The 72,089-nt window shown below is 33.7% G+C and overlaps 3 protein-coding genes across 4 annotated transcripts in view; 1 reads left to right on the top strand and 2 right to left on the bottom strand.

Moving 5' to 3' along the window:
* LOC122297773 (monoacylglycerol lipase-like) overlaps positions 1–3,783 on the bottom strand; it is a 9,550-nt gene extending 5,767 nt beyond the window's left edge. Inside the window, exons 1-3 of the mRNA XM_043107966.1 lie at positions 2,937–3,783; positions 1,937–1,975; positions 1,793–1,863 (exon numbers count right to left, since the gene is read on the bottom strand). Of these exons, the coding sequence (XP_042963900.1) occupies positions 1,793–1,863; positions 1,937–1,975; positions 2,937–3,568 (742 nt within the window). The 5' untranslated portion in view covers positions 3,569–3,783. The remainder of the gene's footprint in view (positions 1–1,792; positions 1,864–1,936; positions 1,976–2,936) is intronic.
* Positions 3,784–26,277: 22,494 nt separating this feature from the next.
* On the top strand, positions 26,278–31,965 carry LOC122296296 (annexin D5). The gene is made up of 6 exons (XM_043105870.1): positions 26,278–26,436; positions 27,333–27,478; positions 28,864–29,082; positions 29,891–30,106; positions 30,233–30,322; positions 31,533–31,965. The coding sequence occupies exons 1-6, from the start codon at positions 26,361–26,363 to the stop codon at positions 31,734–31,736; spliced, it is 951 nt and encodes a 316-aa protein (XP_042961804.1). The 5' UTR covers positions 26,278–26,360; the 3' UTR covers positions 31,737–31,965.
* Positions 31,966–57,743: 25,778 nt separating this feature from the next.
* On the bottom strand, positions 57,744–67,778 carry LOC122297435 (transcription repressor KAN1-like). Of its 2 annotated transcripts, none has more exons than XM_043107480.1 (6): positions 66,531–67,778; positions 66,324–66,400; positions 65,742–65,787; positions 65,105–65,303; positions 58,897–58,990; positions 57,744–58,208 (listed from the first exon to the last, which is right to left on the bottom strand). In XM_043107480.1, the coding sequence occupies exons 1-6, from the start codon at positions 67,273–67,275 to the stop codon at positions 58,086–58,088; spliced, it is 1,284 nt and encodes a 427-aa protein (XP_042963414.1). In that variant the 5' UTR covers positions 67,276–67,778; the 3' UTR covers positions 57,744–58,085. The 2 variants fall into 2 exon arrangements, with proteins under 2 accessions (XP_042963414.1, XP_042963415.1); XM_043107481.1 differs by having other exon boundaries at positions 65,105–65,255; positions 66,531–67,771.
* Between the last annotated feature and the right edge of the window lie 4,311 nt (positions 67,779–72,089).

The raw sequence follows: 72,089 nt of genomic DNA, 5'->3' as shown, positions 1-72,089 counted from the left end.
TGAAGAAAATCCCTTGCAAGCTCCGTGGGTGTAGACGATACTAATGCATTTGAAAATGCATTTGGAGAGGCATCAGGACATCCATTTGAAGACGTACCTGCAGATGCATTTGATAGCGGATCTTTCATGGCTGAGAAGCATTCCAATGAAGGAGTGCAATCATTTGAAGGATGCAACCGTTTGTAGCATTCTAGTATGGCACACTTGGGTGGAGGGGGTGATTGTTGAGTCAACCCAAGTGTGAATGCAAATGATGTATAGCTGTTGCACATGCACCATTTGCTGCTTTGTTGTATTAGGCACCAACTGTAGCCACCAAATCACCCACACGATTTCTGCAGCAAATTTATGCACCGAAAGAAGCCTCCCTCTTGGTCAAAATTTGTGGGAGTTTGTTCCCCATGGCTCCTCCTATAAAAGGAGGTTATTTGCTGAACATTAAGGCCATCCTCACTGCGGTGAGAGATCAATGCAGAGAGTGGGGCGGTGGGCAGAAGAAAAGGCAGTGGGAGAAGAGAGAAAGAGGGACGTGAGAAAGATGAGAATTTGTAGATTTTTATAAATCTTGTACAAATTCTATAAAAGAGGCTCCAGTGGACGTAGGTAATTTGCTGTACCACTTAAATATCGTCTTGTGTAATTTTCGGACTGGCCGGAGGCACAACATGGTGGACCACGCTTGAGTCTGTGGCTTGCACATCCACCCTGACTGCATTGGTATCATGCATCTGAATGGATATCTGATTAACTGTTCTGAACTTATCTTACACTTGATATTATGAAAGTTTACGTGTTTTATATAACGTGAGATGCATAATACATACATAACTATAATATGTGGAATGAAATATGATGAATGACATGCTTGCAAATATCATGACATGCGTTATACATAAACACTGACTTCTAAAGAATTAGATTTAATAATAATATATATAACTAGCTAATGTATGCTAATCCTAATTTATAATCAAGCTACTTACATTGCATCGTTAATCAAATATTTTTGGCATGAAATCGATCACGTGAACTAGGAGTAGAGAGAAAACGTGAGGGATGTTGTGAGTGGAAGGAGGCAATCGGCTATTGGCGTGATGAATAAGGGACATGCACGGTGCTGGATTGGGTATCTTGGGTTCTGCTGCAGCACTTATGGAGGTTTATGGTTTTTTCCAAATAACACACGGAAGGGAAATATTTATAGAGATATTTGGGAGAGGGTGCACACGAGCACGAGTTCAAGTTCGAGTTGAACTCGTTCGCGATCATTCAAGAGAGTTTGAATTTAAAAGCATGATCGAGTAGTTCATTCAATGAGGATTAACAATGACTAAGATTGTGTAGGAACTCCAATCAGTGATGATTTTAAATTGAAATAAATTTTTAATGGCCAATCTTTAAATTCTAAATGAGTCTAACTCGTTCAATAATAAATAGGATTTAACCTCGTTATTGAGACTAATTAAAACTCATAATCAACCTCAATAATTTATCGCTCGTGGGCTTATCCAATATGGCCAATTAAATATAATTTAGGTCAAATAAAAAATAATAATATTCCAACCTTATAATTATTGGGCCACGTCATTACATCTATCAAGGAGGTATTGAGAGTCTAATATCATCTCTGATTTTGAAATAAATCACCACAAAAACTTAAAAAACAAAACTTAGCGGTACAAATGAAATAAAATTTGAGCAATGATATATAGAAGAACACGTACACATAATGATGGCTTAATTAGAACGTGAAACTCAAGGGTGAGCATGTGAAGATGATTCTTGGACTCACCAATCCAATCCATTCCATAAGCCTTAAAGCCATTAGCATTCAGCTGCTTTGCAAAATCATTATATCTGCCACTGTTTCCAATAACAGAATTCTTGAGAAATACATCATACTTTATTGGCAACTGAAAATGACTTCAAAACGGACCTGTGTTCATTCAAGCCATGCATAATAAGAACCACCCCCCTGCACAAATTAGATGACAATTAGGCCTTTGATCCCCAAAAAAAGTTGAAGACCTGGGTGAAACTGCTATTTTTTTTTTTTTTGATGAGTAATAATCTTTATTGAATAGAATGAAACTAGGCAATGCCCAAGTACACAGGAAGTATACAAAGTGAGACACCTAATTACATTCTACTAAACTGGAAAGAAGATAAAAACTCATGAACATTCCCACCCTTCAATACAATATCGGAAAACCATTGGAAAAGAGAGAATACTATAGAACCTAAGAACAGTAAGAACCACTTCAAGGGGCCAACTTTGGGCAGGAATGACAGCTTCATTAATTCAAAGATGGACCTAAATAGTGAATACATGTTGAACCAACAATAATGAACTGACTTGGACCAAGATTCCTAGAGCTTTTGTCCGAGCTCTAGGGTCTAAAGTGTGGGTTCCACAACATTACTATTGTCCTTGTAGATAAATGCTTAGTAAAAACTATAGAATCCAATCTACACCTATCTCTAAATCCAACTGTCATAACAAACTCCACAACATTATTATTGTCCTCACTCGTTAGACGACGAGTTCACCTTCCACCACTCCCGGGATGCCATCTTTCCCATAAGACGTCTGCCTCTCAAGCCACATAACAAGATGAACAACTGAACAAGGCAATACACTCCTCATAACAATCTGAAAAGATACCCATTTCGGCAGTTCCTAAACTACAATTAAATAACCATCAAACGTTGTTTCAAGAAAGAAAAATGAACTGAAAACAATGGTAATTTCCAAAAAACAACAGATTTGGTCATTTCCAAAAAACAACAGATTCTATGTTCCAAGGAACAGAGAAGTAGATTATTGACCCCATTTTTGGAGACTGAAACTATGTATAAAACTAGAGGAAGTTCAAGCAATATTCCCAAAACCACCAAGCTAATGAAAATAGGAAAGAAATAGAGAAACCATTTACCTCTTCCTGATTGAAACTGGCGTCCACGACTGCGTGAAAATGGTATCGCCTCTAGTTGTAACAAACAGAGAGTATTCCCTCACCAAGCTCTTGCCATCACCATCATCCTGCAACACTCTACTCATCGCCACAGCTCTCCTCGCCTCGACTTCCTGCTCCACTACGCCCCTCTTCCACCACGGAAGAATCTTCTCCGGGACCCGAACCACGGGTCCACCCTCACCACCCTTCCTGTGATGATGCTGGATCCCGCCGCTTCCCTCACGCTTCTCTTCCCTTCTCGGCCACGAGGATGACGGGCTTCGCCTTCGCCTTCGCCCACGGACCGGGACCAGGAGGAGCAGCACAAACGCGTTGATCAGCATCACCAGGCTCCTCCACACCCGAAGCGAGAGAAGCGCGTTCATGCGCCCACTCGGCCCAGAAGTCAACATCAGCGACAACGGCGACGTATCGAGGGCGTTCGCCATTTTCTTTGTCTTCCACCTGAAAACCAATCCGGGTTCATATCGGCTCAACCCCACCGATATCAGGTTCCTCTTTCTGACATGTAATGGCGAAGGCTTCGCCAAAAGAACTGGGAGTTGAATTTCTAAAGGGATCGAAACCGATGTCTTGCTTAAACAGATCATAGACAGAGAGAAAACTAAAAAGCTTCTATCTTTCTATCTGTTCCTGTTCGAAACAAAGCTGTTCTCTTTTCTCTTCTTTTCTTGTGATTGTAAGTATAGTGTTCTGCCAAAGTTCGAGGATGACGATGATTTCACCCTTTTCTCTGTGGCTTTGCTGCTTCTGCTTTTGCGAATGTTTTTGCCGTTCTGATCTCTCAACCGGGATGGGTCAGAAATTGCCACGTGTTTTAGAAAAATTATGCACTAAAATGAATATATGAAAAGGAGACTGAAATGAGGTGTCGTGTTGAGAGGGACACACCTGTCAAAAAGCGGAGACATGGCCAGTACTACTAAATTCTTCTCTATTTTTTTAGTTTAAAATTTTAATTTTTTAAATAATTTTCCTATAAACAAATATAATAAATGGTCTATAATTATTAGTTATATTTGAATAGTAAGAAAATGATCTTAAGTTATGTACTTATATCAAGTTATAGGATAGTAGTTAAATGGTTATTAGATAGAATTTCTTTTTAAATAGAGAAAAAATAATGATACCACACAACACATTTCAAAATATATTTTACAATATATGTTTTGTACTTTACAAAAAGGAAAAGCATAGATTAGAGATCAAACGGTTACTTTTATATCCGATGATTAAGGAAGTGGTTATTTATCTTTTTTTCGGTTGCTTTATAGCAATTACCAACTTAGAGGGAGAGTGAGTCTCTTTATACCCTAGGGGAAAGGTTATTTGCCTTGGTGCAATTGTTTCTGTTAATTGTTTTGTGTAATTTTGTGTGGGCTAGTAGAATGGTTTTAACTTTCGTTGCACGGCCGAATGTTATGAGCCAAGCCCAAAATCTTGTGGCTTGTGACCTTATGGTCTTGTGGTCTAAGAGGCCCACGAGATTTAGTCTTTGAAGTTTAGAAAATAATTAGCTTGGTTATAACAAATAGAAGTTAGTTGACTGAGTCTTTAGTAGATCATGTCTATCAGTTGTGATTTGTTACTTCATTCCTTGTATTTAGGCAATTATTTTGTCAAGTCAGTCTGTTATTTCATTTTCTCGTAATCAGGTAATTATTTTACCAAGTCAGTTAGGCTTGTTATCTTTAAATATTCTAGAATACTAACAAAAATGCAAAGAATTATGCCCAACAATATCCTTAGAGATTGATCATCTTGAATTGATCCTCTTAAAATATTTCAGCTGCTACTTTCATTAGCCTTCACATAACAGTGGTATCCAGAGCCGCTACATCCATGACTGAGGGTATGTTGGTACTCGATACTCCCAATTGGCTGAATCCTTGGTAGCAGTTTGACAGGTTCAAGAAGCACAACAAAAAACACATGAATCCTTATAGTAGGTAGTCAAAGGGTTAGCTTAGCAATTGCAAGTAGTGGCTACTAATCTGAACAGCTTAATTCAGCAAGTTGGAAAAAAATTTGGAGGAACCTCCAAATGGCCAAGTTGCATGCAGCAACAACCCCCTTTTTGAAGACACAAGTGGCATTCAAACCAAGGTGATACATTTGGAATTTCTCAAGTTTGATGGGGAAGACCCAAATGGGTGGTTATATCGAGCTAATCAGTTTTTTAATTAACATCAGCCTCATCCACAACATCGTATTTTACTGGCTTCCGTCCACATGGAGGGCAAGGCCTTAACATGGTTCCAACAATTGGAATCCACGAGTGGTTTTCCTAGCTGAGATAGTTTTGTTCGTGCTTTGCTCATTTGTTTTGGGCCATCAACATATGAAGACCCTATGGAGGCCCTTACAAAGCTAAGACAAACCACTACGATCGAAGCTTTCAAATGTGAATTTGAGCACCTCTCTAATCAGTTACATGGATTAGCCGTGCCTTATAAGCTCAGCTGTTTCTTGGGTGGATTACGAGAAGATATTCGTTATATGGTTCGAATGATGCAGCCCCAGTCCTTATTGAGTACATTTGGCATAGCAAAAATGCAAGAAAAAAAACGTGGCAGCACTTAAAATGGTAGTTTGAATGAGTCCTGGACCGACCAAGACTGTTATGGCTCTTCTAAATCACAAGACTGTGGTTCCCATTTAACTATTATCCCCTGCTCAAATGAAGGAACGACGGGACAATGGCTTGTGCTATAATTATAATGACAAGTGGGCTCCAAGACACAAATGCAAGTCAACAAAATTATTCATTATGGAGTGTGAGGAGTTAGAAGAGGAAGAGTAATTTAATTCCACCCCTATGATTTTTGAAGAAGGAGGATCAAGTTCCAAGCAACTTAGCTTGGACACCTATGCAACAAGGCCAGAACCAACAATCTCAATCCATTCCCTGGATGGTTCGCCAAGTCCACTAACCATGTGGATTATTGGTTGTACTCGAGGGGTAAGAATAGTGATTTTGCTAAACATAGGGAGTACCCATAATTTTGTAGATCCCTCTATCACAGCAAATGCACGTTTGCCTATATCCCACACTCCAGGCTTAAATGTGAAGATGGCTAATGGCGAAGCTGTACGCAGCAATGGACTTACTAAACTAGAAACATTTCAAATGCAAGGTATAACCTTTACAGCTGAATTTTTTGTCCTCACATTGGGTGGTTGTGATGTGATCTTAGGTGTACAATGGTTAAAAACACTTAGGCCTATTTTGTGGGACTTTTCTCGGCTTTCTATGGTGTTCACATTCAATGACAGCAGTATAACTCTCCAAGGCCTCAATCCTACTGCACTATCTCTAATGGAAGGTGAAGACTTCGGGAAGGCAGCTAAAGCGGAAAAAATAGGTATGGTGTTACAATTGATTGATGATCCTGTTTCCCAACACCATGATTTCGAATTTCACCCCCAACTACAACCTTTCTTAGACCAATTCCATTCTGTTTTTCAAACTCCTACTAGATTACCACCAACTAGAACCCATGATCACCATATAGAACTTCAAGAATGGACAAAACCAATGTGTGCTAGGCCCTATCGCTACCCTTATTTCCAAAAAACTGAGAATGAAAAACTAATCCAAGAGATGTTCCAAATCAGAATTATTCGACCTAGCCAAAGTCCTTTTTCTTCTCTTGTTTTATTATTACGTAAACAAGATGGAAGTTGGAGATTATGTGTCGACTATAGGGCTATTAAGAAAGTGACTATGAAGGCTAAATTTCTTATTCCTATTGTGAACGAACTACTATATGAATTACATGGGGCCTCAATTTTTTCAAAGCTGGATCTTCGATCTGGATACCATCAAATACAAGTCTTCCCTAGTGACATATCAAAAATAGCATCCCACACCCATGATGGTTATTATGAATTCCAAGTTATACCTTTTAGTCTAACTAATGACCTTTCTACCTTCCAAAATCTAATGAATGAAATTTTCCGTCCATTCCTAAGGAAATTTCTTTAGTTTTGTTTGATGATATACTTGTCTATAGTACAACTATGGATGACCATATTCATCACTTAAAACTTGTCCTCGAAACACTACACAAACACAAACTCTATGCCAAACCTTAATTGGCTTTTCCCTACTACTCTCAAATCCCTTTGTGGTTTCTTTGGCCTCATAGGATATTATCGCAAGTTTATTAAAAATTATTGCCTCATTGTTGCCTCTTTGACAGCATTACTTAGAAAAAATTCTTTCCATTGGTCCAACAAAGTCAAACTTTCCTTTCAAGCCCTCAAACAAGTTGTAACATCACCTCCAGTTTTAGCACTTCTTAATTTTTCTAAATCTTTTACCTCCAGTTTTAGCACTTCTTAATTTTTCTAAATCTTTTACCATTCAGTGTGATGTGTCAAGTTATGGTATTGGAGCAATTTTATTATAGCTTGGGAAGCCTGTTGCATTTATAAGTCAATCTCTAAGGAGAAAGGCACTTAACTTCTCCACTTATGAAAAAGAGCTCTTGGCCTTGGTATTGGTAGTTAAAAAGTAGCGTGCGTATGTTCTCGAGTAGAAGTTTACAGTACAAATTGATCAACAAAGTCTAAAGTATTTGTTAGATCAGCGTGTGGATACACCAATTCAACAACGATGGCTTACCAAGCTATTGGGATATGACTTTGAAGTCCATTATAAGAAAGGGAAAGATAATATTGTTGCTGATGCATTATCTTGAAGAAATGAAGTAGAACTCTCAGTTATAACATTGCCTATGGCTTCTTGGTTGACTTAGTTAAAATCTAATTATGTAAATTATTCTGAATTGCTTGCAGGAACAGTTTCATCGGGGCAAATTAGATCCATTTAAGTTTGCCCTAAAGGATGGAATCCTCTTTTATAAAGGCAGAATTTATGTGGGTGCTCACTCTTCACTTAAAGAGCAACTTATGCACCTTATGCGTTCTAGCCCTCAAGGTGGCCACTCTAGGTTCCAGAAGACACTGCACAGAGCAAGGGCTGAGTTTTTCTAGAAAATGATACGTAGGGATATCTGCACATTCATTCGAGAATGTGACACTTGTCCAAGGAATAAGAGTGAAAATATTCCAACTTCTGAACTCTTTTTTTTTTTTTAAAAATAAAAATAAAGAGTATTTAAAAAAAAAGAGTAGGAAATCACCTGTCCAATAGTGACGCCCTCCCAAATTTATTAATAAAACCCTCTCTTGAACTCTTCCAACCTCTACCAATTCCTACTAAGATATGGATTGATATTTTTATGAAATTTATTGAAGGGCTTCCTATTTCACAAGGCTGCAGTATCATTATGGTGGTGGTAGATTGACTTACTAAATATACACATTTCATGGCCCTATCTCATCCTTATACAGCTTCTAAAATAGCTCATATTTTCCTGGATAATGTGTTTAAATTATACGGGCTACCTTCATCAATAGTCACGGACCGTGACCTATTTTTACCAGTCTATTTTGGAAGGAGCTATTTAAACTACAAGGGACCTCCTTGCAATTCGGTTTAGCTTACCATCCACAGTCTGATGGCTAGACTGAGATCGTCAACAAATGTGTGGAACAGTACCTAAGCTGCTCTTCAGGGAATAAACTAAGGGACTAGTAAAAATGGTTATCTTTGGTAGAGTTGTAGTACAACACTAATCTTCACTCTACCTAAATCACACCTTTTGATGTTGTCTATGGCTACCCACCCTTGAAACTTTTATCTTACTCTCCATGGGCAACGAAGATTCAAGTAGTGGATGACACTTTACGTCCAGGGATGAGATGGTAAAATTATTATAGCATAATCTACAATTTGCACAAGCCTGTATGAAAAAATATGCAGATATACAACTGAATGTGAATTTCAAATTGGGGATTTCATGTATCTATGGTTACAACCATACCAACAGCATTCCTTAGTGCATCGATGGAATCAGATATTAGCTTCGATATTTTATGGACCATACAAGATTTTATAAAACATTGGGTCAGTAGCTTACTGATTGGAGCTTCCCGAAACTTCTAAGGTTCATCCCACATTCCATGTTTCGAGTTTGAAGAGACATATGGGTCAGCACAACATCCACTCCTCTACATTGCCACCAAATGTGACAAATGGATCTTGTAAGTTGGAGCCAGAGGAGATCTTGTAACGTCGCATGGTTCAGAGAAGAGATAAGGCAGGAGTGGAGGTCCTTGTGAAATGAAAGGGGTTACTTGATGAAGAGGCTTCATGGGCCAATTTCCAGGAATTACAAAATGAATTCTCTAATATTATGGGAAAGGTCCTATAAGGGAGAGGGAATGTTACGGGCCAAGCCCAGTATCTTGTGGCTTGTGGCCTTATGATCTTGTGGCCTATGAAGCCCACGAGATTTAATCTTTGAAGTTTAGTAAATAATTAGCTCAGTTATAACAAATATAAGTTAGTTGATTGAGTGTTTAGTAGATTGTGTCTATTAGTTATGGTCTATTATTTCATTTCTTGTAATTAGATCATAATTTTGCCAAGTTAGTCTGTTATTTCCTTTCCTTGTAATCAGGCAATTATTTTGCCAAGTCAGTTGGGTTTGTTATTTTTAAATATTCTGGAATAATAACAAAAGGCAAAGAATTATGCCCAACAATATCCTTAGAGATTGACCATCTCGAATTGATTCTCTTAAAATATTTCAGTTACTACTTTCATTAGCCTTCACATAACACTAAAGTTATTACTTGTTTGTGGGACAAGTTGTGTCTTACAAACTCTGAAAAACATGATCTTGTGGTCGTTGGTGATGATATTTGGGATATTCTTAGATGTGAAAAATATTGTTTGATTGGTAAGATCATTGCTGATAAGTGTATCAATAGTGAGGCTTTTAAATCTACTATGCTTAAGATTTGGTAACCAGGATCTAAAGTCAGTTTCATTGCTGAAGGGTAAAGGACTTTCATCTTTGATTTTGTATCTCCAAGTGATTTACAATGTATTTGGGATGGTCAACCTTGGCCTTTTTTTTTTTTTTAATCAAAATCCCATTTGTATAAATTGTTTGATTGGTCTAACCCCACCAAAAGAGATTTCATTCTCTCACTTTTTTATTTGGATTTAAGTGCATAATTTACCATATGACTGTATGAAATTCAGAGGTTGGATCCAAAATTGGTATGTGTCTTGGTAGGGTCTTCCATGGTGCTGTGGATGAACAAAGAAAGGGGTGGGGCAAATTTATGAGATCCCTTGTTGAAATTTAATAAAATAAACATTTACTTAGGGGGAAAATGTTGTCATTGGAAGGCAAGCACATCTTTGTCTCTTTTAAGTATGAAAGGTTGCCAAAATTTTGTTTTACTTGTGGAATGGATTTCACATTTTGGCCTAAGTTGTCCACAAAAGAATATGGTTGTTTCATCTGAACCATCAACTGATCTACAACAATATAGATCTTGGCTTAGGGCTTCAGGTCATATTCATCGGGTTGGTATTGGAAGATTTGTTGATGTCAACTTGAAATTATCTTCACAGGATTTATGTTGTAAGACACTACAATCTTCAGACAAGAATAATGTTAGTTCAAAGGATAATAATATGGAGAGTGGATAGTGTCTAGAGGTTAATCAATCTATGGGCTAAGAAGAATCAGGGTTCTATAAGGGATTGTGCTAATCAATTATTTGATAATTCCCCAACAGTTTCTATTTTGAAATGGACAAATAATTTAAGGAGTAAGGCTGGAGTTTCTATTTGTGTTTCTACAAAATTAGTGGCTATTAAGAAGATGAAGAAGTCTGTTGGTGTTTCACTAGATCATGAGGAGGCCCCTAAAAGTATTGCGAAGGTCAAGTCTTCTTGATCAAACCTTTGATTTATCGGCGGAGGTTACTAATCAACCCTGTCGGGAAATATGAGGCTTCTAAGTTGGAATTACTGAATGCTTGGCAACCTTCGGATAGTTTATAATCTTAACCAATTGGTTAAGGAAAAGAAACCTAGTATAGTATTTTTAATGGAGACAAGGTTGACTAAGACTCGGATGGATAGACTAAAAGTGCACTTGGGATTTCATTCTTTATTTATAGTTGATCGTATTGATTATGGTGAGGGATTAGCATTGATGTGGAAAGATGATGTTAACATTCATATCCAGTGTTATTCATAGAGGCATATTAACTGTTAGGTAGTTGATGATGGTGATAACACTCAATTGCTCACTCATTTTTATGGTCATCCTGATTTAGCAAGAAGACATGAAGGTTATAATATTCTGAGTTATCTCTCCAATTTGAATCCTTTTGAGATGGCTTGTTTGGGTGATTATAATGAACTTATTTTCCAAAGTGAAAAAGTTGGTGGGGCTTGAAGAACGGAGATCCAAATTGCTTTATTTAGAACTGTGTTGAATCATTGTCAACTTAGTGATTTGGGATGTCCTAAAGGGAAGTTTACATGGTCCAATAACATAAGAGATCATACTTTCACAAAGGAAAGGTTGGATCGAGCTGTGGCATCAAAGTTCTGGTGTGAAAAGTTTGGTGATAGAGATGTTCAGGTTCTAGCCTCATCATCTTCTGACCATTTTCCTCTCTTATTAAATATTTCTTCTATTAACAACCAAAGAAGGTTTTCTTTTAGACCCTGCAGATGTGAAGCTTCTTGATCTACATATGAGGATTGTGGGGATCTAATTCAACAAGTTTGGTCACAATCAACGAACTCTTCTGGGTGTATACCACAACTTACAAGTAAGTTGAGAGTTGCATGTCAACGTTGAAATCCTGGAGCAAAAGTAAAGATCTAGTTAATGATGTGGCCAAGATAGAAAGACTTGAACTACTGCAACAGACTTTACAAGTTGAATCAGTTGAGGAAGTTTATGAACTCTAGTAAGAAATTAATAATTTGCAGCATAGGATGCACCTAAAATGAAAGCAAAGAGTAAAAGTTAATTGGTTTCAACATGGGATAAGTATTAAGAACACAAAGTATTATCACTGTGCAAGTCAAAGAAAGAGAATGAATCAAATAAGCTAGGTTATGAATGATCATGGTAATCTCTGTACAGACTCAAAGGACATTTGATAGGCCTTCACAGGTTATTATAAGAGGTTATTTATCACATCTTCTCCTTCTAATATTGATATATGTCTTGCTACCCTTACTGAAAAAATTACGCCAGTTAATACTGATCTTTTAAAACCCTTCACAAGGGAGGAAATTGAAACAACTCTATTTCAAATGGTCCCTTTCAAAGCACTTGCCCCTGATGGATATGGTGCTTATTTTTATTAGAAACATTGGGCTATTGTTGGAGATGTAGTCTGTCACACAGTGTTATCTTTTCTTAATGTTGATGCTGATCTTGCTGACTTTAATCATACTTACATTGTGCTTATCCAAAAAGGAAATAATCCACAGAAAGTGTCTGAGTATAGACCTATAAGTTTATGTAATGTGACTTACAAAATGATCACTAAGGTGTTGCCAAATAGATTGAAGTTGATTTTGTCTTCTGTTATGTCTCCAAACCAGTGTGCCTTTATGCCCGGTCGACTAATTATAGACAATAGCATAATTGCATATGAAATCCTCCATATTATGCATAATCATCTACATGGAATGTGATACCCGTATTTTAGTATATTTTTATTGAATAAGTATTTTAATTGATTTAAAAATTGATTGTCTTATTTTAAATTTATCGAATCTTTGTTGGATTTATTTTATGATTTTTAAGTTGTAAACAATTATTTTGATGTGCTTTCTTAATATTAATTATTATTTTACATTTAAAATGCTTCTTATTTTAAAGTAGTTTATTGTTGGATTTTATTATTTTATTTTATTAAGTCACTGTGTTTAAAATATTTTATTTAACTTGTCGTTTTAAAATTTATATTCTTTGTATTAGTTTAAGACCCTGTGTGACGCCCCCAAATTTCGTTTGGGATTGGACGAACATTTGAAGCGTCGAGACATGTAACACAAGGTTACCTGCCCCCGTTCATGACATATAAGATGCAATGTTCCTAACATGCATCTAATATTATGCAATATTCGCAGCGGATAATTTATTTCTTTAGCAATACTATGCACCAAATTGAAAATATCCCAAATGCTTAAAACATACTTGATATATAAAGATTCATTGAACAACTAAGATCATAACACTAGTCCAAAATGATTATGATTCAAAAAGTACTGGAGATGCAACTCCATTGTACAAGTAGTAATTTACGTTAATTACTATATTAACATTGACGTCGCATCATCGCTCAGTCAACTGTGTCTAGTTGGTCACTCCTGATTCTCCTTCAGATCCTGTAACAAGATTTACCATTTGGGGGGAATGGTAGTTGGGACTACTACAGTGAGATTTGATTACAAATCTCAGCAAGTTAACAAAAAATTCCATACAGGCTAATGATGCATGGATGACAGTAAAAGCATAAATGTATAATCAAATTCATAAGTAATTAAAGTATAACTTGGCATACAACATAGCATAATTGACATAACTTAAATTGAAACATGAACTGAACTTGACTTGACATGAACTTGATCTGAAACTTGACTTATCATGAACTTGTTCTGAAACTTGACTTAACATGAAAAATACATACTCCACAGTTGTTGTGGCCTCATGTATTTTACACAAACTTGACTTAACATGAAAAATACATACTCCACAGTTGTTGTGGCCTCATGTATTTTACACAAACTTGACTTAACATGAAAAATACATACTTCACAGTTGTTGTGGCCCCATGTATTCTACGTGTAAATACATACTCCACAGTTGTTGTGGCCTCATGTATTATATGGAAACTTATTCTTTAACTGCTTAAATACATACTCCACAGTTGTTGTGGCCCCATGTATTCTACGTGTCACAATTGCTGTGTCTCACGTAGTGTATGCGTCACAATTGCTGTGACCCCATACATAAGTAATCAAGATGAAACGTCACTGGAATACGAAAGAACTGAAGCCCTGACGTAACATAACGTAACTTGAACATAACTTGAAATACATAACCAACTTGAGATAGAAACATTTCGTAACATGGCATAACATATAATAGACAACATATTTAACATGACATACTTGCAACAGTGAATATTACATGACATGACATACATATAATAGATGACATACTTAGCATGACGTACTTGTAATGTACAGTAATACATAACAGAATATATTATGTAACAGATAAAAATTGATGACAGAATAAATTCTGTATAATAGACAATTACGTGATAACTTGGCATGGCATGACATATATGATAACACACATACATACACTGTAGTTCTTTTACTTAGCACACATACACAATAGACTGCTAGTAAGTTAAAAGCTAACTTACCTCGATCTCCGCGTTTCTTATAAAACTTCAAGTGCGATCATGAGGAACTGTAATTAGTGATTCTAAAAGTTAGAACTAAATCACTAATAATTTGAAATATGGAAAATACTAACTTAAAGAATAAAATTTTCATTTTACTCTCTACATGTGGGAAAATAACCGTTTTACCCATAACTTAAGGATTTTGCATACTAATTCCAAAAGTTTTCAAAATTTACATTCCCCATGTAAATTTTGTCCTAAACTTAAATATCAACTCAGAAAAATTTAAAACAAAATACAACTATGAAAAACACACTATGGCCGAAACATCCATAGGTCATTTCCCTTGATTTTTGTTGCAATTCCTTCAAACTTCAAAACTCATGCTTAAACCAAAATTTTGCAACAAACATCTTCCAATCCTAAGTTCAAAACCATACTTAAAACATCCATTTAGAAAAAGCTAATAATTAACACTAAACTTTTTTGTAAAAAGATCCAAGCACTTGAATCACAAGTTTTGAACTTAAATCAAAACATCTCCAAGAATTTCAAAAATCAAATCTTACTTCTAACATATTCATAATATCATCCTAACATCAACCATACTTTAAATCATCAAACTAAAGTCACCAAAATCACAAAATAACATTTGGAGATTTTGGTTTTACACTTAGTCCAAAAACAAAAACTTTTTCCTCAACTAGTTTTGATAAATCTCTTGATCTATGACTTATAAATAGATGATCTTCAAACTAAACCATCACATGATTTAAAAAGATGTCCTAAAACATATATAAGCTTCTAATTCAAGATCACATGGTTAGAAATTAACCAAAACATAAATTTAGCCAAGAATATCCACAGTTTGGCTTATCTGAATATCTCTTTGCATAAAATTTCATATCTTTGAAACTAACATCAAATATCTTCAAAATAATAATATAACATGTATATAAGATACTTAGAATCCTCCAATAAAATTATTAAAGTCATTAGAATAGGTTTAGACCACCAAAGAGTTAAACTTTCTCAAAACAAAAATTGTTTTTCTTCTTCCAGTTTCTAAGTTTCTAAATCTAAGAAAATATTTCATCAAAACCTTTAATCATGCAAAAATCCTCAACCAATAGTCACATATACATGTTAACAATACTCCATAAAAATTTCGTACCAATATCTATCCATTAGCTTGGTCAAAAACTCCAAACTATAACATATTCTCCAGTTTATCTCCTAGAATGATCTTTCTATAGTTTATATAATATTTGACTGACCAAATGATCTTCAAATGGGACAAATAAGATATCCATGTAAATTAGACTAAAAAACGAACAACTTATATGAAGGAGACTTTATGATAAAATACTTACAAAAGTTTCGAAATGGGTGTGCAAAAGAACTCCTAAAAGCTATCCGAGAGAAAGTATTTGATATTCTTTTAAAGGAACATGTAAATGAAGATAAGTTTGTAGGTGATGGCTGGAGATGCTTATGGACAAGATAAGGAAGATGATAATGCTGGAGTTGAGAGTTGAGTGTAGTTTTCTCCTACCCAAAATATCTATAAAAGATTATTTCAAAATATTCTATCCAATAATATCTACAAAAATCAGTTTAAGATATTTTCCAAATGTGGAGTAGACTTGGAAGAGTAAGGTGGCTAAAATCTTTCCATGTGTATTTTAAATCTCTATTCTTAAGATATTTTCTAAATGTGTATTTTGCTTAGGTGTCATGATCTCACACCTTGATTTCCTTCACAATTCCATCTAATGGTTTCTCTTTGTGCCAAGTATCTAATACTATTCATTATGTGTGGTTAAGATCTTGCCAAGTGTTCAAATAAAATTTCGCTAACCTAATTTGAACATTTCACACTGTGATTTTGAAAACACTGCGCTTAGTTGTTTATCGAGGTTATTATTCACTCCAAAAATAAACGTAATAAACTTAGTATTGAAAAATCCTAAATATTCAATTAAGCCTAGTTGTGTAGACTATAATATATTCTGACACTTCTAACTATCTCAAATAATTAAAATCACATTTCTGGCACCATAGTGAGTGATAACACTAACTATGTTGACAGGCTAAAACCTATGCGATTAGTGGATTCGTGAAAGTTTATAGAGTTTTCACGAGGTTCCTGAAGTCAATAAAAATTCCACAATTGAATTTCTAACGGGCTGTTACACCCTGAGTTGGAAAAGACCGGACCTCGTTTCTTTTCCTTCTTTTTTCTTTTCTCCTCTTTTTGTTTTCTTATTTTTCTTTTTCTTCTTTTCCTTCCCTGCTTTTCCCTCAACCCCATGCGACCCTCCCTCTCTCCCTCTCCCTTCATTCGTTTTCTTCCTCTTGCCCAGCACCGCCGCCTACGCCTCCATGACCTACACCACCCCCACTGTTCGATCCCCCACCGGTCGGCGCACCTACCAACCAATTTCCAGCCCCTCCTGCACAGCCATTAGCCACCACGAGCCCCCTCAAGCCTTAGCGTCCATTTGCTCTAATGCCGCCGTCACTTCACCTCCAGCCGTCATTTCTTCACCACTTCATCACATGCCTCTTGCTGAACTAACCCACCAATTTTCAGTTTCGATCCGTCGCCGAAGCAACCACCACGAGCAAAAATCCGATTGGGCCATTTTTTACTCATACCGCTGTTTTCACCGCCACCCATGGCCAACCATCACTTTCATTAGTTTCACCAACATCTCTAAGCCATTCCCTAATAATTCCAAGTCTTAGTTTATCCCTATTCAAAAGTGGGTATTTTGAGACCCACGGCCTTAGTGCGATTTGCACTATTACATTGCATTGTCGTCGCTTTTTGCACCTTTATGATCCTTTGAAAAATATTTTATAGCGCTATAAGTATTTTCCAAACTTCTTTTAAAATTTAAATATATTTTTACTTTAATAATACATTGTGATTTAGTTGGTTGTACCGAACTGAGTCCGAAGAGTCGAGAGTCGAATGGATTTGAGGATGAAGTTATTTATGTTTGGATGATGTTGGGTTTATTGGATAATTTGTCTTGTCATTTACTTTGCATGGTGCATGCATGTACATGTGTTGGAAAAAGGAAAAGTGGGTTTTCATGTAATTGAATGCATGTTCATGTGCATATTTGGAAACTGGATTTTTATACCAGAAAGGATTTTACATGTGTTTGAAATGAACTGATTGAACGGTTTGATAGAGAATCACTGTAGGAATGGTGGTAAACATGGACAGCGATAGAGTCATGCCTATGATTCCCGCCTAGGTGCATGCCTAGGGATGTTGGTATAGTCCTGCCTATAGTGCTCTGATAGTTGGTTATTGGGCTATTTTCTGGAAAAATTGCGAGATTGAATTTTTGAGCCATTATCTAGGATAATGGCGATGAAATGTTTTCAATGAAATATTGTGGGCCAAAAATGGGATTTTGGCGTGTGTTGAAAAATGATTATTTTTGGAAACAATTCTACTACGGATAGTCCAATTCGTGCACCCCTTGCTGACCTGGCAAGGCAATTTAGTAAATTTAAAGAAAAAAAATAAAAGAAGCTAAACTAAGGATATCTTCTCCAAACAGTACAGTTTTATCACATCAGATGGATTTATGTGTTAGGAATGGTGGACAAATTTGGAGGTTGAGACTTAGCCAGCGATGATGACAAAAATGAGTTGACTCAGAAGAAACTCAGACTCAACAAAGAGAAATTTGCTTTTCTTGAGAAGAGTTTCAAGGAGCACAGCACTCTCAATCCAATGAGTCCGAGGATCAAAAGCCAATTCTTTTTTATTATGCGTTGTGTTTTTATCAAAACCCAGATTGGAGCAAGATTTTACCCATAATTATTTTTTTTAACTCAGATAGACAAAATGATCATCTTTTCCCACTTCAAGGAAATTTATTTATTTATTTATTTAATATAATATAAAAGTTTTCCACATAAGTGAAGCACTTAGCTTTCCTTCCTTTTTTTTTTTTCCTTTATCAAGAATAAAGGTATAGAGAGAGAGCAAGAAGTTTCAAACAAGCGTGAAAGTCATCAATTTTGACGAGGAAGAAGAATGGGAGTAATTGTTTTGATGGTGTTTCGAAGTTTTTGAAAACATTGAGAGGCTTGAATATTAGGGATTGCGAAAAGGCAGGGGAGAGGAGCTCTATTTCTAATTGATGGAAATTACTAGATATTTTAACATCTTTTTCCGTTTGTTTTTCAGTCATAAAATTTAGAGATAGGAAGTGAACGAAACCTGGACCGGACGTCTTTGAGAATTGTGGTCCTTGTGGGTCTCGTTGATGAGAGAGAGAGAGAGATACTGAAGGAAATCATTCACTGGAGGGAGGAGAGCACTTTCGTTTGCGAGATGCCGGATGAACTTCGATTTTTGACTTGCAAAAGTTACAGAGGGAATGGGACAAGGGAGAAGAGCTTCTAGGGGAATGGGGGAAGAAGGAGAAGGGTTGGGGAAGAAGGAATCCGTTAAAAGCAATCCACAGCGTTTCAAGTTTTCGTCTCCCACCTAAAGCACAATCCACATCATTTCATTAAATCCATTCCATATCATTAGGGGTGCGCAAGGTTGCACAAATTTAACTACCAATAGAGTTTTCCTTTTGGAAAATGTTTATTTTCGAATCTCATGCATATGGCATCACATTCATGCATATTGTTATGACTTTAATATATTTTTATCTTATGGGTTGTTTGGATTATTACTTACCTGTGGTACCATTTTTGGTACCATAGATTTTGATACAGATGACGAAGAGAGTCTGAGGATGTGGCTCTGCTAGATGAGTGATTGGGAATCACTCATGGGTTGTGATTTATTTCTTACTTTTGTTTATTGTTGTTTTTTTGTATTATATTTATACTGGTTAATTGTAATATTTTTTTGGTACGCTTATTTTTAAGCAAACTTGTATTTAAACAATTATGATACTTAGTTGACCGACTTTAATTATTCCACTGTGTTATTTGTTGTAAACGTGTTGCATGTACACACACTTAATATGTGGCGATGGAATGTATGACCTGTGTCGTTATTATCCCGAACGCCTCAATTCTATGTGTCCATACGTTGGAGTCGGGGGCGTCACAATACAAGGTTATATGGTTGTTAAATTGGATATAAGTAAGGCATATGATGATTTAGAAAATAAGAATTAATTCAAAAATTAATCAATTAATGTCAACCTAATGAAATGGGAGTAATATAGGAATGCAGTATTTAATAATAACAATAAAGTGAATTATAAATATTTATTATTTTTAGTTAAATCTTTTAGATAGTATTAAATGCTCAATTAATATTGTAAAATTTATTTTCTGGGTTTATTTGTTTCACACTCTTAACTATTGAGAATAACTTAAATCTATATATATTGTCTTCTTAGTAAATTTGGATTTAGAAATGAGATGAGATAGTTTTAGATAAATGTTAAAAGTTAATTAAATTATTGTTAGAATATTATTTTTTAATATTATTATTGTTTTGAAATTTGAAAAAGTTAAATTGAGATTTAAAAAAGTTGAATTTTTTATTATATTTTGTGTGGAATTCGAAAAAATTATAATGATGAGATGATTTCTCAATCCAAACGACATGTAAATACTCATATTAACATCTTTAGAATGAGATTTGGATTCAAGACGTTAAATTCAAATAAACTCAATGATACACGGACTACAATTCTATATAATCATTTATTCCAATTAATTATTCATATAATAGATAAATACACACATCCATGAATGGTTTAAAACTCAAGACAACTCACAAATATTATTAGAGTAATATTAAATATAGTTTTAAAATGTGTAAGTCTTACGTACTCAATTTTAAAAAAAAGTGATTGGATCTGATTGCTATTAAAATATAACTTCTTTTATTGGCAATATAGTAAATAATCACATTTGGTTTTATAATTTAAAATAAAATATCAAAATCATAATTACTCATTTGAATTAGAAAAATTATAGATTTAGTAACTGGTAAATAATTGGAATTCAATAAAAATATATATATATATATATATATATATGTATATCTAACCTCTATCTAAATATTCTTTAATCTCAGATTTTATATCAATTTTTTATCCAATTATTTACCTGGATTTTAATAGAAAATAAAGAATATAAAAATAATAAAAATAACTTAAAAAACTATATTTAAATAACTTTGAAATATATTTGCTCATTTTCCACATTGCTTCAAAGAAATCCAATAAGAACACATCTCATCTTTTTAAAAAATCTAAAAACTCCCCTTTAACCAAACTTCTTTTTTTTTTTTTTTTGACAAATCAGTGCGGTAGACGATTGAACTATAGAAAAAATCTTCACAACCTCCCAACATCCCAATACCCTATCTTTTTTTTAATTTTTATTATTTTATATTTTATCAAATATTTAATATATAAATAATGAATAAAATAATTAAATTAATTTAAAAAGAATAAATTCAAAAAAAAAATTAAAAAATTAAAAAAAATTGGGATGTTGGGGTGTTGGGAGGTTGTGTAGCAAAACCCTGAACTATAATCCCTGTTTTTGTATACACGGGCCACGTCATCAAATCCTTTGATTTCGATTAGATTTAATTTAATCATTTTAATTTGACAGTGTCGTAACGTAGATATCAATATCTTTTCTTGTTATTATTTAAATTTGATGAGGCCGAGTAACCTTCGCTATAGTTTTAGAATATATAAATTCTGTGCATTATCTTTAATAAAAGTCGAGTCCATAATTAAAATTTTTTTATATAAATTATAAATTTATTCATTTTTTTTAAAAAAATGTGTGATAATTGTACACCTACTAATGTAAATATCATTTCTTTTTATACATATAAAAATAAATGCCCATATACCCATTTTATACATGTCTCTAATTTGGACCAATACTCAAAAAATCAGAGTCAGGTAGGACAATTCAATGAATCGAACGATTCAACAAATTGAACTAGACTATTGATAATAGTTTTTAATCGGTTATTTCAAGGTCAATAAAAAGTATTAAAAAGTATATATAATGTCATTTAAACATTTTATATGATGTATAAAAGAATATAAAATATAATTTAATTGACTAGTTTCAATAACAAAAAAATTATATGAATCTAAATAGTTTCAATAAATATGTATTTTATGTATTTAATCCCAATTGTCGATATTTTTTTGCCGATTAAGTTATAAGCACATAGCAGATATAGTATTTTTTGCGTAACCACAAATTTAATATAAAATATTAATTCATCTCCTAATTATTTTGTTCATCTAAACAAAATAACATGTGTATATGTCAATTTTTCTACGATTCTTGTTGAATACAATAATGAAAGAACTGATATATGTTTAGTACTATCGTATTTTTGTACAAGAAATGAAAAAGAAAAACAAGTTGTTAGACAACTTAAATACAATTTTGAATCGGTTAAAATTGGTCTATTAACTGGTCGATTATAATGGTTCAATTATGATTAAAAAAGTTCGTTAAAATCGTATAATCTTTTACCGATTCGATTAGAGTAGATTGGTCATGTTTGGATGTTAAGTTAAGTTTAGTTCTTTATGAATAGTAACAACTTGATATAATTGAGTATATTTTATGAGGCTCATTTAAGATAATTTTAAATATATTTATAAAAAATTAAAAAAATTATAAATCACATACATAAAAAAAATTTGAGTTAAAATAAATTTAATAATTAAATATATATATTATACTCAATTTTTTGAATTAAAATAAATTTAATAATTAAATATATATATTATATACTCAATTTAAAATTAGACTGTAATCTTAATTTCGAAACAAGCTGAATCAACCTAATGAAATTTTTTTTCAACCTTAGTTTTGACAACAACACATGTATTTCTCATTAATTCTAACCGTAGGACTCGAACGCAAGCGAGTACTTCCGGCCACAAGGGTCCAAACGAAAGAAGTTGCCACTTTCCGTGTTCATGTTACCTTAATTACAAGAAGTTGAAGAAGTCAAAGTAGTTAGGTAGTTGCAGAGTCGGAATCAATCCAACTCGCCTCTGCAAACGCGTGGGCCTCAATTCCACTCGGTTCGGTTTGTACACACGGTTTTGGATTTCGGGTCTATTTTGATCTTTGACACGTACTTGGTTATATCTTCCATGCTCCAATTCTACGCAGCTTCCAAACATCATATCAAAATAATGCAATTTTTCATGTAGTTTTATTTAAAAGTAAGAACAATTTATCTTTATGTAAAAGTCCATTATTTTACCATGTCATTAATTTAATTGCTCAAACGATATTTCATTTTAATACAAATAAAAAGTTATAATAAACATGATATGCTATGGAGATAGCATGCTTATGGCATATAAGTCATGATTTCATAAGAGGTCTCCATAATACTAATCTCGACACTTTAGACATGTTTCATAATACCAACTACCAACACCGTCATCAAGTATTTGTAAAAGGAATGAAAAGAGGTGGTTGGATGTATGTGTGACACTTTCGATATTAAAATCAGAAATAATATCCAAGTAAAAAAAAAAAATAGAGAAAAATATTCAAGAGTTTGATAAGAGTTATTAACTTTCCTCATTTGCACGATTTCTTTTATTTATACCCCCATCTCTCGAGATGTCACGCACTTTTCTGCCTTTATAATGATCAACTTTTGTTTCGAACAGCATGTGGTTGTATTTATTGCAGTCGTTCCTTCAAGGAAAGGACATTGACCTCTAGTGAGGATCATTCGGCGTCTCATGTAATGTGACTAATCCTGTTGGGGATCGGATCTTAACTCCATTCTCCTTTTTAATGCGGCACATTTGAGAGTATGTTGCTTGTTCCTCCCTTCTTGGGCCAGTCAGGGTTGCCTTTTCATTTCATGGCCCACTAAATCGCAGGCCTCTGGTTTCGGCGAAGTAAGCCAAGCTTGACTTAGCCGGGTACAAAACTCTCTTCCATAGACCATCCAACATCATTTGCTCGTACAAGACTGGAGAAAGAAAATGCTATATATAATTATAATTTTACTTACATAATTATACAAATTGATGTGCCAACTACTAAAATTAGTAAAAATTTTAAAATTTAAAATTTGAAACTTAAATTAAAAAAAAAAAAAATGATAAAATGAGATTGTCACTGAGTACGTATAAAATTGTGCATATGTGTGACACTAGTCTAATTTATTGTTCTGTGTCTCTTGTTTTCGTGTAACACAAAATCTGTTCGTGAATACGGTAGATATCTCAAAGTCTTCAAGTGGGCTCTCTTGACCACCTGCTACCTTGACATTTTATTAGACTCTTGCTTGTAGTGAAATAGCTCATTTACTGAGTTTATCCATCCTTCTTCGTTTGTGGAATCATAAAACATGAAGATGGTCCTAGGCAGTTTTTGTTGAAGTATTTTAATAATGAGTATGCTTCGCGTTATTGAATTTGTTGCGAGATTTAATGCGTCAATTGATTTTGTGACCCATGACTTTTTTAAATGAGCTTTGTTATACATAAGTCCACGCACCACACATCACATATTTTTTTTTAAGTTTATTTTTTTAAAACTAATTGAATTCTTCTACTCATTATCTACATACTAAATATTTGATAAAAGAAAAAAAAATATGATGTGTGGTGTGTGGGCTTATGTTTATAATTTTTCTTTCCTAATATGCGAACTTTACACATTGGGAGACTAAAATATTGGATGATTGGCTGAATTCTCATGATCATAATTTTATGTATAATTATACGTATTAATCTCATTTTATCAATATTTTTTTAATTTAAATTTTAAAATTTAACATTTTTACTATTTTTAATAGTCGACATATCAACACGTATAATTATATACGTAAAATTATAAATATATACAACATTTTTCATAAAATTAGTGTTTAAATTGAACATGAAATCCGTAGTTTTATCATTTTGTTATAAAATTATGAAACGAGATTTACCAAATCAAGAATACATATGAATTATTTGTAGAAGAGTAATGGAAGATATAATTTTAGAATGTTCAAGTCCGTGTACTCAATTTGTTTTTTCCGTAATTTTTTTTTAATTTTTTTAAAACAACATGCGAAATTTCTATGTCTAATATAATTACCTTTTGGAAAATGCTATACTTATAAATGAAAAATGCAACCCCTTTACACACAAACATGGTAGTTACATGTGTCACTACTTGTCTGCCTTTTATTAAAAAATCAAAAACCAAAATAGAGGAGCATTAGATGAGAAATAGAACTCTCTTGCATCTTCCATCTCATAAACCTACAGTTTTTTCTCCATGGCAAAAATTGGATTAGAAACGAACCTAAGGCCTCGTTTGGATTACGAAACCTAAATCTCCCATCTTAGAAACCCTTGCTTCCTTTTTTTCTTTTTTTCTTGGTGAGGCAAAGTAAGAAATGGCAGAAACAAAAAGCCAGAGTCTTGATCGTGCCTTCATCAACCTCTTAAATCCCTGTAATTATTTAAAAAAGAAGAAGCAATTAATCAGAAGCTTGAACAACTTGATTAAATAATTTCACCAAAGAGAGAAAAATGAATATAGACCAACTGAAACAGACAGAATTGAAACAGATTTGCAACCAACGTTATTGTGATGGGTAGTGACTAGTGAGAGGGGATTTCAGCATTCATTCATGGCCCTATCTCTTTGTTTCGGTTTACAAAATCACAATAATAATAATATTATAGAGCAACCCGAGCAATTTTTTCAAACAGAATAGACAAATTTCAAACAGGAGAGAGAAAGTTCAAACGGATAGAGTTTTGCTGTTGGGAGGTTCCATTGTCCAGATTAAAGGTTCGTTTGGATAGTCAGATTAAGGTTAGATTTGAGTGTTGAAAAGTCTTGATATATATTATGAATACTTAATAGTAACGAAAAAGTAAATAAAAAGTAATAATAGAATATTGAATAGTAATAAAAAGTAATGAATAATAATGAAATATGTTGAAAAGTGTTGAGAGTATTTAACATCCAAACACATCTTAAATGAGATAAGATGAGTTGAAATGATTTGTAAATAGTAATAATATTGTTAACTTGAGATAAGATGAAATGATTTTTAAAAATTTTATATGTTTAAATTAGATGAGATGATTTTAACTTTTTGAACATTTTATATATGTGGATTTCACTAATTATTGCATAATATTTATAATTTTGTTTTATTTATAAATAATAATAGTAATTTATAAATTACCTACTCAAATTTAATTTTTTATAATGTCTCGTAATAATATTATAAGATGATAATATTTTTATTAAAGAGTGACTCTATAGCCACACATGGGGGTTTTGACTCAGATCTTGATAGTGTAAAAATTATTTTTATTTTCGTGTATTCTTTTAAAGCTTTTAACTATTTAAAAAAGAAAAATTATGTCAATAAATTTACAAACTACACATTATATTTATTTATTTTTATTTTTTTCTTATACTAAATATTTTGTTTATTGATAATAAATATAAAAATTTAATTAGTTTAAGAAAAAAAAATTGCAAATGTAAACTTACATATTGCAAAACTTTTATAAAAAACTAATGTTTTCTTAGTTTGGACCACCGTTTTTGTCGTTACGTGAAAATAAATTCAAACCAATTTTCCAACGTCTTTATTGTAATTTGACCGTTTGGATGAGAAATTTGTCCTCTTTTCAAGCGGCTATTTTGTTTTATATTTATTTAACGATGACCCTGCAGTGAAATCAGCGCGTAGCCGAACGCGTTTTTTGTTCGTACGGATAGCAGGACTCCTTGTGAGGTGTTTGGATAATGGTGAGAGACCGACACGTCTTAAATGTGAAAGATACGGATATCTAATACGAAATTAATATTATTAGATAATGTCTAGAAATACGGATGGGATGCCGCGTGTTCATTAAATGAAATAAATAAATAAATAAATAAATAAAGTTTTTGCCCTGAAGAGAGTATTTAATGGAGGGAAGGAGAGCCTCTGTTTTCAAGCATTTTATTACAAAAACAAACGCAAAGTTAAGAAGATCGATCGAGAGATTTTGGAACTGAGAAAAAATGTCGACGCTGATTCTTTCTCCTGTTGCCACTTCCCCAAGAGACGACGCTATAGCGCTTTACCGTGCTTTCAAGGGTACTAACTTTCTCCTTCTTTTGTATCGGATTTCTTCTTGTCAGGTTGTTTTCATAATGCTCTTATCTCATGCCTCGTTTGCTACTTTTTCCGATCCACCGTTGGAAATTTTAAAAAATATTCATGCAATCAGTGAAATGACGCAGATATTATACCAGCTTTGCTTCCCTTAGAAGACCTCTTTTGTTGTTTCGTTTTGTTGCATATAGTGTGATTGCGCAAATAGGAAACTTTTTTCCTCATAAACCTAGGTTTTGGGTTACAATTTTTGTTCTGAATTTCGAAATTTTTTTCTTTTTGTTGATAATTATAATTACCGCCGCTAGTTCTCATGCGGTCACATTTGAGACATGAAACTCTGGCCCTCAATTAGCACAATAACTAGCTTTTATTTTTGGATCTGGAAGCATAGAAGCTCTGTTCCAGCCAATAATGAAGGTCAATTTTCATTTTTCATGCGTACACACGTGCATTGGTGCTAGAATCCGTCAATTGAGATGGAGAATATGAAAGTTTTATTTGCTCCAAATTACACCGAGTTTGTGGTAGTATACCAAAGAAATAGACATGATATGTCGTAAGGACAGGGAGATGATTTGTACACCCATGCAACGGAGGTTCAATCTAAGATGGTGTTAATATTTATGAGTTGTAGTTCCTGGTGATATACATCCAGTTCTGCCACCACTTCCCTACATTTTTATTGTACAACATGTTGGTAGTTATACATTTGCCAAATTCTCCAATAGGAGCTGTCCTCTATGTTCCTTCTGTGGGCTGTTATTTATGCATATTGCGATTTCCCATTGTGTCTGCAATTGGAAATTTGATGTTTCAATAAGTTGCATTGCGAAGGTGGAATATTTGTTTCATAATCTTCTTATTTGAATTTCCAGGGTTCGGGTGTGATACTGCAGCAGTAGTCAATATTCTTGCTCATCGGGACTCAACACAGCGTGCCCTTATCCAACAAGAATATAGAACAATGTATTCTGATGACCTCTTGAAACGCTTGTCTAAAGAGCTTACTGGCAAATTAGAGGTACTAATGCCTATCTATATATCTAAATACTATATAATTGTTAAAGCATGGACCTTCCCTCTTATAATGTCACATCATCAATTATCTTATTATGTTATCGAAAATTAAATAATATGTCATTAAGTTAAATTCATTAAATGAAGATATAATAAATATAACTACATCAATAATTTTGTTATGATATAATAATATATTTGGTTAAACATTTGAAATCAATGGTCTTTTAGTTTTCCTAATAGGGCTTTTTTGTTCTCTGAACTTTGTACCAAATGGATTCACAAATATTCTTTAATTTTAAAATAACTTAAAGAACCTATCCATTATAACTTTTTGATGATCAGGGTTACCATGACACTATATAAATTGCTCGTGTTCCATTCCCTCTCTTCTCTTAAGCAAAATTTATGAGGTTTCTCATCACTTACATATAAACATAGGAAAACAGGGGATATAAGATTGAGTTGCTTAACTAAAACTTTGGGGATCAAAATAATAACATTGAGGGCATGTTTGGGAACATAACTGTTCTCAGGTATTGTCAGATATTCGCAAATATTTCCTTTTCAAATATCACTCAAGTACAGAACACTTTTTAATTTCAAATCTTCAATTGTTTTATCTAATCATTGTCATTACAATTTCCCAAACTTTAAAAAAAATACACAAAAAACAATACAACTTTTTCAAATTTCAAAACAAAAATAATATTAAAAAGTTATATTCAAACAATTTTTAACTTTATAATATTTTATTCAACTTTTTCTCTCTCTTTTTCCGAAACCCAATAAAACATATTAACTCAAATTATTTCACTACTATTCTAAAATATTCTTAGTATCCAAACCAGCCTTGAGACTCTATAAAGGTTCTATTTATTGTATAATACCTCAATGCATGCTAACTTGTTTACTTTAAGAAAACTCTCATCTTATCTCATTTTAATCATTACAACCTTTTCAAATTCCTATACAAAATAAAATAAACAATTCAACTTTTTCAAATCCCAATACAAAAATAATATTAAAACAACATATTCTAATAATATTATATCCAACTTTCAACTTTAATCTCAACTTATCTCATCTCATCTATGAAAACAAATGAGGTTATAATAGAATATTTGTCGTTTAATAAATGCAGTTCCAGGACTTGTTACACACTGTTTAATTGTTTTAGGCTGAGGTATGTGGAGCGTGTGTACTCTTTGATCTGTTTTCTCTTTTATTTTATTCTTTTTTGTCTTTTTCACTCAGCTAACTGGAAAAAAATTGTATATGATGGTATTTTGCAAAGAGCTGTGGCAAAGCATCTTGATCAATATCCCTTTTTCTTTTCTTTGGTTTATGTATTTTTTAACTAATGATCATCTTATAATCATCCCTTAGACAGCAGTTCTGCTCTGGATGCACGATCCGGCGGGACGTGATGCACTAATAGTCTGGCAGGGATTACGTATAGAGACAAAGAACCTTGAAGCTGCCACTGAAGTAATCTGTTCCCGTACCCCATCCCAGATACAGCATTTGAAGCAAATATATCACTCAAAATTTGGGGTTCCCCTTGAACATGATATTGAAAGCAGTGCCTCTGGAGATCATAAAAAGGTATAATTTCTTTCTATATTTCTCAATCTTGCTTTAGTCAAGTATGGGTATTTTGCTTTGGAGAAATACATCCTTAGCTTTCCTTTTTAGGAGAATTTTTGAGAATTTTTTCATCCAGTTATCTCATTTTTGCTACTCTTTTTTTCTGTCCGCATGCTTTGCATTTTGAAAAAATTATTATCATTTTGTTTTTATTTTTTATTTTTATTTTTTGTCTCCTGATATTTTGTATAAGATCTGAAGGCATATGTGTAGTATGATCCTTAGCACATGGCATGTGCATTGAAGATTAGGCGTATAAAAGTAATAATTAGGTCCCAAGAAAGTCATTTATGGCATCTGTTACTGGATCATGAAATAGAGGGATTCTTTGGTCCTGACACAAGTGATTTTTGCAATACTATATCTCTAGTGAGGGGTGACCGGATGCATGATTTATGATTATAACTGGTTCCATATGTTCTTTTTCTTTTTCTTTTTCTTTGGTCCTGACACAAGAGAATTTTGCAATACTATATCTATAGTGAGGGGTGACCTGATGCATGATTTATGATTATAACTGGTTCCATATGTTCTTTTTCTTTTTCTTTTTATGAAGGATCGCTCTTTTAGTCTAGTCTTTGAGTTAAGGCCGTTAACAGATTTCCTTATTGATGCTACCTCTGAACTTTTCACGAAATCCAGCTTGAATCATGAACCCTTTCCATGCTTAACCATTTTAATGCCTACCTCATATTTGATAATTTTCTTTTAAAAATATAAAGGGAAATGAATTTATCAATGTCTTGATGCAAAATACTTTGTGTAGCTATTGCTTGCATATGTAAGAACACTCCGTTATGAAGGTCTGGAAGTTGACAGAGAGATAACCCAGAAGGATGCAAAGGCTCTTTATAAAGCAGGGGAGAAGAAATTGGGAACAGATGAGAAGACCTTTATCCGCATATTTAGTGAGCGAAGCAGGGCACAATTGGCTGCTATTAGTTATGCTTACAATGACATGTATGGAAGTTCACTGAAAAAGGTATATCTTGTTTTTACAGTCTGTATCTTTTTGCTTATTGTTGTTTAATTTATATGCCTGAAGAAAGGAGGCCTTTTAACTCTTGCAATGTTTGTCAGACACTAAGCCAAACTGAACTTATCTCAGGCGGTAAAGGGTGAAACGTCTGGGCTCTTCGAATATGCTCTTTTGACAATTTTACGGTGCTCAGAGAATCCTGCAAAATACTTTGCAAAGGTATCATCCACTCTAAGCTGAGCTGTTGTTTCTCTAAGCTGAATTTGGTTACATTGGAGAAATCATGAAATTATTAAAAAAGGGGACGCTTCATGATAAAAAGGCAAACTAAATGTTACCTCTGAGATTTCATATTGCAGCAGACGTTATTTGGCAGAAAATGAAAATGTAAATAGTGGTGTTATCTGGTACACATGTCTCTTTATGTAGGATGATCCTGTATGGACTACGTTCCTAAATTTCAGGAACAGTAAGTCAGAACAACGCTGATTAAAAAACTAAATAAATTATGGCATGTCATGTATGGTAAAAATCAGCTAGATCATCGAAATCATTTTGTTAAAAGCTTAGTGTTTCATTCTAGCAACAGAAAATAATGAGTGGTCTAAAGTCTAAGGCCTCGTTTGGTTATACAGATGAGATGAAATGAGAAATTTTAGTGGTTAGATAGTATGTGAATAGTAGTGAAATTGTTTGAATTAAGATGTTTTATGGGGTTTTGGGAAAGAAGAGAGAAAAAGTTGAATAAAAAAATTATAAAGTTGAAATATTGTTAAAATATTGTTAAAATATAATTCTTGATTTGGGATTTGAAAAAGTTAAATTGTTTTTGTGTTTTATTTGGAAGTTTGGAAAATCTATAGGTAATGATTAGATGAAAAAGCTGAAAAATTGAAAATTTGAAATTGAAAAATGTTTATGTTTGAATGGTGTCTGAATGTTAAGATGAAATAAGATAAGATGTGATAAGATGGGTTGAGACTATTTGAAACCAAATGGAGCCTAAATCTTTACGCATTATTTTTCCATTGTGTGAATAAGGCCTATAACATCGAATACAAGGATCGATTTCTAATTGCTGGCATTATAATAGTTTTGTAGCTGTTGCATAACTTCCGTCTTATTGAGCCACTAAATGTTCCCTTCAATCATACGAATGAATTCCATTGTAAAGATCATAAACCAACAATGACCTAGTGGACCTAACCCATTGATTAATGACTAAATCCATCTGGATTTGGATTTGAAACTTGATAGATATTAAATTATGATTAGCCAGACTGTTTTTTTCTGTTTCCGTATCGCTTGTTTGTCTGGAAAAGCATTGGCCAGTTATTTTGGGACTATGGTGCTCAAGAATTTACTGACTATTTTAATTATTGTAGTAATAAACACATGGATGTGTCTTACAACCACTGAAACTTTGCAGGTGTTGCGTAAATCTATGAAGGGTTTGGGGACTGATGACACCACCCTGGTGAGGGTCATTGTGACGAGGACTGAGATAGATATGCAGTACATAAAAGTCGAATACCTGAAGAAATACAAGAAGACATTGAATGATGCAGTCCACTCAGAAACATCAGGTCATTACAGGACTTTTCTTCTATCTCTTTTGGGTCCCAACCACTAGCCAAAAGATAGATATGATCGGTGCTTTTGAAGGATGTGCTTATGCAACTCGATTCAGTTGTACAGTCTCAGATTGTGTGATGATTTAAGTTTCATTGAGTGTGGAAATAACGTGTTAAATGTTGTAACATATGTAAAGATATTTCCTTCTTAGGATAGGCAACTCGGCTTGCTGTACCATAGTGATTTGTTTGTATTAGTTTTGTAATTTAAATAGCTGCTTTGTTTCATCTGGTCTCGTCTTGTTGAGGTTCTTGAATGAGTTGTGGATGGCCATGCCTGAGATGGATGTGAAGGACTAGCTAAAGCTGCCCAAACCTTTGCTTTCATGGCTGCTCACTTCCTAAGCTATGCAATCAAGATGGATAATGGGTCATGGCTGTGAAGGATTTAATAAATCATTCCAAATAAATTTGAAAGGGAGGCATTTAGATGAAAGAGCAACTGGCCAACTCTTCTATTTTCAGCTCCATGGCATCACAAAAGCGTAGTTACACGGGCTGATGTGACATAACTAGCTTTACAAAGAATGATAAAATCTATGATAAAGAGTGAAAAAAGAGTCATGGCGAAGAAGCCTTTGGTGACAAAGAAGAAGACATGATCTTTTTGATGAGTTGAAGAATGGAAGGAGCCATGCGAGTAGTAGGATCAGCAAGTGCAGACTCTAGAAAGGTGGCATGCACCCTCAAAGCAGCCTCAACTCCAACTCCATGACGGGCTTGCTCATCTTTGATAGCTTCTTCGCATAGCCCACAAACCCAGACTCCTCCAAACCGCTCCTTAACCCATTCAATGTAGTCCACTGTGCAGTCCTCCCACATCCCACAGCACCCACACTTTATTCACCACTTCACTTGCCATCTCTCTCTCTGAAAACTTAGCAGTTTTTGGTTCCAAAAACAACATTCATTCCTGTTCATATCCTACTCATGCTTGTTCTACATATATTATTATGGAGATATAATCTACACGAGAGAGAGAGAGAGAGAGAGAGAGAGAGAGAGAGAGAGAGAGAGAGGAGAATCTTTTTGTAACTTTCTAAATAATTCTGTTGAATGACAATCTTGTTTTCTTCTATGGCAAGTAAGAAAGCTCCATGGGGAATGGTCTTCGTGTACACCTAAAATGGAAATGTGAAGTAAAACTCATTACCAGTCACTATCCTGAATCTTCCACTCAAGTTCTTGGCAATATGTTTGCCACTTCTTTTTTCTTTTTTCCATTATTTTCTAATTCTTCAATTTCTCCTACCAATTATTGAAAGGTACTATCAAACAAGCCATGAGGGTATTTTGTGAATAAACGTAAAACAAGACTTGAAACTATTGATCAGATGCAAAGGATTTGCATTATGACTTAATTCATTGTTTACACACGTCCTAACTACTGTGTCACCAAGCCATGCCATCACAAAAATAATATTTTTTTAAAATAATAATATATTTTAAAATTGATCACTTAAAAATCAAAAAAATAAAAAAATAAAAATTAGTGTGAGAAAGAGTGCACCCATGTTGGCAGTCACCCTGTTTGTTGTAAGGGAGAGGAAGAGGCAACCCCTCCATCACACACAGGGTGGCTCACAGCCCCATTTTTTTTTTGAAATATTATTATTTTTTATAAAAAAATTATTTAAGATAATTTTATTTTATTTTAAAAAATAAATACTTTAACCACAAAAATACCAACATATATCCATATCACATCAGTTTTTTTTATTGAGATAATATTCTCCCATATTAGAGGATCTACAAGAAATTTTTAGGGAAAGTATCATGATTAAATAAATTAAATATATTTAATTTTAAAAGCATCTCTAGCTTTCAGATATTTTAAGAATTGCATATTATTTGAAAACTCTAAAATAAAAATTTTTATTTTGTTGTTAGGATTTCAAGAAAATAAAAATGAGAGAGAGAATGATGATGAAATATGTTAGAGTTTTGTTATATATAAGTATAGTCGCACACTAATTTGTATATTAATACTGATTTATTTATACTTAAAATTTAAATTAATATTATTTTAATAAAATTTATTTTTTAATTAATCACATTATATTAATACATAAATTAATATATAATTATACTTATAATTATATTTTTTCAATATATTATCGTGGCAGCAAGCAATCGAGATGAATGGGATTAGATACGATGGCAGTAGTAGCCTAGTAGGATAGAGTTGCATCGGAAGTTGTGACACCTCACACCCTGATCGTAGGCTAACTTACCGCAACTCTTTTGTCACCTTTCCTTCTGTTTTGCAGAACCTAATACATTCTCAGAAAACAGAAATATTATATATTTTTGTATACACAACTCTCACATTCTTTAGATATATTTGATGTTTTTCAGTGTGCTGCCCGTACCCAGATAATTGAGAATGTTGCATGACATGATAAAAATAATTTTGTTATATATAAATAAAGTCGTGTATTAATTTATGTATCAATATTAATTATTTTATATTTAAAATTTAAATTAATATTATTTTTAATAAAATCTACTTTTTAATCAATCACATTAAATTGATGTACAGATTATTACATAATTGTACTTGTAACTAGATTTTTCCTGACAAAAAATATATGTAAGATCAGTTATTATTAAGTAGTTGATGTGATATTAGATGAACTGCATTCGACGTCAGTGAATAATAATATTTTGTGAGTTCCATTGAAATATATTTGAATATAAATAAGTTAATTGAGATATATGTTTAAATGTATGGAGTAGATTGAGATGCATTTAGATTTTTTATAAGAAGTTAAAAAAATAATAAACATTATCAATAATTGATTTGAGATAAATTGAAATGATCTCGAGACCCAAACGTGATAATCTTACTACGAATTTATTATATATTTTTTTATTAAATCCGACCCCTGGATTTGTAAACTCCACGCACCTTCTTCCACCATGGTATAAATTAAACCAAGTAATTTATAGCTTTAAATAATCCCCCTGATTTGATCATTTTAATTAGTAGGTCTTTTTTCTTTTTTTTGGCCTCTTCTCCTATGGATTTACTTGCAGAATTAGCTCTAATCGGTCACTCTTGACTTCTCACATGCAACATGATACATGGATATTATTATTATAGGTTGATGGCTGTGTTATTTTGATAGGCTCGAGTAATTTGATAAGAAAAAGATCCTTTATATTATTTTTTTGGTATACAAGTGATCTCTATTACTAATAATTTGATTTTATCACAATCCAAATATGTTTAAGATATTCTTGATCGAGCCCAAATCAAGGATTGTAAACCAGTTCAAACACTGATGACATGATCCAAAAAGGATATCTCGACTGCCAATTCCTCTATTGACCCTACTCATTAGTACCGTAGCATTGTCGGCCGGGCTCTACAATATCTTACCCTTGCCATCTTGCCATTAGCAAGAACTTTGCAGCCAAGTTTATGCACAGTCCTACCAAGACCACTACACGATGGTCAAACACATTCTTTGTTATGTTCAAGGCACATTTGACATGGGCATTCAACTCCATTCCAACACCAAGCTCAATCTATATGCATTTGCTTATGTTGATTAGGTTGGTTGCCCCACCACAGGTCTCTCCACTTCAGAATTTTTCACTTTTGTAGGAAGTAACTGCATCTCTTGATTTGTAAAAATATAAAACATGGTCTCTCACTCTAGAAGCTGAATAATGTTCCATGGCTCACATTGTAACTGAATTAACTTGGATTACCTCCATTCTTGAAGATCTCCGTGTTAGGCTTGACTCCCCTCCGACCATCTTTTGTTATAATCTAAGATACATGACAATTAATCTTGTATTTCACGCTCGTAGCAAGTATATTAAAATTGATTACTAGTACTATGTACGAGAATGCGTCACACTTGGCCTTCCCCAAACTCACCATGTCTCCGTCTTCTTAATTAGCCGATGTTTTCACTAAACCATTGTCCTGATTTGATCTTGAAAGATTACGAACCAAACTCAGCCGCACTACTCGACTTAGTTTGCGGGAACATGTTAAATATAAAAATTGATGATGACTCATCCACTAGTGAAAAAGATGAAATAGAGCAAGTCATCAATGGCACTATCATACTATCATGGCAACAAATCACTCCATCATTGCAAAAGAAGAAAAGAAGTCAGTCACAACAGTAACTTTTCTAATATGGAAGACATCATTAGAGCAAGATCATGATAAAGCAGACATCTTATATATGGCAGCAAATATTGACTTGTTACAACATTTGCTTCTCCAATATATTTATCCTTTTCCTACTTTTAGGGTTTCTTACAGCTTCTAAATCATTATAAATATCCTTGTACAATCATGATTCGTTAAAGTAAAATAAAATATAGTTGCCCTTCTTTTATTTATTCTGTTGCTATCATTTAATGCTTTTTCAAATAAAATCGCTGTTTGCTTTCTTGTTTCGACGTTGGCCTAGCCTTGTCCTTTTTAGGGATCTTGTAGCCAACAATGCCCATCTGATCTCGTCCAAACTGAATGCATCAAGAGAGCAGGAAAGGATCTTGGAGGAGGACATGGGACAACATGACTATCTATTATTTTTAAGATGCCGTTGTGACAATGAATTGTGTTACTAGGGAGCTCACTTCTATGCAAAATGAGTTGAGAGTTGGCCTGGATGACTTACAACTAGCTGAAAGTACGAGGATATCTACCATGAATGAAACTATAATAGGCCAAGGAAGCCTTGAAATCAAGTATACATAGTGATTTACGGCCAATATTGAGGCGTTGAAGAGTGAGAGATTGCTTGGGATATATTATCCCTAGCTTGATACTTATCGGAATGTGCTCGATCGAGGTATTGGTGCTTTTGGTGCAGAGGTAAGCCAAGACTCTTCCTGCGGTGATGATGAAGAGCACGTTATCAAAATGAGCACTGCTAGAGGCACAGAACAAAACACAAAATGGTGCACGAACAGGAGCAAAACTTTGCATTGTTTGTGAAACAATGCAAAGTTTTGCTCCTGTTCGTGCACCATTTTGTGTTTTGTTCCATGAAAAGATCATTTCCGTATCAAATGCACTATGTAGTAACGAGAGAGAGAGAGAGAGAGAGAGAGAGAGAGAGAGAGAGAGAGAGAGAGAGAGAGAGAGAGAGAGAGAGAGAGAGTCACACAAAGCATTCAAAAAGAACTTGACCCTCGAGTTCTATCTTTTGAGTCTTTGAGCACTCTCGCTTGAGTCTCAATTGACCGAAATATCAAACCAATTAAGTATTCGTTTGGCACTCATTCCAGATACTCCATAGAGCAAGAATTGTGATGTACGTAGTCGCTAGATAGACACTAATTTAAGGCTTAGCTGAGTGAAAACAACGTACTAGGAATTTTTTTAGACAAAAAATTGTTACTTTGAGTTGTTTTAGCCTAAGAGCTAATTGACTTATAGAAGATTAGACTTTTAGGCAGAATTGTATCAAGATTTTGGCTTTAGAGTTTGTTTAGAATTTAAAGTCTCAGGTAGTAAGCCTATATATAAAGGCATTCCATCCATGGTCATGAAAATGAGATGTTAAGAGAGTTTTTCTTTTATCTCATACGATTCTAGCTGATTAATTTATGGAAGAATTGTGTTATTTCAACGTACTAATTATGATAAAATTAAGGGACATTCACATGATTTTTACGGACACAGTCACAGGCCAGAACAATGAAATCATTATTTAGAAGCATTATTTATGTGGGTGTGCCTGTAAAAATCACGGGAAAACCACCATGATTTTAGCAGCTCTCTTATTTCAATTATGGAAACTTCGTTTGTAAGAAATAATTAGTTGGGTTTGCAGCGTTGGAACTCGATTTACATGCTGCATGCATCAATGGGAATAGATGGTTAAGGTTAATTAACATTCTACTTGATTACCATCTTCCAAATTAATTGCATGCATGGGTTGTATATACCAGCTGCCAAATTGGTAGAACGAGCTTTTTTATAGTGAATTTTGTAATTTTAAGGTTTGTAATCATCAAATAGTGTATCTCTTAGAATCACTACAACAAATATGGCTTTTAGTGACAGATTATAAATAGTGACGGTTTCCAAACTATGACTAAAACGTATTTACTGTGACGGTTTGTGATAACTGTCACTAAATGTTGGGCAAGAATTTCAAAACGTTCGGACGTTTCACATAATACGTTCGCACGTCACAGTAACATTCGAATGTTATGTATATTTACGTGCGAACGTAAAAAAATTAGCGCGAACGTTCGAAACGTTTTAACTAATTACGTGCGAACGTTAATATATTAGCGCCAATATTCGAACGTTAATGTGATAAAGTTCGAACGTTATATGTTAAATTACATAAATTAACCATAATATATATTTTTTTAATAGTAAGGTTGAGTAACGTTATATTAAAAAAAAATTAAGAGTAGAAATTAAGCTACACAATACATACATTAAATATTTGTGTCCATTACATATGTCGAAAATAAAAAACATTCGAATGATAAATTTTTACAAATCACTTTCAGAACTGCTGGTTTACAAAAGATCGAAACTCCTCAGTCAATGTCTCAACCTTATTGTTTAGCACATCTACATGATGTGCAAGATGTGCGACAACCTGATCTATATGTGCAATCTGTCTATCGATTTGTCGGTCTATATGTGCCTTCATATCTGTCATCATTGTATCAACCCAAGCAGGTCGCACATCCCCAGCAGATGTAACTCCCGGCTGCTGACTAGTACTCGCCGACGGGCGAGCAACATCGGCCCCAGACTCAGTCGGGGGAATAAGATCTGGCGTAGGACCAGACTAATGCCGAGCTGAGCCTCTCCCCTGTCCAATGCTCCGGCGGTGTGTGGTTATGTCGATAGGGCTCATCTGGTTTATCACCATCTCCTTCGCCTGGAGTGGCACTCCCTGGGCTAGTAATAAGCGGCTGATGATGACTCCGTACGGGAGATTATCCGTGGTAACGATGCTGGCTTCGTAATGGATCCGCTCAAATATAACAAGGGGCAAGTCAATGGGCTCACCACATGCCAAGCCGATCAGGAACTGTGCACGAGCCCGACTGAATGTGCTCTTATGTGCCACCGGGTCTACATTTGTTGCAACAAAAATATGCAACATGTGAAAGAAAGGCATCAACTGATTCTGGCTGAAGGAGTTCGGCCTATTGAGCTTTGTGCGGTCCGTGCCAGTGAGGATGTAGAAATCTTGGTCCCGCTCATCGTCACCAACCTCAGCAGCAATAGGATCGCCCTCGGGTCGATCTTCTTCATGACTGAGCATAAACTCAACAGTGCCCGAAGATGAAGCAGAAGCGGCTGGATCTGCCTCGAATATGCCCGGGGAAAATGCAGCTGCTATGTCACCAGCCTGAGCAGCTGTCGACTCAGGTAGTATACGCAGAATCTGGAGTAAGTCGGCGAGAACATCCGCTGAGAACTGAAACTGTACACCGCGTATACTGAGAGTATGGGATGATGCATCGTTAGACATGGTGGCCATCCCAATGTAAAACTCTCGAACCATTGTGGGGTAAATCTTTCCCCTCAATGTGCATATGGGGCCCCAGCCTCTGGTGACGAAGATGTCTCTCAGCGTCTTCTGCTCCCAGCTGAGCTCATCAAACTCATTAATGAGGATTTCTCGTTCCCCCATAACAGTTCGTGCCCCTAGTCGAGCAATGTCCGGATTGCCTCCATCCCTCCCTCGCTTCCTTGTCGTCATATACTGAGCCATATCCTGAAAATTAAAAAACATATATAAGTTGTAACATTTAAAAAAAATGATTATAATCACAGATACATATGTATTATGACATATATGGATTATACAGAAAATTAAAATATTATCCTTATAAATTTACATAATTTTGCTAGTAAAACTTTTAAATAATTTCACTTTTTCAATATATAAAATAATAATACTTAAAAGAAACAATATAAAAATATTTTAATAGGAAACGTTCGAACGTTATTGAAAGTACGTTCGCACGTTAAAATAGGTGCGAATTTACAAAGATGATACGTTCGGACGTTTTTATCGAACGTTTGCGAATGAGTTCATTACGTCCGAACGTATTATCTAAACGTTTGGACTTAATGAATTTGAACCGTCATACGTTTGGACGTTCTTACTAGCCGAAGAAGAGCAACGGTTTACGTTCGAACGTTTTATCCAACGTTCTGTTAAAGCGTTGGATAAAAATGTTCGCACGTAAAAATAATACGTTCGCACGTTACAATATAACGTGCGAACGTAAAGAATACCAAAGGTCACACGTTCGGACGTTGTGTCGTGACGTCTGAACGTTACGACATGGAATCGCTGAGTCGACTCAGCCATTACTGAAAGCTTCGAAACAACCGAAAGCTTCGAAACGCATGTTTCGAAGCCACAAACAACCAAAATAAGCATTTATATACAGTGGGGAATGTTTCTACAGTCCTATTTTATCAATTTACTGCGAATGGTGGCTGGAAATGCAAGTTTTATAACCGGCCTACGGTGGGTTTCGAATTTTTGAAACCCATCGATTAAAAGCAAGGAAATAGAAGAGGGAGAGGGCACATTACCTTTTAGTGACGGTTGCGGTGGCGGATGGCGACGGTTGCAGCGGCATGCGTGGCGGAGAGGAAGAGAGAGTTTGAGTTTTATAACCGGTTTCGTAGAAGTTATGGCCTGGAAACCGTCGTGCCTGGCCTTATATACAGTTAACGTTTGAACGTTAATTAATTAACGTTCGGACGTTAACTGCACATGCGAACGTTATGTAGATTACGTTCGGACTTAAAATCATAAGTGCGAATGTATAACTTGTACGTTTGGACGTTGTGTTAACATGCAAACGTATAACGTATAAGTTCGGACGTCAATCAAAACGTCTGAACGTTTTAGTTATAACATTCGAACGTTTTTACACTATATATTATATTATATATATATATTATAATATATTATATAATATATTATTATAATATATATTATATTACCTATATATTACTATATAATATTATACATTATATAATATATAATATTATATACGTATAATATATGTATATTATATAGTATATAGTGTTAATAGTGTATATAGCGTATACTATATACTGTTATACATGTATATAGTGTATACTATATACTATATAGTGTTATATTATATAGTATATAGTATATTACACTATATACTATATAGTGTATACTATATAGTGTTATATAGTATGTAGTGTTAATACGTATATAGTGTTATAAACGTATTATTGAAACCTATATTATATAGTATATAGTATTATAGTATATACTATATTATATACGTATATTATATACATATTATATACTATATATAGATATAATATATATACGTATGTTATTATATATTATATTATATATACTATATATTATATTATATCTAGTGTATACTTATATAATAATTATATAATATTATTGTATATATTATTGTAATAATATTAATATATATATTTAATACTATTTAATATGTTAATATATATAGTTTATATTATATAGTAGTATATAATGTTAATATATATAGTATATATTATATAGTAGTATATAGAGTTATTTATATATCCAATACTATAGTTAATATACTATAGTATCTATATAATAACTATAGTATGTACTATATAGTAATATATAGTATCTAATATATATAGTATATACATATAAAGTATATGTATAGTATGATATATATATAAAGTATATGTATAGTATACTATATATTACACTATATTTGTATATATATACTATATTATATACAAGTAGTATATATAACATAGTACTAGTACTATATTATATCTATAATATATTTACTATATAATATATTATACTATATTATATAGTTATTATATATAGATAACATACTATATAATACTTATACTATATTATAGACTATAATATAGATAATATATTATATAATACTTATACTATATTATACTTATACTATATTATCTAATAACTATATTACTTTAATATAGTTATTAGATATACTATATTAAAGTATACTATACTAGGATAATATACAATTTTTCCTATATAATATATTATAATATACTTGTTATAACTATAATATATAATATACTTATTATATTATAGTTATAATATAATATATATTTTATATTATTAGTTAATATAAAGTTATAATATATATATATAGTACGTTCTTATATAATACTTATGTTATATATATTATAATTGGTACAAATTATATATTAATTAATATTGTATAATTTATAATTTAATATATAAGTATATTATGAGGAATATACTAAATTCTAATATGTAAATAATAATATTTACGTTCGAACCTTCATGCGAAACGTTCGGACGTTATAGTAAATTCGGAGAGAAATTTTCCGCTTAAACCAAATTTGCATAGTACGTTCTAACGTACTATATAAACGTTCGAATGTTACTGACGAATGCGTAGGATGAACAATAATTCGTATAATTACTGGGCGGGATAATTTTATGTTCGAACGTTACTGCTTAAACGTTCGCACGTAAAATGAAACGTTCGGACGTTAATCGCATAACAAGCAGAAAATAAAACTTTCACGTACAGAAAAGCAGATTCATTTCTGCTTTCCTCCATGCATATTAGAGTGAGAGACAGAGAGAGTTTTAGGGAGAGGGAGCTGGGAAGTGGAAAGATTTGGAGAGACAAAGAGAGTTTTAGAGAGAGGAAGAGAAGAAGTGGAGGGTTATAGTGTGAGAGAGTTTGCAAAGGTATAGTTTTAAGCATTAAGGTAAATAATATTTCTCATTTTTTATTTGTAATTTACATGATAATTATCAATGTTTTATTTCATATATATTTAACTAACTAGTATTGTGTATTTTTTGAAGGATCATTTGTTGTGAATTGTTGAAAAGTTGTGATTTTTGAAGAAGAATTTATTTAAAGCACAAGGTATATATACTAAACTCTATTGTTAAATTTTATTGTGGATTTAATTTGTGATATAGATTGTGTTGTTTGGATGAATTAAAAAGAAAAATTATTGTTATTGAATATGTTTATTCTTAATTTGATAATGTTTTAGTATAGTGTATGTTTTTGAATAATAATTATTTGTTAGTTTATGTGTCTATTTTAGTAATTTGTTGTGATAAAAGAATATATATAACAATTTATTTAATAAATAAATAGTGTATTTATTTGTGTAATCCTAAAAATAAATAGTATATAATTTATAATAACGATAATTATAAATTATAATATTACAATTAAAACTATTATCTATATAATTAGTTAAATAACTAATATAAGAAATTATCATATATTACTAAGTGTCAATTATAAGGCATAACTATATAGTATATATAAAAATTCGTATTACTAAAATTATAATATAAATAAGTATTATAAAATAATAATTCCTAAAAATCTAATAGCTCAATAATCCTAAATATTTTATCTAATAATATATAGTATAGTGTTATTAGTATTAATCCATAATAATAATTATCATGTAATGTATAGTATTAAAAAAAGATTAATAAGAAATAGATAAGTAATTATAATAATAATTACTTATTTAATAATAAAAATTATTATAATAATTATAATAATTTTTGCAATAATAGTAATAATTATATAATAACTGATAACAATTAAGTGTTATCAATATATAGTATAACTAGTAATTATAATCTAATTTACTATATATTATATTAAATACGAAATAAATAAGTAAAAATTGTTATTTTATGCTATATAATAACAAATAAAATATAAGTGTTATCAGTAACTTATAATAGTAATTATAAGATATTTTATAGTAGTGTTATATATTATATAGCTGGTAAATGACATATAATTTGTTATTAGGAATTATATAAGTCTACAAATAATTTCTAAGTGTTATCAATCATTAATAATATAAATATTATTAGTACATCGGGATAATTCAAACAATGTGTGCATGATTATTTGTAGACTTTTTTTTTTAGATATTGTATAACATTGCATAAATAACCTTAGACCCGTTTGGGAATTAGTGTACATTTAGGTATATATTAATTCCTGAATTGTCCAGTGTGGACAGTTTGAGATTATATTATCTGTATTGCACATAAACGTTATTCCTACTTTGAACGTTTAGTATGAAGTTTCGATGTCTTCCTCATTTGTTCTTCGGGTATACTGTTCTTAGGGTCATAATCCCTATATGTGAACATGTATACTTGGAGAACTATGGGAAAGTGCTGCCGAAATTTTTACTAATGTTCAAAGTAGTAGAGTGACGGGACTTGTGCAATATGGAGAATATAATCTCGAATGGGATAGGACCAACTACCTTGAGAAAGAGTACTTTGAACATGATGTATCATGACATGCATGTGCATTTAACTTTTCCATATATTACTAAAAAATTAGATGTTTTTAGAAATGGATAAAAGTTGGATGCGTCTACGCGATAGACTTGGAAAAGATTACATACCCTATGAGCGTAGAGTAAGGGCCTTCATTGATTTTGCAAAGGCCTCTGCTGATAGTCGTGGTTACATTAAGTGTCCATGTCGAGGTTGTAAAAATTTGTGTGCGATAGGATTGGATGAAGCTGAAAGTCATATATTTGTGAACGGTATGGATTTGGGGTATACTCGATGGGTACTGCATGGTGAGCCGTATGCTGAATCAGCAGATGACTTATTCAGTCAGCAGGAAAATTTGCGGCACGTGGATGATGATTATGAGCGAGATGAGATGGAGGAGATGTTGAGTGACATTGGAGCTGGGATGTTTATGGATGAGGTTGACGACAATGGTTCAAGTGGGCAACGGAATGATTCAGATAATTTTCCAGAAATGTGGGAAGATGCAAAGCGTGAGCTTTATCCAGGTTGTACAAAACATTCTAAAATGTCGTTTATTGTGCGGTTGCTTCACATAAAATCATTGTGTGGAATGTCAACCAAAGCAATTAACATGGTATTAGACTTATTTAACGAAGTGCTTCTCGAAGGATCTGCATTGCCGAAGAACTTTTATGAAGCGAAACAGTTGAGAAAGGGATTAGGGTTTGAGTATAAGTCCATACATGCGTGCAAGAATGATTGTGTTTTATTTTGGAATGAGAACGAGGAGAAACAAGCATGTCTTGTATGCGGAGAGTCGAGGTGGAAGGATAAGAAAAGCATGCCGGTTAAAGTATTGCGATATTTCCCATTGAAACCCTGGTTGCAAAGATTATACATGTGTAAGAAAATAGCTCACGATATGAAGTGGCACAAAGAGAAAAGAGTTCAAAATGATGGATTTATGAGGCACCCTGCTGACTCACTTGCGTGGCAATCTTTCGATAATCAGTATCCAGAGTTTGGGATAGAAGCAAGGAACGTGCATCTCAGACTCACAACTGATGGATTCAACCCTTTTGGAAATATGAGTACAAGTTATAGCACTTGGCCTGTAGTGTTTATTCCGTACAATCTTCCACCATGGAGGTGCATGAAGGCGCCCAACTTTTTGTTAACTTTGCTTATCCCCGGCCTGAGATCACCTAGGAGTGACATTGACGTATATTTGCAGCCGTTGATTGAAGAGTTAAAAGAGTTATGGGAAGCAGATGTCAGAACTTATGATGCATCCAAATCAACAACTTTTTAGATGCATGCTGCGGTAATGTGGACGATAAATGACTTTCCGGCATATGGGAATCTTTCCGGCTGGAGTACTAAAGGAAAGTTAGCGTGTCCGACGTGTAATAAAGAAACTACTAGTGAGTGGTTAAAATATTCTCAAAAGTTGTGTTTCATGGGTCATCGGCGTTATCTACCAACAAATCATGCATGGAGAACAGAATCCGCTAAGTTTGATGGATGTGTAGAAGATAGAATTGCGCCAAATGAGTTGTCTGGGGAAGAGATCCTGGAACAATTGGTACATGTGGCAGCGAACAATTTTGGCAAAGGTCGGGGAAAGAACAAGAGAAAACGAGGCGTAGCAGAATTGAATTGGACAAAGCGTAGTATTTTTTTTTGAGTTGCCGTATTGGTCGTCCTGCATGTTGCGACATAGTTTGGATGTAATGCATATTGAGAAGAATATTTGTGATAATATATTGGGTACATTGATGAGCATCAATAAAAAGACGAAAGATACGATTAAGACAAAGAAAGATCTTGAGAGAATGAGAATTAAACATAATTTGCATTTACGAGTGGATGGTGAGAGGGTGGTCATGCCGCATGCATGTTTTACAATGACAAGGGAGGAGAGGATGGACTTCTGCAAATGGTTGCAAGGTGTGAAGTTGCCAGATGGTTATGCTTCAAATATCAGTAGATGCGTAAGCCATGATGACTGGAAAATTGGTGGATTGAAAAGTCATGACTGTCACGTATTTTTGCAGAAGTTATTACTGGTGGGAATTCGTGGGAAGCTAACATCTGCTGTACATGTTGCCATAACTGAACTGTGTATGTTTTTTAAGGATTTGTGTGCTCGGGTAGTGAAGCCAGATATGCTGCAGAAACTGGAAGAAGACATTGCTACTATACTATGTAAATTTGAGCAAATCTTTCCACCGTCATTTTTTGATGTCATGGTCCATTTAGCAATACATTTACCCCGGGAGATCATGTTGGGTGGACCAGTACAGTTCCGTTGGATGTATCCAGTTGAAAGATATTTAGGTCGACTGAAGCGCACTGTTGGTAATAAAGCCAGAGCTGAGGGTTCAATAGCAGAGGCCTATATACACGATGAATGGTTAACATTTTGCTCTTTATATCTTCGTGGTATTGAGACACGATTTATTCGTCAAGAACGAAATGCTGATCTTGCTGCTCCACCTTCTCGTGAGCTATCAGTGTTTTCTTAGAATGTACGACCTTTGGGTGCACAAACGGGTTACGATTTACTTGATACAGAGTTGGGTAAAATTTAGTGGTACGTACTAAATAATTGTCAGGAGATTGATCACTATCTCAGGTATGTCGTTGTACAAGGTTTAAATAATTCTAAAGATTATATACAACTTTAACTATTGTTATGTAAAATAATATGATAACTTATACTATATAGTGAGCACATGGACAAACTTAAGATGGAAGGCGTCGAGGATATAGTGGCAAGACACGAGTCAGAATTTTCTGGATGGTTTGAACAATGTGTATGAACTAAACTCTATACTATATGTTACATGATGAAAGTTTTAACTCTAGCTAATATTTAATAAATGACATTATTTAAATTGTTAGATATTGGACCAACGTGCTCGTGATCCCGGATCAGTCTCTTTTGAATTGTATGCATTGGCCCGTGGTCCATCAAACAGAGCACTTCGATACACTGCATGCACAGTTCGAGGTTATAGATTCCATATTCTGGACCGTGAACGTAATAGAAAAACTCAAAACTATGGTGTCTTGGTCGAGGGGAGTCATGTAACAGATCATATTGATTATTATGGTGTCATTCGTGATATTATCGGATTGAAATATCTGGGTGGGTCTATAACATATGTCTTTAAATGTGATTGGTGGGATCTAGGCGGTGGTCGGGATTCGATATATAGGGATAATCATTTTACGAGTGTCAATACTGCATCTAAATGGTATGAAGATGATCCATTCGTACTGGCTTGTCAAGCTACTCAAATCTATTACTTGATTGATCCAATGAAAAGTGCTGATGAAGATAGTGGAGAGATAACTTGACGAGTTGTACAAAAATTTGTCCCTCGAAATATATATGAAGTAGGAATGAGTGCAGATTACGATAATAGTGGAGATGAAGATGACACTCCAAATGTAGAGGCCTACCAGGAAGATGGAGGAGGGGGTATTAACTTATTTGTTGACCTCGGTGCACTCGAGTTGCTCCCCTTATGTAGAGATGACGTCCCACTCATCCATCTCGACCCGTCTTCATTAAATTATCACTCAATTGAAGAAACTGAGAAAAGTACAGAAGAAGAGTCAGAAGAAGAAGACGAACAAGAATCCGGGGGGGAAGTGGATAAGGATGACGAACAAGAGCTTGATGATGATGACGAAGATGTTATACAGAGAGATTCTGAAACAAACATGGAAAATACATCCGAAGATGAAGACTAAAAGTACTAAAAAGTTTATTCATATACAGCCATTATAGAATTTTATAATAAATATAAATTTATTCTAATAATATTTTTTTGTTATATATAATCATTTCCAAGTATGCCGCCAAAAAGACAAAGGAGAAATGTGCCTCCTCCACCGAGTCCAAGTCCTGAACCCATTGAGGACTCTCCACTTGAGAAGTCCGTTCTCGAAGATGAAGTTAACATTACAGAGAACGATGCACAGTCGACACCTACCGGTAAGGAATGTTTACATTAATACTATATATAATCAAGATGTTTGTTTCAATAAATAATATATATAACCTTCAAAATTATACTATCATCCATTAGTTGATGAACAATTGGTTCGTCGTGGTCGTGGCTATACACGCGGCATCTCACTTGAGAAAAATCAAAGGTATGGTAAACTGAAAATCACAATTCCTGATAATTCCACTGGAGTAGTGAATGATAGTGCAGCAGCGCTTTCCTCCTATATTGGCACAGTAATTCGAGCTTAAGCTCCATTTTATGTGCGCTCCTGGAGAGATGCGCTGAATGAGATTAAGGAACACATTCGGAGTTGTGTGCTGGTGAGTTTACTTATTATATCATTTTTTTCACCTACATTAGTTTATCATATTTTTAACGTAATTAATTTATAATTAGGATGAATTTGACCTCGACTTTGGTCGTAGCGAAGATTTGAGAACTGTGAATGAGTTAATGGCTACACTATTCCGACGTCACAAGGGACGATGTCACGACCATTTCAAGAAATTTGAGACGTTTGAAGAGGCTGCACAGTCCCCTTTCCAGCAGATGAAATTAGACGACTGGATAAAGTGTTGTGATCTTTTTGCCTCTCCAGAATATCAGGTAGTCTAGATTTATTTTCTATAATTATTTACATTTATATTTATTGTTTATATTATATGTATGTACATATATTACAATTAATGGTGAGAATTATTTTTGTAGCACTTAAGTTCTACAAATGCAAATAATAGATATGCTCTGACTATTCACCATCGTGCTGGTTCAAGATCATTCCATCGTCTTGCTGAAAAATGGTAATTAATAAACGCAATAATTCATATTTTTTCTTATTATTCTTTTATATAAGTACTAATACTGTCTTTTTCAAATTGCTAATGTCGTTTTCTTAGAAACGTGATGATCCTGAAAACTTTTCCCTCATTCATATCTATGCTGCTGCTCACACTAATGAGCATAGTGAGTGGATGGATCCTGCAGCTGCAATTAATTATGTAAGCGGTGTTCCTTTTGTTAAATAAATTATGTAACCTGTGATTAAATTATTTTTTATTTGTATTTCTTTTAATATGTTACTTATTGTGTATTTTGATCTTTCAAACTGCAGGAAAAAATGATGGAGATGCAGTCAGCTTCTGGGATTCCTCTCCTAGTGACTTGGACATTTTTTTCACAGGTGCTTGGGCCCAACTCTAGTATGGCAAGAGGTTCGGGACGATCTTTCAAGCATTCCGGTTCATCTTCCTCAACTTCATAGACATCACAAATTAATAATCTTACCAAAGATTTAGAAGCTGCACGACGCGAGAATGAGTATATGAGGTCTAGACAGCAAGAGTTGGAGTCCCTCTTAGAGCGACAGTCTCGTTTAGAGACGCGTTTGCAGGACCAACAAAGAGATCAGGAGGAAAGAATCCGTAGTGAGGTCCAAGAGCAAGTGCAGCGGGAGATGATGCTGCAAATGGAGCGTGTTATGTCATTGCAACAGAATCGTACTGGGTGAGGAAAGAAAAAGAAATGAATTTTATTTCTGTATTACGTTTTTAACATCTAATTTGAAAACAGTTTCAAACAATATTGATTGTGAAATATGTACTGTAATATGAAACAATTGGTTTGTTTATTAAGTGGATGAGTTTAGCATTTCTGATATGTACGTTCGAATGTAAATAAAATACGTTTCAACAGTATTACACGTTCAAAAATACGTTCGAACGTAACCATACAAAATAGTAACAAAACGTTCGAACGTTTAAACCCAAGTTAAAAAATGTTCGAATGTCAAAAAAGTTTAACGTTACAAAAATTCGAACGTACACTTTACGTTCGAACTCTACTCTCTTAACATTCGAATTAACGTCCGAACATTATGATACAAACGTTCGGACATTATTTCCTTTTCATTGGATTCGTGATTCGAATGTAACGTTCGCACGTATAAACGTTCGAACGTTTACATTATATGTCTGAACTATAATCAACAAACGTTACATTTTCTCGTTCGGATGTCAGCTCGTCTTTTTTACGTTCGAACGTATAATTTTAAGTTCGAACGTTATATTCTGTGACAGATTCTAACTGTCACAGAAAATAATACGTTCGAACGTTATTTCAAACGGCACATCCCCAACCGTCACTAAAAATATTTTTAGTGACGCTTGTACAGTAAACTGTCACCAAATGTAATCCGTGACGCACATTACGTGACAGTGGTGGTGACGGTCAGAAACCGTCACCAAATATATTTCGTGACGTTTTTTCTATTTCTTGTGACAGTTTCATCTGTCACTAAAACCTATTTTTGTTGTAGTGAATGACACCCTCTCTATGATGCTAATTTCAATGAGAGGTGATGGTTAAGGCCAAAGTGTCCAAAGACACAACGTTTTGATTTATTCAAAAGATTGTGTCACTTGTTTAGAATTATGTCATTTACCAATCATGGTATTGCCAATAGTTGTAACTTTTGCTAATTAGTGTCTCATGGCCTATAAATAGGGGTCATTAGTGTGCACTAAATACACTTAATTCTCTTTATCTATCACCAACTTGTAGAACAAATACCCTCACGGGAATGTCACCATATTGTCGTTTTTATGTTCAAATTTTGTCCATTTTGTTCTTCATTTTTCTACAAGTTCAACCATATATAGTAATTATACTTGATCATCAATCAATTAAAGCTGTGTGCTAGGGATCAATTTTTGGGGCTTATGTTTGGATTGAGAGAGCCTCTCAATTTAACTCATATAATCATTACAACTTTCTCAAATTCCCACACAAAATATAATAAACAATTTAATTTTTTTAAATTTCAAAATAAAAAAACTATTAAAAAATAATATTCTAATAATATTTTATACAACTTTAAACTTTCATTTCATCTCACCATCCAAACCTCCCCTTAGTTTTACAAGACCAGTGGAGTTTAAAGCAATGTTTTTGTACTAGAAAAAAGGCTATCACCTGGAGTACTTCCAGCACTTTTAGCCCCTCTCAATGGCTGATCAACCACAAGTTGCCGTACGTGAGGATGTATAGTACTGAGCAACCTGCATTCTTTGAGGATGCAGGTTCTGCCATTGGGTAAGCTGGGTCTTATGTTTTCTACCATGTTAACTAAATCCTTAAATTTCAAGGGGCTATATATTTACAAATGAAATGGTTCCGAATTTGGGAATATATACAAATGATACCTTCAAGTATTTATTACTCGGGATTTTTGGACATGTAGCATTCATTAATCAATAAATAGTATAGAGTTAAATTCATATATCTGTCTATTTCGATCTCCCACTTAACACCCAGCAGCTTGAACTCGAATAAAATCTTGAAAGAGATCTTGATCGTATTTTCACCATATCAACCACATCTCAACGTTTATTAAGTTATGGCCATCTAACTCTTGATATCTAATATTTGATCTGTTATAAACTATCTTGAATTGTATGACCACATTTATTTAGTCGTCAAATGCATAGTGCATAGTGCTAGCATAGTACCAGCATAGTGAGTTAGCCGACATATGCATAGTGCATTGTGCTAGCATAGTACTAGCATAGTAAGCTAGCCATCAAAAGTATAGTCCCCTTTGTACGCCTATATATATCGTTGAATCCTTTAAGAAATTCATAAGTTTCATAACTTCTCTGAGCTCTATCTCTCTCTCCTTTTAGAAAGTTTTATAACACGTTATCAGCACGATCTGCTTCTGATCTGCGTCGGAATCCATCGATCGGTTGTTCAATCGTGTAAGAGAGTGGTAGAGAAAAATTAAAACCAAAAGGCCATGGAGAAAGGCAACGTCGACAATTTTTAGCAGGACAAAGGCAACGCCGATCCTGGTGCTTTTGTTTATTGTTTTGCCTCCTCTTGTTTTCTATTTCTTGGATGGGCTTTATTTTCAGGGAAAATACCTGGCCATGGGAAGTCTTCGTTCAAGGATTCGGGTCCTATATCGGAGTTTGCAAAGAATGCTCAGTCTTCGACTTGGGCTACTCCATTCTCTAGGAGGCGCGTGGCGAGGTATCGTGGGCCATACACCAGATTAACATGATGCTGTGATCTGCAGTAATCACAGTGCAATTCTCGTTTAATACCCTTTTTAACTTTTTGATGTGTAGATGCAGATGGCTTAGCATGATGTGATAGAGTAGCAGATGTACTATGCGGATTAATTGCATGTGTAAATGCATAATTGGCCAATATAAAGCCAAAGTTTGACTAAAAGTATGCATGATTGAATAAAGCAGTCATGCATTTCGGTAAAAGCATCAAGGAGATTATCAATGAGGAGTTTGGTGATGACATCATGTTAGCTATTGATTTCTTTTGCTCAGTCGACAAAGTTAAAGGCATGGGGATTGTCGGCAGCATTTGAATAAGGGTGTTGGAGTCCATGAACGTGGCCGACTCCACTGACAATAGATCTCACATACAATTTACAAGAGTGGATCTTTAACATTTTGGCTTTATGCGACAAAGTCACTAAAGGAAACGTGGAAGTTTGAAAAGAAAAAAAAAAAAGAGTTTTACTTTATACACCATCACATGGAACTCACTTGTTTTGTTTTTTGACATGAGTTATATATTGTGATTTTCTTTCGATCACACTAATTTTTACAATACACGAAGGTCATGATGACACTGAAGATAGTAATCTTCTATTTCAAGTAAGTTTTTCAATATATTATTTATAATTCTTGAGGTGAATATTAATGATTACATCTCAAGTTATATCTATGATGAATTAAAATTTTTATAATTCACATTTTAATGTGATTAATTTTATTCATATTGTTTAGATACAAGTTTTATTGATGATATAATTTATTTGAGAATGGAAATGGAGCATCCCTGAAGGATCGCCCTAAATCAATAATAGCTTTTGAGTATCTCATAGTTTAAATGATTGATACTTGTACCAAAAGCTCATTATGATTTATGTACCTGAAATTGTATAATTGAAATTATAGAAAGAATATATATTTGAATGAACGTCTCGAATGTGCTCCTAAAGTAGTAATATCGAGTATGCTCCTGAAGTAGCAATATGAAATGCAAACGTTCACAATATATTCTAAATTTATATCTGGTCTTTCAATGACTGAGCAAAATAATGAATTTTTGATAAGAATCATTAATCACGTCTTACTAGATCTACATCATTCCCTGAAGTGAATGATAATGAATTTATATCATTCTATTCCCTGAAGTGAAAAGAATGATGCGTTTCATTCAAAGAAACTAAGAGATTGGACGTGATAATGAATATATTTTCGGGCCAGAAGCTCGTATTGGAAAAGCTGTAAGCTTTCTCTTTGAGATGATATTATACAAATTATTGAATCAAATATTATGATGCATCAAAAGGTGATATGATTCAAAATATTTGTATCTTTTCATGGTTATCTTGATCATCCAAAATCAATTACGATAAGTCGAATGATTTTCATATGGAAATCCATAAAAGAACCAGAAGATTCTTTTACTATAAAGTTTTACCACCAGAAGAGGAAAGAAAAGTTTGCTTGAAGCAAATAAGATGAAATTATTCGATGTTATCTTGATTATCATATGTGAACCAGAAGTTCAGATGAAAATTAAATTTTGGATACAATAAGATAAAAATGTCTCATATTCTAGCTGCTAAAATCCCAGCGAGAATTGAAGTCCCTGTAGGACAATTAAGAAATTCAGCAGTCTAAAGACATGTATAAAGACATGTGAGACTTATCGATACAAAAGATAGAATATCTCAAAAGAGAAAGGCACAAATAATTTGGTACTCCTGAAGAGGCCATTCCCACAAAACAAGCAATAAAGTCCATCCAAATTCTCTGTATAAAATTCTCCTATATAAACTCTTGAAGAGTGCCTCCTGAAGAGGTTTTTCATAAAAATGTCTTCCCTTGAAGAGGGACAAGTATATGAAAATAACGAGATCTCGTTACATTTCATGAATAATGGAGAAATTATGGATAGAAATAAAATTGTTGTCGATAATATATTTCCATATAAGATGACAATTGACATTACCAGAAGTAATGATGAAAGTGAATCAAGAATCGTCGAAGAATACGACGTAAAATATTGGCCAAATTTGAAAGAAACAATTCCTGCAGAATTGATTCACTAGTAAAATATGATGCATCGGGACTTATAGTCCAAACACCTAAAGAGGTGATGCTTGTTGAATGTCAGTGGGTATTTATGGAAAAGAAATAAAAATGTGATATATAAATCACGAGTCAGTTTTTCAATTCCTGCAGAATTGATATTACTAAGTAAAATGTGATAAATATGGACTTGAAGTCCAAACACCTAAAGAGGTGATTTTTGTTAAATATCAGTGGATATTTATATACATGATATAAAAAGCCTGAAACTTTTAATATGAAAATGTGATATAGAAATCACAAGTTAGTTTCTCGAAGAAATAATATTGATATGATTTTAAAGTGGTTGAAATCATATTAAGATTTTTATTAGCTTGAAAGTTACCGAGAGTTTGGATATGCATGATTAACTGCATATTTATATGGATCATTGGATCATGATATATATATGAAAATCCCTGAAGGACAGAAAATGTCTGAAGCTTCTAATATGAATACATCTGGAAATATGTATTCTATCAAGTTTCAAAGATCCTTATATGATCTAAAGCAATCCAAACGCAAATGGAAACAAACTATTATTGCAGTTTATATATATGATTTAAATGTCATTGATGCTCCAGAAGAGCTCATAAAAACTGCACATATTTGAAATATAAATCTGAAACCCTTGCGGCTTCAAGGGGAAGATGGATGATGTTATTAGTCATGAAATACCATCTTTTAATACAATTAGTATTTCAGATTCATATTATGGGTTTGATATGAAGTGTGCATTATTAAAGAAGAAATAAAAGGGAGCACACATAACATCTACCAAAAGATAGAAACACAAATATGAATATTTGTGAAATATTATTTTATTATCTTGAAGCAAGAATTACAGAAATTTGAGGCACTTTGCCTCATTCTTTAAACGCTCTTGTTCTTCAAGAATCTGCATGGCATCCCTATCTAAAGGGGTGGGCAATCGAAAAGAAGATTTAAGCAAGGATTTTAAATTCCTATTCTCTTGCTTTATTGATTCTATCTTCATGTTGGACTCCAGAAGAAGTCGCTGAATTATAGTAATATTCTCGTGGAGATTGTCAACTCTATAAGTTCTGGATTGCAGTCGCTGAGAAAATGCGACAATGGATGATGAGTATCGGGTACCAAGACTCACAAGCTCATAGATGGCTTCATTATCTGACCTATGAGTCAGATCATTATATTGCATGATAGCACCTGTGGTAGAAGCAGGAACAGCTGATGAACGAGGTGCAGAGTACCTCATATATTGGCCATGAGAAGATCGTTGAGCCATTGCAGGATAAGAATGTAGAAAGAGATTGTAGAGTAAAAATGCAGTATGATTACAGAAAATTGAAGAAGATGAGATGCGAATGAAGATGAGCTGAATATCTCTTTTATAGAGAAAATTATGATACAACATCTCTCGTGAAGCAAGAGAAAAGAGACGAAATATAGCTTCATAGCTCTGCAGCGCCTGACAGCTGCGGCACCTGACAGCACGCCTGACACCTACAGAGGAGTTGAAAATCCGCGATGCGTGTCTGATCTTAAAAGGCTGGCCACCGTTTTTATTAAAAAATGAGGTTAGCGGTTTAATGTTGATGAATTCTCCACTAACTGTGTTATTTACAAGAACTCCAGAAGAGTACAACTCCAGAAGAGTACAACTCCAGAAGAGTAGTGATGAGCAGAAAGATTCAGTTGTGATTATTTTATCAACATGGATCAAGTCCACAGTTAGTTGGATGTACAGATGCGAGTTATCTTTCAGATACACACAAGAAGATCATTGCAATTCATGAGAAGAAAGTTGAAATTGATATCAAGAAGGTATGGTCAAGTAAAAATCTGGAAGATTTATTCACTAAAGCACTACCAACTGCAACATTTAAGAAGATTATACAGAACATTGGAATGCGGAGGTTTGAAGACCTGTTATCATGCACTTTTCAGGGGAAGTAATGTCTTGAAGACTTGTGCTGATTGTACTCTTTTTCCTTCGCTAAGGTTTTATCCCACTGGGTTTTCCTTTGCAAGGTTTTAATGAGGCAATCCTAAAGCACTCGGCGATACACATGAATACTGTACTCTTTTTCCTTCGCCATTGGTTTTTTCCCACAGAGCTTTTCCTTGGCAAGGTTTTAACGATGCATATTCTTTAAATATGGTCATCCAAAGGGGAAGTGTTATAAACTATCTTGAATTATATAACCACATTTATCTAGTCGTCAGATGCATAGTGCATAGTGCTAGCATAGTACCAGCATAGTAAGCTAGCTGTCAAAAGCATAGTCCCCTTTGTACGCCTATATATATCGTTGAATCCTTTATATATCGTTGAATCCTTTAAGAAATTCATAAGTTTCATAACTTTTCTGAACTCTATCTCTCTCTCATTTTAGAAAGTTTTATAACATGATCATATTAATCAACTTGTTTATTATGATCATTAACTCCGAATGAATTCGGCAAAACACCATTCAATATTATGAAGAAAATTAATGAAATGGACAGAATCCTTGCTAGTTCTGGGGGTGGTGTTGTTTTCTTCTTTTTCCCTATATACATACTGCTAACTTGTTAAGTTGAAATTCAGCTCGAGTGTGTAAGCTGTTTTTCGTGAAATCATTTAGGCAGACATTTTATCATGTTGATCGGTGGCTACCTGGCCACATGATTAACAGTTTCGTGATGGGCCAATACCCATTTCATCTTTAATGTAGTCTCGCCAAAATTTTCCTTCAAAACTTTCCCACGAAAGCTGTACGTGTTCTACATGTATACAAGGAGATGGAAGATTATATTATTATTCTTATTAATATATTCTTGCCAAGATTCAATAATTAATGAAATAGACATAAACTGGTGAAGATGCTATATCTTGCTGATCAGAATATATAAATGCTCCACTTAAGATTAAAGCTAGCTACTAAGTACTGTCGTAGATTTCTGATCATGATAGTCATATCACTGACACAAACACACAAGCACATGTATATATGTGTGTGTGTGTACACGTGTGTGTTTCTGTTGTTCACATGATTTGAAACAGTAAGGTTTAAAATAATTAGATGTGGGTCATGGTGCACCCCGCAATTGTGACAGCAATTTTAATGGCGGTATCAAGCAAAGCTGTACTGAGTGTCCCAAAAGTAACACCATGATCGATGTGTATTACACGCAAATTAGATCAGCAAATTTTATCAAAAAGTAATTATATAATATGGTTTGCATGTGAACAACAGAAATTGTAGTTATATTATTCCTCCCCACCCCTCCATGTTCATGTCTTTACAGCATGCAGATCAGTACTATAACTTTATTAAATTATTCCTTTTTATCTTATTATAAATATATACTAATATTCTTGGTCCAAAAATGAAACTTCAAATCAGACATGAATCTCTTAATGACCATAAGAAACAAAAGAGGTACCATAGAAGTCAAGATTTCACATACTTATCACTTGAAATGACCCCACAGATTGAAGAGATAGAGAGGAGGGCATTGAAAAAGATGAGAGAATAAAAGCCATATAATGCACCATTATAACTGATTCCTTCCTTCTTTTTTCTTTTCTTTTCGTCTGCTTTTTGCAGCTTCATTCATGAAATTTACCGATTCACATTACCTCACAACCATGAGCAGCTTTTAGCACAAGAAGTATGTACAGACTTGAAAGCAAGTTACAGAAGAAGATCATAAACCCCCAAAAACCCAAAAAAAAAAAAAAAACTTATAGAGAGATCATGATTTTTCTTAGTGGCTCATGACTAACTGTAGTACCTATATTAATATTATATATTAGTGCTCTTTCCTGCCTCTACTTCCTTATCTTGGAAATACTAAAACAATATTTATGGCCATACCATTAATTGAAATTAGTCGTGTTCATTGCTGTGCCAGTCGGGTCTCCCTAAAGTGAACTCCAAGCTAGGATTCTTGAGGTGATCAAAACTTGATCTTTTGGAGTTTCTTGATTGGGCAAAATGATGATCACTTACCTGCAGCCAGGAGGAGTTTAGAAACTTATATCAGTTAATTTTAGACCACAAAAGCACACAATAAAGCAACCATTTGTTAAAAAGAAGAGATATATATATATATATATATATATATATATATATATATATATATATATATATATATATATATATAGTACTAAAACAGAACCAGATTTGTATAAAACGATCTTGGGATATTTTATGCAAATTCATCAAAGTGGAGTTATCTTATCTCATTTAAAAGTTCTAAACCAAACTATAATCTTGTGTGTTTGCATCTTGGTATTCTACAAGTTCTATCTCCATTTTTTTTTTCAGTTCTACATCTCAATCTCCCACATAGCTAGGGCTCGATCTGACACAATCTACTACTCATTTTAGCTGTTAATCTTACTTCTAAGTACTGTTCTTAGATTTTATACTGCATAATTTATATATAAAACAAAAAGCAGCTTGAGTGTATGGCAAGACATGATGCATTAATCATGATCATGTATACATGATTCATGGACATGCATGCATCATGTATTGTTTGAGGGTGCTTGGGCATGCATGCAGATGATAGTTAATATATAAGCATGCACATTCCTTGCAGGCTGGGGAATATATAACATATATATATAAAACAAATTATTTTCCTTTTAAAAGTATCGTTTATAATATGATCTAGCATTAGGTCGCTAGCTACCTCAAATTGGTCTCCAGATCTTAGTTGAGATGGCAGCATTTCTGGTCTTATTTTATCCAGATTCCTCGAACTGGCTTGCACCCATGACCCTCCACTGCAACAATTTTGTAAGAAAATTAATTAATATTCTTCAATGATTTTGTCCAAAAATCCCGACAGAGCATCACTCTTTACATTAATAAAATCCATAAAATGGAGGTGATCATATTCTTCATTAATCCTCACCCTAAAAAATTTCAATAATAACAACGTAGGCTGGCAAATTCAAAGCTGTCTATTAATTAATTCAATGTCCAATTATTGTACCATGCTTGTTAAGTACTGGTGATTGAACACGTGCACGCATTTAGGTCAAGTCTTGCTATTCAAGTAGAAAAGAAATGCAACAGACCGTAAAACCAAGCTAGAAAAGCTTCACATGATAATATTGCCATTTGGGGGTCATAGAACTGTTCCTACTCAGATATCAAACAAATCCAGTACTCATGGTACTTCATGTATATCTTGTACATTTTATTAATTACTAAAGAGTAAAGAGATATACCCATGCTAGCAGCTAGCTAGCAGAAGTGTGCATGGATGCAGCAGCTAGGATAGCTCGACAAAAAGTTTAAATATATGCATGATTCATTCCTGATTCCTGCAGTAATCTCTCCAGCTGACCTGGTTGTGAACTTGTGATATGTACATCTACTCAGCACAAAACCCTAAAATGTTATAAAATGCCGATTTCAAGGTCGCACAACTTTCTATATATGACCCTTATATATATATATATATAGCATTTGAAGGTAAGCTAGCTAGATAAAGAAGAACCCGGTCAGGAGGATTGGAATTATATATATATATATATATATATATATATATATGTGTGTGTATATAATTGTGGGTTCTTAATTTGTAATTAAGTACTAAATATATGTAGTTCCTAGCTACTAATACTTTCCAATCAATGAACACATTGGAATCACAACATGAACCAGATGTTATAAATGTACTACTGCAATGTTAAAGTTGTACAAAAGTAACAAAACCCACTTTTTTTTTTTTTTACCAAAGTTGTGCATGCATGTCAAGAAAGATTAGCTGTCACATGTGTAAAGATGGTGGGGGATTGAAGCAAAAGAGCATATGTTCACATGCCTTACACTTTTGATCAGTTCAATAGAAAGACTTAATTAATTTAGCACTTTTTCGACGCCACCCAGCTGCATGATCAGTGCATGTCGACGCAAGCATGCATGCAGGCCCTGCTCGATCGATTCCTAGTTTGTCATACAATTAAACAAGTTCTAGGAAAAGTAAGTAAAAAAAGCACCCGAGCTAGCCAATTAGTATCCTAAAGTCAGAATATACAAGGGAAAACATTAAGCGTTCAGTCTCATGAGTACGAGATTAATCTCTTGCAAGAATGCTTTAGTTCTTGGCCTTATAATATATGACTATCTCCTTTGTTTTGGTAGGCTACGTCGTTGTACATGCAGTACTAGCACTAGAGAGTATATATAATATCCTTCTTGAACCATTCCTTCTCCCACCACGCACCGGCCTCTCCCTTAGCTATCTCCTACTTCCATTCTTGTATAGGTTGGCATAAGATTTGAATAGCCAACCATTAACCCTACACACCCAGTGCCTGGCCGGAAACCAACGTCGTACCTAGCTAAGTTCTTCCCCATACAAGCTCTCTCTCTCTCTCTCTCTCTCTCTCTCTCTCTCTCTCTCTCTCTCTCTCTCTCTCTCTCTCTCTCTCTCTCTCTCTCTCTCTCTCTCTCTCTCTATATATATATATATATATATAGAACCTTGTTACTCATCATCCCAATATGTACACCAGTACACACCACACTTATTTTTAATTTTTTTAATTACTTTTTGTTTTATTATTTCTAAACTAATTAATTTCTTCTACTTATCATACATATATTCGGTAAGAAAAAAAAAATTATGTATGGTATGTGGTATGAGGGTGATGAATAGAATTTTTCATATATATATATATAGGTTGATTCTAGATGAAAGTTTCCTGTATTTCCTAGCTAGCCACCAATTGCTTTCATAAATATTCAATAGTAAAGATGTTACCTACCATGTCCGCGCACATTAATTTATGATCATTTGTAAGTTTAAAGTCACGCACTAATATAAGATGATAAATACTATAAGATGATAATTAATATTTGAATTTGGAAGTGATATATAGATGTGATTTAACAGAGTGTTTACCGTTGATCAAGACCTCAATGATAGAGATTCACATTAAAAGCCTAGTAAAATATAGTATGTAATGATTCTAAATCTGAGATTGGCCCTAAAGTACTCATCATATTATTCTTTGTGAATTAAGGCACATCAATAATATCGAATCTCGACCTCTCCCAAATCATATATTGTTGAATCTTAAAAGTCTCATCACATATCTAAATTCTAAATCCACAATATCCTCGGCTCTCAACTTACAAATCTTGGAAGTTTAAAGCTAGGCCGTCTCATCACATATGAATTTAATACTAGTTTTATAATTGGTATGAATTTTATGATTTCATATAAAACACTCTTAATACTTTTGTATGAATTTTATGATTTTATAACTGGTAAACCCAAATCTATCAAAGAACATCTCCAAACAGTACCATTGCTCTCTAGGAGGCTTGCTACCCCCGCCCTTAATAGAGACAAGACTTAATCAATGACTAAAAATGGCCTATGAAGGCTGAAAATCAAGATTCAAGAGACCTATCGATAAATAGTGCGAGAGAAGCAAAGAGACAGATAAGCCAGTGAGCTATACAGAGATGAAGGCACATAGTTTACCAATGAACGATAATTTCAAAGAAGGAAAAGGAAGAGGAGTCATGGTGGACCAATGGTGGTGATCGAGTGAAGCAAAAGGTGTAGAACCAAAATCAATCAAGCAAGTTGAGATCTATATTAAAGTGCACGAGATGAGAAAGTTATTGACATAAAGATAATGACATGAAGAACTTGAGGTAAAGAAGAATAAACCTTTGGGTGGGGGCCTAAATGAAGTAAGAAACTAGGGCAACAATGAATAAAATCCTTTTATATCATGGGTTTATATATGTATGTTTGTATATATACATATGTATATATGTGTATGTGTGTGTGTACATAAAGCCACTAACAATATTGAAACCTTTTGTTACCTAAGTTATTGATCAAAAAACACTTTCTAAAAAACAGTTGCAAAACTTTGGTTGCATTTGGGTAGTGAGCTAGATGATCTCAGACATTTTGTAAATAATAATGAGAAAATAATGATAACATATTGAATAGTAGTGAATAGTAGTAAAAAGTAGTGAAAAGTATGTAAAAAGTAATGATAAAATAATGAATAGTAGTGGAGTATTGTTAGAATACTCTAGTACCCAAACAGAGCTTAGACTAGCAGAAATAAAGAGTGTTTAGTAGATAACTTTATAATTGGTTCCAAGCTAGAAAACAAATTATAGCCAATTGTCCTCATCCAACCCCCACCTTAAATCAAGCCTCTCCCATCTATGGGTGGCACAAGGGAAAGGGACATCACAAACCCACTCATGTGAGCCATAGTTGTCCTATAGTAGACCAAAATGAAGAATCAAAGTTATGATTAATGAAGAATCGTTGAATCATTTATACATTTTGTTTCACCTAGTAAATAACTAATCGGAGCTTAACACTCATGTGATCATAGCATCACAATCCTCCCTCCTTATATGAGATTTAATCATCCTATGGGATCAAAATCATTTTCATTCAAATCTTTGATGTTCTCATGAAACTCCAAGTCATTCCATAGCTTCTTAATGCCGCAAGGATTTACTAGTACTATGTTGACTTTGATGACTTACCACTCATATAATTCGTGAATCCTCCCATTGAATGGGAAACCATGTCATTCTATCAGTTTACTTTTGTATAATCTCTTTATATTTATAATTCTTCTAATTTATATATATTAAAAGGACTAATTAATATTATAATTAGAGTTCTTAATTAAGATCACATTGTAAGCCTTGAAAATTTTCTTGACTAGGAAATGGGAAAGCTGCATACACTAAACGTCCATACTCAAACCAGGGTGCTAGAATATCCTTCATTTAAGGCCAAGTTGGAAAACACATCTCATCTTATCTCATTCTCAACTATCATTTAAACACAAACACTTTTTAATTTTCAATTTTTTCATCTAATCATTACCTAATCATTACAACTTTTTCAAAATATCAAACAAAACATACAAAAATTAATTCAACTTTTTTAAATTTCAAAACAAAAATTATATTCTAAAAATATTTTAATTTTATAATATCTTTATTTAATTTTTTTCTCTCATTTTTTAAAACCCAATAAAAAATTCTAACTCTAACTATTTCACTATTATTCACAAATTATTTTACTATTATTGACAGATTTCTCATCTCATCTCATATTCTCCGAACAAGGCTTAAATCTATATTATTTCTAAAGACCAAACGACTTATTGGCCCTTATACTTCAAACTAAAGAACTCATCAAAATCATAATTAGAGCTTATTCAAATCATATTTATAAACCACACGACTTTCTTCTCACAACTACTAATATGAAATCTCATTCGATACCTTTAATTTCTAAATAATCCAGGATCATTTAGCTTTTGTTTCAAAACTAGTTTCAAACCAAAACCAATTTTGAAACCCTTCTGCATATTTCACATATATTAAGAGGGAGTTCGTTTGCATATTTTTTCAAATCATCACATTCAGAGCTAAAAAGAAACCATCACTACTAATACTACTGCACATATTAATTTAAAGCCATGCCATGGATCTTAAAATGGCATTAGATCTGTTTAGAGTTGGGATAGACGTGTAGTACTGCAAGCGTTAGAATCTAAATGTTTATTTATTATAAGCCAAGATTTAAATGAAACGAGTAGTAGTAGTACTGAACCTAAGGCGATGTTGGATTTAAATGATCATGGAATGTGAGAACTTAGGCCATGCCAAGAGATTCTTCTTCTGGCTTACCCATTTTTGCTATCTTAAACTGTCATAGATTTACTGCACCTCCATGGATGCAATATTGGAGAAATATATATGGCTAACTTGAGATCATCGATAAAATATAGTGTCAGTGCCTAAAGGAGCTTTGATTTGATTAATGGAGGTTGATTGAATCCTACAGCATACATAATTCAAGGGAATTAAGCATGCTATCATGAGAGTACTCTAGATTATTAATGTACGTATAATATATATACCTACTGAATTATAGTATTGTTTTTCATTATATCCATGATGAAATTATCAACAACTTCAATCGATCAGCTATGCTATATCTAGTACTGTACGTGCACATATGCAAATTTATTAAGGTGGGTAGGTCTTAGTACTACAGCTTATTCATCTAATTAATAAGAAAAAATAGCTTTCCTAACATATATTAATGATGTTCATAATTATAAAAGTTTTGACGACCCATGAATGCACTACAGTACTTGAAGTAGCTAGCTAGGGGCCCGGCCATAGCAAATTTCTTTTTAAAACTATATATTAATAATGCCAGAGGTTGGAGCAATATTAATGCATGCAGAAGGTGTCGAGTACAGTACATAAATATGCAGATCAAATGCATGCAGCATGTAAAAAGTCATATATATATATTACTCTTTATTCATTGGTAAATCATGTTATCTAAAGTAGAAGAGGCATGGTACTGCGTGCATGCAGCAGCTTTAGCTGATGTTTTACGAGGGTAAGCTGGAATTAATAAAAGTACTGATCAAGCTGGAAACTCAATGAATGTGGAAGGAAAAAACAATAAAGTAATTGTCCTATTATCTATATATAGGGACCTAATTTAGGGCATACATATATATCGTAGTTGCAAATTTATATCGTTATGGACACAGATAGCCTGTAATTAATTTCAAGTTCCCAGGATTATTTATTTATTTATTATTTTCTGAACATATAATATAATTAAGAAAGTTGATGCAAGGCCACATTGATTGTGAGGAGCAAAACAGAGAAAGAAAGCAAATGAAAAGCGAAAGCTGCAAGCTGGAATTAGAAACTCTTAATTTAAAGTCTTTAGAAAAAAAAAATGCTAAAAGTACCCGTGCATCGAACATAAAGGAGTACAGCCTCGAAAGTACAAGCAACCCAAACAATACCAGAGAGAGAGAGAGAGAGAGAGAGAGAGAGAGAGAATTGATTACCTGGAAGAGTTACTCCAGGGATGAGAAGGGTATCCCATTTCATGTTCTAAAGCAGCATTTGATGAATTATCTCTTCTTTGATTGAGCAGACAGTTCTCATTTTGCTGTAGGGCCGGCGTTGTGTTCAAGAAATCTTCATCCCCAGATCCATCTAATACATGCAAACCACTGACATATTCAGATCGATCAAGCTCGTAATCTGCATGAAAAATAATCCTTCGTTCTTCGGAGTATTTCATCTTTTTTTTATTGACTTGGTATGACTTTGACATTTGAGCCAATCTCTATGCATCCTAATTCAAACAAAGAATAATAAAAGAATATAGAAAAGCGTCCAACGTGGAAGCTTTGAATTATTTTTTTTTCCCCTTTAAAATATTTAATTCTTGAAGGTGCATGCAGCATATACATGATAATACATACATACATGCAGCACACACATGCACATTCTCAATTATATTTTGGGTTTATTTGTATGATTGGGGTACATATAAAGGTGAATGTGTAAACATGTATGTTGCTAGAAATGTAAAAGGCAAGGGTAAAGCAAAAGGAGAGAATCTTTTGTAATTCAAACGTGTAGCGGGAATCATGGAATTAATAAGGGAAAAAGAAGGGGCTAAGCAATAAGAAATACCTGAGGAAGCAGCAGGTTTGTCAGTGTTCTTAACAGTTCGATACATCTGCTTAGGCATATATACGAAAAAATATATATAAAACAAAGAAAAACAATAAATTAAAGTGGCTAGACAAAAATAAAGATAAAATTAATGAAGTATACTGCTCAGATGGGAAAACAATAATAATAATAATATTTCAGTAAAAAAAAAAAATCAAATCAGATGCTTCGCTTTCTGGATTTTCTTGGTTTCTTTAATGGCCACGAGGTTGATGTTTGGTAAGGTCAGTAATTGCTTCTATTATTGAGAAATGATGGCTACTTTTTCTATTTCCTTCTCTCTCCTTAAAAGTAGAAGTTGTCCTGTTCCATAAAGAACAGACTCAACTGTTCATTATTCATTCATTCACTGCATTCATCGGCTCCTGTGCCATACGGATAACAAAGTCTTCACCGCACCCCCACAGCCACGAGCGAGAGAGAGAGAGAGAGAGAGAGAGAGAGGGAGGGAGGGAGGGATCTAAAGGAGCAGTGTGTTATTTTTCGGTTTTCTGTGATGTGTAAATGAGAGGAAGATGAGTGTTTTTTTTTCATCAGTACCTGTAAATGGCTCTTGACATGAGCAAGCGTAAGATCTTTGACATCCATTAGCTCTAAAACTGACTTTGGAGTTGCCCCTAGTAGCCAAAAATATAAGCAAAGATTAAAGAGAAAACCCGAGATGAAAACAAATCATAAGATAAAGATATGAGTGTCTGTAAGTAGCAGTTAAGGAAATAGTTGAGAGAGAGTGAGAACTATATTTACTTTCATGGCCACCAAGGAGCTCCACAGCATGAACAAACCGAGCATGGAGAGAACTTGTCCAGCGCATTCTTGGTGCCCTCATATTCCTCCTACTCTGCAGTTTTGGCATAAATCTTGATCTTATGAAGCCATTTGAGAAATCCGAGGCCCCAACAGCATATTGGTGTTGTTGTTGCAGATATTGAAACTGTTGGGCTCTTAGATTCTCCATGGTTATCCCATTATACCTTGACACTGGAGGTTCAAAACCCCCTGCACCAAAAGGACTGAAGGAAGCAGAAGAACGAGTAGAAGCACAAGACGGATATGCCATTTGGTTGAAGCAAAACTTATCCCTCTCTTTAAAATGATCCAAAGAAGAGAACACAGGAATTCCTTTTATGGGTTTGACTCCCTCCCGAACATGATCAAACGGTACTGATGAAATCCCATGATTTATATGCCTTTTTTGACCTTCTTCCCCGCCAGTGCAGAAGTTTCTTCTCCATGGACTCTCAACCTCCAAACCACATGTGGGGTTTGATAGAGAAAGCTCGGTCTCAGCTTGAATACTGCTGTCTCTGATGGAACTGTCGCTGTGGGATTTCAGGCTGTCATCTTTGCGCCAAAAGTCGAAGCTCGAATCCCCTTCATGCGTTCCAGTGCAAATTGAGGAAGGGGCACTCTTTGGAGGGCTTATGTGCAGCGAAAGATCAGGAATCGGATGCAAAGAAGGTTCTTCAAAAATATTGTCTTTCCGGAACATTTTTTTGTTCAGAAGTTCTCTCAAGCTGGTGCTGGTTCTGACGCCAAGTACTGAAACCGGCCTCCTCCAATTAATAGAATTCAAGGGGAAAAAACTCACACCCAGGCAAACCCAAATAGCTGTGACTTTTCAAAATGGGTGTTTCTCAACCCTTTGAAAGAAAGAGATGGGGGGGGGGGGGGGGGGGGGGGGGGGGGTGTGGCGGGAGTGATCTGTAGAATAGAAGTATAAATGCAAAGAGAAAAGAAAACCTTTAGCTATGCTCAGGGGTAGGAAAAAGAAGAGGGGAAATAAAAAGATCGAAGAAGGTGTGGTGTAAAACAAAAGCTATTTCAAGAAACAGACATCCTCAGCAGGAAAAGAGATGGAAAGAGGGGGAGGATGCGCGGTCTTGCAAATAAACTATGGAAATAGATTGGAAAAGATTGTGAAGGAGAGATTTTGGTCTGTGTTCTTACTACCTCGAGAGTATATATAGGAAAATGACACTCCAACAGAGGCCCCGTCTCTCTCACTCCTCTTCTCTTCTCTCTCTCTTCTCTTAAGTCAATACACGCAAAACTACAAAAATTTATTAAGCAATTTGTTTTACTTCCCCGGAGACGACGGGTTAAAAAATACAAGAGAGAGAAGAGTGACTAATCTACGATTGTTTCCCCCCACTATCTTCGCCTCTCTCTCTCTCTCTCTCTCTCTCTCTCTCTCTCTCTCTCTCTCTCTCTCTCTCTCTCTCTCATCTTACTTTTGCTCTCATGTGTAGATAAATAATTAAACCAAAATCTTAATGATTCAAGACCAATTAGATTCCATGATTCAGTTGAATTTTTTTGTGATTATTACTAATCACTTGACCAGTTGGAATACAAGAAATGTTTCATTTAATCTCATCATTACAACTTTTCAAAATATTCACATAAAATATAATAAATAATTTAATTTTTTCAAATCTCAAAACAATAATAATATTATAATAATATTTTATTCAACTTTCATTTTAACTCACCATCCAAACTGCACCTAAAAACAATTTTAATTAAGATTGCATGTGTGAATGAGGAAGACACACTATAAGAAATCAGGTCTTTTCCAACGCTTAAAATTGTTGCAAAATTGAGGTTGAGTTTATTTAACAGAAAACAAACAAGAAACCATCAGAAAAAACCTCAAACAAATCAAATTTTGAATTACAACACAGAGCATACAACCAAACTTCACCAAGGGATAGGGAAACAAATAACCGGAAAGTCAGCTAATTCGGTTTTAAGTATGCAAAAGATGCATGCCAACTCCTTGACCAATTGGAGTACTAATATTTACATTTACTTATTAGGTACTTAGAAACAAACCAAAATATATTTTTACTCAATAATTTAAGTCCATATCAAGTACTAGATGTCTGATCTAGATTGAGTGGAGGTCTTCAATTTAGATAAAAAAGCCTAATTTGGACAACTTAAAAGCTGTTAATAAACCAGAATGACCAAAAGTTACCCCCTCACAAATTCAAGTGATCAAAGTTTGCTGTTTTTTTTTTAAGAGATTATAGATGAATGCAAATTACCCTAGCTACCCTATAATTAAAATTATTAAAGTGATAATGAGTTTCAAGAAAAATGGCTTTATGCACCAGAGAAGTTGTAATGTTAATTTATTCAGACTAAATTTATACGTGTTTGAATGTCAATACGAAAAGAGGTTAGGCCATAGCAAAAACGTACAAGCTATACTTAAACAATGTGTGCTGATGGTACAGATAAGTGGGTTAAGTTTTGCCATAATTGAGGTGTGATAATCAATCATTCTAGGCTTTATGAGGCTGAGCTTTTGACTGTTAGACTCTAGCCTTAACAGTTTTTTTTTTTTCATTAGGAAAGCCATAATCAGGCTTGTATGGTTTTAAAAATATAATGACACACACTAAACCTTCCTATATTGATTGAAAGAGATGCCCATAGTGGGGGCAGAAGGATACATGTTATTCTAGTTTATTCAATCCCTCAAACTCTTCAGCTAATGTTTATTTCTAAGTATTTAGATCAGCATAACACCTAGAAAACAATCAAGATGCTCCTATCTTATTTCTAGAGTATGGCAATTTGATCTTTTTGTCACAAAGTTGGGGCTTTCCTCGTGCAATTAAAGAGACATTTATTTGCTTGGCTCTTGTATATATCACTAAGTTACTTACATACTAAAAGTTGGAAAAACAGGTTGCAAACCACCAGTAATGAGATGGAGAAAGGAATATTCTTTAATTAATTGGCACATCGTTATATTGCATTATTTTTCTTTTAAGCATTTCTTATGCGTCTTTTGATGTTATGTTATAATGTTCCTATATATAAATTTTCTATCATACAATACAAGCAAAACATTATTGGAAACCCACAAGTTATATTTGTCCAAACACATTTTCTGGGTATTGTTGTTCAAGTCGTTGCTTCTGGTTCAGCAAAAAGAAGTTTTATTTGCTGAATACTCAAATTATCTAATACCCACAACTGATTGAGCAATCCAAACACAAGAGGCAGATACACAACCAGTATACCTCAAACAGAGGCACATGTACATCAGTTTCACATTACCCAAAAAATTCGTGTACATCTAGAAATGACAACTTTTGTAATGCAACCTACTCGTAAAGGGGTTTCATAAATTCAGTGGCAATAGGAGATACCTGGAGCCTCGTTTGATCATTCTTGAAAATAGAGGACTGATAACTTCGGACTAGAAATGGAGGCACAAAATCGTCTATTCCAGCAAAGGTGAAAATGTAGTACTTTAGCTTCCCAAACGGAGACAATAACCAAATTAAATGGAAGGCCGTGTGCACACTAGGGTTTACGATTGGGAGATCAAAATCTTCTTTGAATTTGGTGAACCAAAAACACGAATGGGAGAAACGTGAAAGTGGCTAGAGGAGAAGGAGCTCAAGCGACTTGAGAACGCTGGGAAGGGTTTTTGTTGAGGTGGATTGAGCTACGATCTTGTTGGTGGGAATGGGTCGAAGTGCAGAAGGTTGCTAAAATCGGTTGAAGTGGGCAAACATGGAGGAAAAAAAAGTTAGGGGGAAATTAAAAGTGAAATAGAGCGTTTGGCACGGCAATCTCAATACTAGTGAAGAACACAGTGCTGCAAAATAAAAACTTTACATGCGACGGCAAAAATCGTTGTAATTACACAAAAAGTCGCTGCAAATTTCGACAGTGAACATGCATTTTCTTTTGCAGCAATAATTTTAATCGCAATAAGTCAAAAATCGCTGCAAATAGTCAAAAAAGAAAATTACTGTTTTAATAAGCTATTATAGCGATTTTATTTCCAACAAAAATAAAACCGCTGGAAAAGGCCCGATTTCTTGTAGTGACAAAAGATGAACAATAAAATTACTCATTTCCTTTTGGTAAAAGGCAAAAATGAAAATAATTACTACACGTGAAGTAATTAATGTGATTGGTAATTTTGGAAATACTTTCAGTTTGTACGTATTTTTCACATATAGAATTCTAGTTATATGCATAGTTTTGAGTTCTATTTCCGGTGTAGTACCTGGTACATTAAATATCCTCATTTCACTTTATTTTAAATTTCAATCCCTTCTGGCCAATTTCGGACTACATTCCATTCTGGACTGTTTTAATGACAATTTTGTAATTTTTCTTGTGTTTATATAATATTTTTATAAATTTTAAATCTAAATTTCATTCATGTAATTTTAAAATCTAAAAAGGCTTTCTATAAGTTCAAATTTTTTGTAACTTTAAAATATGTGCCATCATTTTTCTAAATCTCATTATTTTTAATATTATCTTTTGAAATTTACTTTTTTTTTAATATTTTCGACGTATATTCAACATATATTTTTTCCAGTATTTATATAAGAAATATCACCATAACAAAATTTAAAACTTTGGTTATATATATGTGATCAGTGGGAAGGATATCATGAAGATTTGATTGTTACAATCATGAAATATCCTAATTGCTTCCAAATGTCACAATGGAGAAATCTAGGGAGGCTAATGGGGTTAATTTAATATGTTTTAAAATGGGATTGACTATTTTCAGTGATTATAAATGTATTTACAGTGAAATAACATCGAACGCAATATAGTTTTTTCAACAAAATATATTTAACTCACGAGCCCTTTATTTTGTCGTTAATTTAGTCTTTTACGTTGGAACATAAAATGCCAGAAATAATATCTATTTGGGACGAATTATGATCTTCACAAAAAAAAAAAAAACTTGTGTCGCGACTTTTGTGTCCAATCCATGGCATAGCAAACTTGTGCCAGAAAAACCATTTGGGGGTGATTATGGGTATTTTGCAGTGAAGTTAGGCACCTGAAGAAACCCTTTTTCTTATAGTGTATAGGTTTTAGACAGTACTCTTTTTTTCTTTCTATTAATTCATCTGCTTAGGATTTTTCATGTCAAAGTAAACCCTAGTTTTTCTAGTTTATATATAGTACAATCTCTTTCTTGTGGCTCTAGAGAAATTTAGTAAATTTTATAGAATTAATACAGAGTTATAGTACTTGATCATCTAATGTCAAAATATATATTAATTAGTGTTATGGTTGTCCTGCTTAATAACCTATCTGATTTGGGATGGGTTGGAGATAAATTCACCTGAAGTAATAAGCATGTAGATGACTCATTTACAAATGGGAGATTGGATAGAGTGGTAGCTAAACAGTGGACAGAATTATTTAATTATGGGATGGTGAAAATCTTGCCAGCTATTAGGTTTGACCATAGACCTATTATGTTGGAATCGAATGGTGAAAAATTTATAAGAAGGAAGAGGA

Source organism: Carya illinoinensis, chromosome 15 (assembly GCF_018687715.1).
Source record: "Carya illinoinensis cultivar Pawnee chromosome 15, C.illinoinensisPawnee_v1, whole genome shotgun sequence".
In the NCBI taxonomy this organism is placed as follows: domain Eukaryota; kingdom Viridiplantae; phylum Streptophyta; class Magnoliopsida; order Fagales; family Juglandaceae; genus Carya; species Carya illinoinensis.
The sequence above is the reverse complement of the archived record's forward strand: the minus strand, read 5'-3'. Positions and strand labels throughout refer to the sequence as shown.

Bases quoted from the DNA above. Each gene is read 5' to 3' on its own strand.
- LOC122296296 (XM_043105870.1), top strand. From the start codon at position 26,361: ATGTCGACGCTGATTCTTTCTCCTGTTGCCACTTCCCCAAGAGACGAC. The intron at 26,437-27,332 runs GTACTAACTTTC...TTGAATTTCCAG, and splicing joins GCTTTACCGTGCTTTCAAGG to GGTTCGGGTGTGATACTGCA. The intron at 27,479-28,863 runs GTACTAATGCCT...ATCATCCCTTAG, and splicing joins AGCTTACTGGCAAATTAGAG to ACAGCAGTTCTGCTCTGGAT.
- LOC122297435 (XM_043107480.1), bottom strand. From the start codon at position 67,275: ATGTTCCGGAAAGACAATATTTTTGAAGAACCTTCTTTGCATCCGATT. The intron at 65,788-66,323 runs GTACTGATGAAA...ATGCCTAAGCAG, and splicing joins ATGTCAAGAGCCATTTACAG to ATGTATCGAACTGTTAAGAA. The intron at 58,209-58,896 runs GTAGCTAGCGAC...TCCTGGCTGCAG, and splicing joins GATCTGGAGACCAATTTGAG to GTAAGTGATCATCATTTTGC.